We start from the raw sequence: 72,089 nt of genomic DNA on the forward strand, positions 1-72,089 counted from the left end.
AATCTTGTTCAAGGTCGGGAAGATTTCTCGCGAAATCTTCCAGAGCCTCGCTGAACTCAGAAAACTCCGAGGAGGTGGAAGGGGAAGGAGGGTCTGAGTCGAGGGTGATGACAGGTATGGGAGGGGTACGCTCCCGGACAGGAGGTGAGGGGGAACGAGGGGGTTCGGGAGAAGGCAAAGGAGAGGGTTCGAATACAAGGGTTGATGAAGTAGCTGGGGAAGGAGAAAATTCTGGTGGGGTCGGGGTAGGAGATCTGGGGGGTGAGCCAGACGACGGCGCGGGGCCTGGAACAGGTGTACCGGGGAAGGTCGAGGAATGCCCTGGGGATGAGATTGGAGAATAATTCGGAATACGGGGTGAGGAAGAGGGGTTAGGTGTGTGTGTGTTAGTGTCGAGTTTATTACTGCTAACGGGCGCGTCAATATTATCTAAGGTATATCGCCATTAATAGGTTTAGGTAAAGATTGAGCCTGTATCCGTCTGTTCAGCCGATTCCGCCACCGCAACGCTGCTCGCCGTTTACCGGTGGGAGGCACTAATAATAATTTTTGCGCTGAATATCTTACTGATTTGATGTTAGATTAGCTATTATAAAATATATCACTGTTGTCATTGGGAAAAGATGGATAAGCCTTAGGCAAAATGATAATTCGTTCCGAAAGATTTTACTCTTAAGTTTAAATTGGTCATACAAATAAAGAGATAGTTAAGTAATAAATAGAAGGAAATGAATCGAAAATGGTTTCAAATAAAGGTTTGAAATTTAGGAGAAATTCGGATTAGGATTGTTCGCGAATCGCCTTGCGGAGATTCCCGGCGAACGGGGAATTGTTCGCGAATCGCCTTGCGGAGATTCCCGGCGAACAGGGAATTGTTCGCGAATCGCCTTGCGGAGATTCCCGGCGAACGAGGAATTGTTCGCGAATCGCCTTGCGGAGATTCCCGGCGAACGAGGAATTGTTCGCGAATCGCCTTGCGGAGATTCCCAGCGAACGAGGGATTGTTCGCGAATCGCCTTGCGGAGATTCCCGGCGAACGAGGGATTGTTCGCGAATCGCCTTGCGGAGTTTCCCGGCGAACGAGGGATTGTTCGCGAATCGCCTTGCGGAGATTCCCGGCGAACGAGGAATTGTTCGCGAATCGCCTTGCGGAGATTCCCGGCGAACGAGGAATTGTTCGCGAATCGCCTTGCGGAGATTCCCGGCGAACGAGGAATTGTTCGCGAATCGCCTTGCGGAGATTCCCGGCGAACGAGGAATTGTTCGCGAATCGCCTTGCGGAGATTCCCGGCGAACGAGGAATTGTTCGCGAATCGCCTTGCGGAGATTCCCGGCGAACGAGGAATTGTTCGCGAATCGCCTTGCGGAGATTCCCGGCGAACGAGGGATTGTTCGCGAATCGCCTTGCGGAGATTCCCGGCGAACGAGGGATTATGATGGGTGGATTAGAAAGGCGAGTGAGACAAGGAAAAGTAAAAATGATTATTGACTAAAAAAAAAACTTATTTCTTAAAGCTGGATGTAGAATATTTCTTTCGTTTACCTATCGGTCTAGGATCATTCCCAACGACAACCAGTTACAAAGTTAACACGAGAGGGGGAAGACAATAAAATTAAATTAGACTTACTAATTATAGCGAGCGTTGAAATATGTAAACAAAATTCAGCTCGGCCGGGCTTGGAGCCGCAAGTGTCCAATTGCTGGCAGCTGGTGAGGAAGGGCTCGGTTAATCCGCAGTGTACCTCACTCACTTCATTTAATTTATTGTGAGATTCAGCCGCACGTGAACAGTTTGTTTAGAGATCGCACTTTTAGAATATATATATATATATATATATTCTTTGTTTTATTGTATGTGAACTGGAGAAAAGTATAACCGGCGAGAGAATCTTTCTAGTAAGACCGTGAGTAAAGACTCTGAACTTGCACGGAAGAGCTGGCGTGATAATTTTTAAAGAATGAACTGTGTACTATGAACTGTGAACTGAAGTGAGTCCGCGTCTTCGGCTCGCGAGTTTTAAGGATTTTACTCCTCCTCCCTTCTGGATGGTGGGGAATCTTTTTAGGCGAATGAAATGATTTCTATTACTCCCTTCCTAAGGTCAAGGAGCTTGATTTTTTAAAAGGAGAGGGGTCTCTTAAAATTTTAATTGGTTAAGCCCTTTGGCTCAAGACTTAGCTCCATCCAGTAGAGAGTGGGAGTGAGCTGATTATCTTATCGCTTGATGATTTGGCGATTCGGAGAACGCTTGAGGGTGGCCTGTCGAACGAGCGCACGTGCACTATCAATTTCGAAAGGTTTTGTCTTACGTTTATTATTTGTCACTCTTCCGAGGACCAGATCTTTATTTTTGAAAATTCTTTGGATAGAGAGGCTTGGAACATAAAGCCGTACCAATAGATACGGGACAGTTAGAATTTCTCATAACAACTTTTCATCATATAACTCGTAAATTTATTTAGAATTTCGTTGACGCTATCTCGACTGGCCATTCTCAGTATTAGATTTGTTAAAGTTTAATGACGATACCCGCGGGTGAGATTGCGTTCTTCTAAGTGCTATCTTTATTTCTAAGAAGAATCGCTTTGCATTCCGAATGCAAGTCGATCCTTGATTTCCTTCTTCCACGAAATCGTTTCGAGGAAAGAAAAGAATCGTGGAGTCCACCGGACGTAACACCCCCCGCCTTAGACAAATGTTGGGGGTACACGACATTTGCAAATAATAAGAATATTAAATTTTCTTTTTGAGAAACGGAAAAAGGAAATTTATACGCATTATTATTATATATTTAAAGTAATATGTAAGAGTATAGTATAAGTGTGTTATAAATTTTAAAGGAGGAAAGAAAAGGCGACCTCCATAACCCCTTCCTTTTATTCTTTCGTCCTTCTTGTACATGATTTCTTTTTATATATGTATGTTTTTTTTTTTTTGATTAAAATATAATATGATTAAAGATTATATAAAGGCAACTTAACATAAGAAGAATATAAGGATAGTTTAATAAAATTATTGATAATTGATATTTTAACGCAGTTATATAGTTGCGTGAAAGAGAAGACTGGAGCGGAGAAAGGATAGTAAGGACAAGAGAGAGATGTGGACATTTTGTCTTTGTCAGAGTCGATACCAGATGTGCGTATGAGAGAGAAAGACAAGGCTCCTTCTTTGTCTTTTGATCTTACTCTTCTCTCCTTAAGGGAAAGACTGGTATTCCCCACCCTCGATTCAGGTCAGTCTCGTCAGTCTTCCAAAATGTTTCAATACAGTTTACACATTCGTTTGCAGGTCTGATTCTCATCATGGTTTGATTGCATTGCGTGCAATTTCTTAGAGGTTCAGTAAGATCTGTATGAATTAGCATGTGTGGCAACACCATTAAGTATTTACGTCGGTGGCTTTTTGGCACTGTAAGGTAGCAGTGGGTGCAAATTTTTTGATGATTTGTGAGGTGTTGGAAAATATAGTTTCTTGATTGCCTGACACACCTGAGTTCTAATAGGTAACCTGGTGTTCCGGAATGATCTTGTGGTCTTGTTCCTCTGGTAGATCTATGAATTTCTTCTCCATGCGTGTCGGGGTTCCAGGAAAGCCATTGTCTTTCTGCCATTTTGTGCTGTGGTTGATGGTTAATTATTCAAGAATTAACTGTAAATACTTGGAATGCGAACTTATATATATATATATATATATATATATATATATATATATATATATCTTATATTCTTGGTTTTTTATTATATATTTCTAGTATTATTTTTCTTCTCTTATTATTATTATTATTATTATTATTTTTTTTTTTTTTGTTGAGGAAAAGTAGTGAATAATATAGAGACAAACAAGGGCATGTGGTTATGGTTACAGAGTCAGGATTTGATGGTGAGAGTGCGAGGGGGAAAAAGGGGGAAAAGGTTTCTCTTTTCACTGTTATGTTTCTTCCCATCGGGCGAAGACAGGCGCTCCCCATCCTTCGCTAAGATGTGCTTTATCGGTGTTCAAGTATTTTTCGATGCATCCTTTGCACTCTTCAGCTGGTCTAATTTTTATTATTATCTTATAGCATTGTGTGCATCTGGTTTGATTTTCTACTGATGCTCTATGTACTAAATTATGTGGTGCCACTACAGCGTATTCTTGCTGATAGTCTTCCGGAACTTTAAAGAAACATAAACTGCAGATTTTATAGCAGTCTGAAATACGTTGATAAATTTCGCCCTCGAGTGAAACAATACATCGAAGTTCAAATAGGTAGCTGTAGGTTTCAGGGTGATCGCTTGGTTTTACGCCGTCAATCAGTTCATCGTCTTCTTCCTGATTTTCAACGGATAAGTAATGGTGTCCCGGCATTTCTACGCTGTAAGCGATTATCAAGTGTTCAAGGGTGACTCTTGTTGTATATATATATAAAAGAAATTAGAATAAATAGCTTTTGCGCTATATAGTTGTTATCCTATGTGTTTTACTTATTGTATATATATTTTGCATATATTCATTATATATATATTTTTATTATTATTTTTTTTTATTATTATTTTTGTTGTTATTTTTTTTCTTTTTCTTTTTATTTTATTATTATTATTATTGTGTTTTTTTTTTACACTGCGGGGGAAACATGCTCCATAATGTTTTTGCTGTGACGAGCTATTCCTAATTTAATTAGTGCTTCTTTAAAATCGTATGACGCATCGAAATTTACAGATTGTAGTCGAAGATTAACTAAAGCAGCTCCTTTCCAAAGAGGTTGTACTATGTTTATCCATCCTTTATTACCTTCAGCGACTATGCGAGCTAGATTTTTATTAACCTTTGGCCAGGTGGGAGTGGGGGGTTCTGATCCTGTGTGAGCTAAAGCACAAGCGATGGCACGCCACGGTAATTTTCTGAACTCATCGTCAAGTTCGTACAGTTCATTATGAGACAGACATATTTTCCGGCCAATGTCCTTTAGAAAGATTTCGGCTGCTCCTATTAGTCTGCTGACTCTGGTTATTATACCTCTATGCCAGAGCTTGTTGTGCATTACGCTGACGGCTTGATCTTCATGTATATTTGTCATGAGTTTATTATTAGCGGCCATTTTTATTTGTAATTTATTTTGCTGTTTTTCGTAGGCTTTTTCATCATTTCGGAGTTGTACCCAGAAGAGTAACGGTGATTCCACGCATACAACTCTTACTTCTTGATGCCCTGAGCGCAAATGTGTGGTGTCGATGGATTCGATTTCCATTTTCTATAAAGAGCGATAATGTCGATGGTATTATCGAAAAGATATTTCCTCCAGTGTTTTTATCAAAAGATGGAAACCGTGCGATTATTTTAATTGTTATCATTATTATTACTATTATTGTCATTACTACTATTGACATTTTATCAGGGAATATAATATATATATATATATATATATATATATATGTGTGTATATAAATTTAGGGCAGTACAAAGTACAAATTATAAAGAAATAGTGTATAGGTACAATGAGGGAAGGGGGGGAAGGAAGAAAAGGAGAAGAGTAAATTTGCTGATTTAGTACTTAATGTGAGTGTATTGTATAATTTTTCTTACATAGATTAATTCGTTCAATGTATGCGTATTTTAACGCTGAATGGATTGTTATGATGCTAATATCCTACGGTGTTAGTATATATATATTACCTTATAAATTAATGTAAAAGGTGTGTGCTATGGTATTAGAAGTATATGTATGTATATACTAATGAATATATATATACTTATATATATATGTAACTGAGTAGTTTTAATATACGTAATAATGAGTATATAAAATATCTAGAATAAGTATATTAGTATGTAAAATATAATATATATATAGTAAAAAAGTATATGTCAATATACAGGGTGACCCATTTTAACTTAGGCAGCCAAATAACTCGAAAAATAAGCAAGATAGAGAAAAATGTTTTAGACAAAAGTTGTATGGTTTCGAGGGGGCCATAAGATGGTATCATTGGTTTGACCTTGAAGAGTCATTTGAAGGTCACGTGAAGGTCACTTCAATTTTTTTAAATGGAATACCCTATATATTTTTGTACATTCTTGTAGCTTATTTCGAGAGCTTTCCAAAACACTATAATTAAGTACCTTTCCGTTAAGTACTTTTTGAGTTATGATGCTTGAAATAATTTCTTAATTTTACATAAACCGTAAAATATCTTGTAAAATATTCATTTTTCGATTATCTTACCTTAATACTTTTATGTACAAAATAATGAGAGGAATCAATTGGTGTAAAGAAAACACATAGTTGTTTTTAAGAAAAAATATGGAATTGTTAATTGCAAATTACATATTTTTTCTTCGAAACAACTATGTGTTTTCTTTACACCAATTGATTCCTCTCATTATTTTGTACATAAAACTATTAAGGTAAGGTAATCGAAAAATGAATATTTTACAAGATATTTTACGGTTTATGTAAAATTAAGAAATTATTTCAAGCCTTATAACTCAAAAAGTACTTAACGAAAATGTACTTAATTATAGTGTTTTGGAAAGCTCTCGAGATGAGCTACAAGAATGTACAAAAATATATAGGATGTTCCATTTAAAAAAATTGAAGTGACCTTCACGTGACCTTCAAATGACTCTTCAAGGTCAAACCAATGATACCATCTTATGGCCCCCTCGAAACCATACAACTTTTGTCTAAAACATTTTTCTCTATCTTGCTTATTTTTCGAGTTATTTGGCTGCCTAAGTTAAAATGGGTCACCCTGTATATATATATATATATATATATATATATAGTGGAGATATACTAATGATATAAATGTAGTTGGGTTTTCTAAAACCCCCTTTTTTTGTTATTATATATCTATTTTTTTTATAATTTTTTTTTTATTGCGGGGAATACATCTCTTGTTATTTTAGTACTTAATTCTACGTGTCCTAGCTTAATTAACATATCTCTAAAGTTGTAGTTTCCTCCGTTATGTTCGCCCTGTATCGTCAGCTTGACGAGGGCCGCTCCCCTTCCTAAAGGAAGTATAATGTTGATCCAGCCGGTGTGACCTTCGGCTAGGAGCCGGCAAAGTTCTCGGGTTTTCTCTGGCCATATTGTCGAATTATCGGGTGATCCTGTGTAGGCGAGCCCACACGCAAAGGCTTGCCAAGGCAGGTCTCGAAATCTATCTTCCAGGTGATAGGTTTCGTGCATTGGTCGCCAGGTTGACCAACCGTGGTCGCCTAGACGTACTCTGACCATCCCCGACGCCTGGCTGATTTTCTCTATCCATCCTCGCCGCCAGCCGTTACCCTCTTTGACTACGACGTCTATTTCCAATTTTATGTCTTCCGGGAAGCATATCAGGAACTTGCTCCGTCTTGACATACGGAGGGCAAGTTCCTCTTCCAACTCCTGAAGGTCCTGGTCACCGTTTTTCAACCGGACCCAAAATAATAAGGGAGACACGACCCGGAGAATAAAAACCTCCAGCCAAGATCGTGTAAGGCTTCCCGTGTCAATGGCTGCTGGTTCCATTTTTCTATAAAAGAGGTTAATTTGTCTTATCATTTGCGACTTTTCCGCCGATTATCTATTTGAGTTTTACGGAAGATAACGTTGACAGAAGGCTGTAGAGAGGGGATAGAGGTTTGTAGCGGAATGCTTAAACCTTCATTCCCTGAGTTGTAGAGTATAGGTAGTGTTCTCTTTATCAGAAAGAGATGGATAGATACGGTCTGAGGATCCTTCAGTGTCAGCGGGGTGTTTATTCTTTTGTGGATTCTCGAGTGGAGCGGATGGTTTGTTTGTTGACGGTGGTTGCTTTAGTTTTAAGTGTAATAAGAGCTGAGTGAGAGAATCCCAGATGGCTCCAAGCAAGTATATGGACCAACCATATACTGTATGCAAAGCGTAGCCATGAACTAGAGTATCTAATATCAATTTAAAAATTCTAACGGATAGATATATTCCCATTATTCCAGCGCTGATGTTTCCGAAAATTAAAAATCTATTCCAAAATTTTTCCCAGGTAGAGACGGCGATTTTTTCTATTGCGTCTTTGTCTAAAAGATTGGTAATTGAACCTCCCTGTAAGGATGTAGGTCTTCCCATTATTCCCCTGGCGATGGTGTTAAGTACCGCGGGCCTCTCGGCAGGGAACATAATATGGTCGTTTAGATCTTCCAGATCGTTTTCGCTATATATGCCACTAGTGGCTAGCGAACCAGGGCTAACGTACTTCCAAGTAGGCTTGGTTAGAGGTTTCATAATGGCAGGGGGTACTGTATCTACTGGTTTAGGCATAAGTTTATACCATGAATCTCCCAGCAAGTACATTGCAGGTGCAAATGCGTTGCATGCCGTTTGTATCCCCTGACGTATTACATGTGTCTGCGGTGTCAAAAAGAATGTTCGATTTCCCCTTAATACAGGAAGTTGATTGTAACAATATTCCGTTTGAGCAAGTCTCGACAGGTACGCATTTTACTATGTGGATTACCTCACCGGCTAACAGTGCCATATATCCTGGTCCTTTCATTAAATAATATGCAAATATATCAGGCGATTGAGTTGCTATGGCTAAGGCGTTTTGCAATAATTGTTGCTCCAGATTACATTGTTGTAAAAGTATATTTCTATATAATTCACTTATTTGTGTACGTATATGTCTTTCTACATACACGAATTTGGAATTCATGTATGTAAAAATGTCAAGATTTGATACTTTTGATTGCTTCTTAAAGATTTCAATGCCAGGTGATGCTTCGAAAATTTTTAATTTTGGATGTTCAGTACGAATTAGAGTATATCCACAAGTAATATATTTCCCACGGCTGGTTAATGCGAATATAGTGTTTTGTGCTGTTAACGAATAAGCTACTTGTGATTGCTGATTCATGCTGTCAATTATCTTGTCAGCATATCCTTCATATAATACGCCATAGCTAGAAAATTTGCAAGTATCAGCAGGTACGGGATCCCAGAAGGTATCTCCTCCTTCTATATCTAAACAACTTGTAGCGCTGAGTTCACACGCTACTCCAGATCTGAGGTGTACTTTATTAGTATTTATTTTTACGTCGACTATGTAATCTTGGAGAGTAATTTTAATACTGCCCAGTACAATGACGTCCGCCCATGTTCCATATGGGTCGGAATAAGCGCTTCCGGAGCACGATCCTTCCGAGTCGACGTGACCAGCTAATATTATTATATTAGGACGTGTCAGGGTTTGATTTGATTTTAACCCAGTTATATATGTTCCTGCCAATTCATAAGTTCCATAAGTGTGCATATGGCGGCATGCTTCACGAGTGGTTTCTTGTATGAACGAATATTTGCCGTTAAAGACATCCATGGTGTGAGAAAACATCCCGCATTTCTTAATTAATCGGTCGATTTCAATTTTACATTGTATTACTTTCACAGAGTCAAATTCGTTAATTTGAAGTAGTTGAATATAAATTCGGCTTGAATTGACGCTTTGCTGGGGAATATCACATTCTTCGATGTTTAGTAATGATAAGGTGGTGAGATTAGCAGACGCTGAACCACAATCGTAGCCTATTATTCCATGGGTGAATTGTAAGTTCACGAGTAAGAATGTTAACGTAGCTATTGCCCTGGGATCCATCTGCAAATTTTTCTTATATATATATATATATATGACATAATTAACCTATCTATTTATCATTCATTTACGTCGATTAATTATTATATTTATTATTTAGTTACTACCTAACAAAAGGATATTACATGTATACGTATATGAGGTTTTATTATTACTATTATTATTAATATTATTATTATCACTATTGTTTATCCTCTTGATGGTTTGATGATTTATTAATAGGTTTAATATAAGAAATTCGCAACCGATTTGGATGTACTATTCGGCTGTTCTTTTTTATTTTTATCCTTACATTATTTTTATTTAAAATTTCTAAAACTTCATGAGGACCTGTGTAATGATCGCCGAATTTTCCCGGTTTCGGGCCCTTTAGTAAAAATACCTGATCTCCAGGTTTAAAGGTTTGAGGATTGATTTTTCTGTCATATTTCTTTGATCTATGCTTGGCGCTGATTACATTTTCTCTTGCATTCCCTTGAATGTTGTGTAGCTGTGTTACAAGGTTTATCAGGTATTCATCGTAATTCGCTAATCTATCTTCGGGTGCTGGAAGTTCACTTGAAGGAACTCTTGCTATTTTTCCAAATACTAACTCGTATGGAGTGTGTTTCGTAGCTTCGTGGACGTTTGTGTTATAATTAAACATTGCAAGTCCTATCCATCGGTCCCATTGCTTTTGTTCATTAGCATATTGTTTAAGATATTCTCCTAGTGCGTGATGTGACCTTTCCAAAGATCCGTTTGATTGCGGATGAAAGGCGGTAGTACGGAATTTACGAATTTTAAATAATTTAGCTATTTTCTTCATTAAGTCGCTAATAAAATTTCTGCCTTGATCTGTTAATATAGCCTTGGGGGATCCAAGTACGCAAATAAAACGGTCTACGAATGCTTCTGCAATTGTTTCAGATGTCTGGTTTGGCAATGGTATTCCCATGCAAAATTTTGTTAATTGATCTTGCAATGTTAATATATATTCGTTGCCTCTCTCGGTCTTTGGTAAAGGACCAACGATATCCATTGCTACTTTATCGAAGGCAGATCCTGGAGTGTCAGTGATTATCATGGGCTGTTTAGTTTTTACTCGGACTAATTCTTTAACTGACATTGTAAACATTGTTGTATATATTTTTGGACGTCTGATTTTAAATTTTCCCAATAATAATTATGTTTTATTCTATGGTATGTTTTAGTAACGCCACGATGTCCTCCTGCTGGTGGACAGTGCGTCTCGCCGATTATAACAGGGCGTAAATCTTTAGGAGGATATTTAATTAATCCATTACATATTATTATTTTAGTAGGTGTGTCGAGAAGTATTAATCGAAGCTGTATCTTAATATTATCCCACGGGACATTGTTAACATAATCAGTCTTTGCTATGCTGAGTGTTTCTAATTTCAATGTTTCAAGTAGATTTCGTAAATCGTTTAATACTGTAACGATTTGGTTGAGAGTTACTGTAGGACCTTCTCGTTGTCCTTCGCTGACAGGCAGTGCCACGTGGTAATAGTTCTTATATTTTATGGCGTTAGCTTTACCCAAGGCAAGAGAATTTAGATGTGGTAATTCATTTCGCTCAAATAATTTTTTAGATCCAGAATCCAGAGGATTTCTCTCAGTATCAACAAAATATGCAATGTTGTCTTTTCGTAAAAATAGTAATTCACGTGAGTCGACAATATTACTCTTTAAGAATTTATTTCCGATTATAAAGGGTTTTATTTTCCTGGATTTTAGATTCTTATTAATGTCATCTTCTTCCGTATCTTCTTCTTCCGTATCTTCTTCTTCCTTCCTTACTTCTTTTGTGCTTAATTCATTTATTGTTTTATAATTTTTATCAGGTGGATCATTTCGTTCATTAATTTTTTCGGTATCAATTTTGAATTTAGCTGTCTGACTTCTTGTTAATATTCTGTTCTGTCTAGGAGGATCATGTATCAATGCTTTCTCTGTTAGCTGGGCCTCGACTGGTTCATTTAATTCTTCTAAAGTAAATGGAAGTAAGTCAGGATTATCTTCCGTTATTATTTCTTCATTATCCTCGCTATCGGAGAGATGTAAATGAAAATAGTCGCTTTCTTCTTCTTCTTCGTCTTCTTCAAGTTCTTCTAACATTTCAGATATTACTTGAGCATCTTCGGGGTTGTCAGGGTTTAAGAGTTCTTTATTTCTTATAATTTTGCAATCAAATTCTTCAATATTTGCTGGATTCCTGGATAGTGCATCTGCATTTACATTAGTTTTTCCTGCCTTGTATACTACTTCATAATCATATTCGGCCAATTTCAATCTCCATCTTAATATCCGCATATTTGCATCTTGAGCGTTTTTAAACCACATTAGTGGTTTATGATCTGTAACTAAGGTGAATTTTCTTCCGTACAAGTATGGTCGGAAATGCTTAACGCAATATACTATTGCAAGTGCTTCTTTTTCGTAGGTATCGTACTTTAATTCATTGTCCGTCAGAGTTCGTGAGGCATAGGCTATCGGCCTATCTTTATTTACTTGTCCTTGTGATAGGATTCCTCCTACAGCTATGCCAGAAGCGTCGGTGGTTAAAATAAATGGTTTAGAGAAATCCGGGTATTGTAATACTGGTTCTTCGCACAATTTTTGTTTTAAAGTTTCAAATGACTCCTCTTGAGTGGCCGTCCACTCAAATCGTACATCATTCTTTAATAATAATGTTAATGGTTTCGCTAATTTAGAAAAGTTCGGTATAAATCTTCTATAATATCCGGCAAGTCCCAAAAATTGTTTAATATTTCTTGGCGTTTTCGGTCTTGGAAAGTGTTGTACTGCTTCTAATTTTTTCGGATCCGGTTTTACTCCATCTCTGCCGATTACATGTCCCAGATATGTTACTTCAGATTTCAGAAACTCAAATTTATCAGGTTGTAATTTCAGGTTAGCCTCACGAAGACATTCAACTAATGCATTGTATTTCCTTTCATGTTCTTCCAATGAAGATGCGTAAATGACGATATCATCCATATAAACAAATAATTCTTCACCTTGTAATCCGGTCAACACTAAATCCATTAGGCGTTGAAAGGTCGCTGGAGCGTTTTTAAGACCGAAAGGCATTCGCTCGAATTCATAATGTCCAAAAGGCGTTGTAAATGCGGTTTTATGACTATCTACAGAATCCATTTTTATTTGGTGAAAACCGGATGCTAAGTCGCATACTGAAAAATAACGAGCTCCTCCTAATTGATCCAATATATCGACGATATTCGGAAGAGGATATGCATCTCCTATAGTTTTTTCATTTAAAGCGCGAAAGTCTAAGACCATTCTCCACCTTTTATTACCCTTTGAATCTTCCTTTTTTGGCACAATCCATATAGGCGTATTGTAAGGTGATTGTGAGTGTTTCACAATGCCTCCTTCTAGTAATTCTTCTACCTGTCTATTTATTTCTTCTTTGTGTATTTGTGGGAAACGATACTGTCGGGTATTTATTGGATGGTCGTCTGTGGTCGGAATTTGATGTAGTAATACGTTCGTCGCAGTCAATTTTTCTCCGGGAATGTGAAATCGATCTTGACTATTCGTTATTAATTTTATTACGTTGTCTCTCTCTGTTCCATTTAGGTGTTCTAATCGTAGAGATTCTATTATTTTAACGAGTCGATCCTTCATTTTTATTTCAGTGACCACCAAACACTTGGAATTTGCAATATTAATTTGTTGATTTTCGTCATGTTTTGATTTACGTTTTCGCATAAATTTATCTATGATCTCTTGAGATTTGTTTAACAAAGACGTGGAAATTCTTGAAGACGGTCTGTATTCTTTGAGACCTTTAATTTTTAATTTTTTATTTTTCCGAGTCATCGTTTGAACTTTATTGAGGAGATTTTTTAGAGAAATTTCAAATTCATTATCATTATTTTTTGAAAATAATTCGAATTCCGGAAATTCGATATCAAAGGGGGATAAGGAATTGCTCCCCTTTTTAAAATAAGAAGGTGTCGAATTGTGTAATGAGGTTTGGTAACTTCCCTCCTCACAATTGACGGAGCTAGGATTTTCTGTCGAGGTTTGGAAATTTCCCTCCGAAATCCTAGAGTTAATTTCCCCTGGAGAGGTCTGGTAATTTGCCTCTTCTAGGATTTTTGAATTTATTTCCCTGATTTTTTCTTCATGGTTATTTTTATTTTTAATTTCTTTCTTGTTTTCCCTTTTGTTTAATATCTCTTCTTTATTTTCATTCAATATTCCATCAATAGTAGGATTATGTTGATGGTTTTCATGTTCAAAGTCCGCTCCATTTTTGCAACTTGCAGTTTCCTCTTCTTTCTTCCTTTTTATTTTGATTTTATTTTTATTCTTATTCTTGATTTCATTTTCTTCTTGATTTATTATTTCTTTATTAGTTTTGTTTTGAGATTCCTTGATGCTAACTTCATTTGTATTTTTATTTTTATCTTCAATTTCCATCTCACCTTTGTAATTGAGCTCTTCAGTCTTTTTGTTAAATTCCTTATGTTTAATTTCTTCCTTTATACGGACTGATTTTTCTAAGTCGTTTCTGTTTTCCAGTGTAGATTCATGGTCGTCAAGCACTTCATTCAACGGTTTTAAGCGCAAGTTCGGAACTTGTACTTCCGTTTCTTCGTCTAGGGTACTTATGATGTTTAAATACGCTTTTCCGGATGTATTTTCGACAATGGTCCCCTAGATAAATTCCGTGAGTTAATTTTAATCTGGGTATATATCCTACTTTTATTTCTGGATTTTTTATCCTCACATAAAATAATGACTCAGATCGTGGAGCCACTACGATAATCTCCGGCGTAAAGAAAGGTATGTTAATTCCGGATGCAACCAGGCATTCTTCCGCATAATCTATTTTCGAAAAAGTTTGTTTAAAAAATTCATTGCCTAATATTCCAGATTGCGGAATTGGGAAATCGTTAGATACAATATGAAAGATGACTGGTAGTTCCAAAAGAGTTAATACGATTTCACCGAGGGTGTAAACAGGATAATCATTTATACCATTTAATTTTAATATATTTTTGTAATTAATATTAAGTCCCTCAGGCGCAAAATTTTCTTTGATAACATTAGGTCCAGATCCTGTATCTAATAGAGTTATGGATATCATAAGAGTTATGGAAGTCGGCATATCTTTAACGTTAACCCGGACAGTAGGCACTAGGCTTTGCTTGTTGAAATTTACTGTCACAGGCTGTACATTTATGTTATTACTTCCTACTTGGCCACTTGAGATTGTGAAGGGTGTGAGGTCTGCCCGGCCCCCTGCTGCACACCCGACGTCGAGGGGCCCTTGTAGTTTCCCTGACTATTTTCCTTGCGACGGTTGTTACTCGCGATACGTAATTGACAATCATCGAGTAGATGACCTCGGTCTTTGCAATATCGACAGAATAAATCGTTCTTAGGCGCCGCTTGTTGATTAATTTTAGAACGACATTCTTTAGAGGTGTGTCCGAATTTGTCGCAAGTTTGGCAAGTAATTCTCGGTTTATTTTCGAGGTCTCTCTCTTCATTTTGTTTTTTCCAGCAATTATTAGCGGAATGCCCTGGCTTATCACACCACTGGCAAATTACAGAGACTTTATTGGGTTGACTATTAGTATTTTGTCGACAGGTTTTTGCATTATGTCCTGGTTTTGAACATAATTGACAGGTGACAGCTTTTTCCTGTATTACGTTTATCGTTTGTCGAGCTTGAGGATCGCGAAACCGACATTTGTCAGCACTATGCCCTCGTTTTTTACAAATCTGACATATTAATATTTCCATGCCTAGATCAGATTTATGGTGATTTTGTAGTGAAAATTGAAAGAGTTTTCGACAATTGTTTGCTACATGCCCCTCTTTGAGGCAAATTTGGCACGTTTCCCGCAATCGATTAGTAGGTAATATTTTAGTTCTGTTTGAGTCATTGCTCTGTCCCTGTCATAAATCTGTCATTACCCGCAGTTCTCTTTCTATCCTTAAGGCATCGGCGACCGTTTCTTGTACATCTAAATCCCTCGCTATTCTTTGTTCGATTTCGGGCTTAAGCCCCCTTATAAAACATTTACTCATGTCTTTTTCTAGCGATGTCTTAGTAGCTTGGTCCGGCAATGTATTTCCGGGTCCTCTATACGCTTCTAATATCTGTTTTCCTAAGATCTTGACGCGGTTAGCGTAAGTAACTACATCCTCGTCATTTTTCTGATAAATACATCCTAGTTCTCCTTGGAGTTGATAGACGGTTTTTACCGGCCCATAAATTCGTTTTAAATAAGCAGTTAGTTGCGATACTTTATCAAAATCTTGGTCTTGAATCGTTCTGCGTGCTTCACCTACTATTCGTGTTCTTAAAATTTTAGTAAACTGCGGTTCGGCTTCCTTAGGAAGCATTGATCTTGCTTCTTCGCAGCCTTCAATAAAATAGTTAAGCGGAATGTTGCTGCCATCGAAGAAGGGGACAGCGTCAACCGCATATTTCAGTGTGGCGAAAGGATTTTGTTGCGCCATGATTTTAGGGTTTTCAGGATAATTTTCAAAGTTATTACTATCAACTATTTTACTTATACTAGCGTTTGCGGCGGTAGATTCGGAATCGTTGGAAGACGGCTCAGGCGAATCGGCAATTAGGGTATTTTCAGTTAAATTGGAAGAATTTTCCTCAATAAATTGGGCTTGTTTAGATGTCGCTTTAGGGGTAGATGTGTGTAAAGAAGTAGAAATAGCTCGAGTGTTTTCTGGTTTACTATATCGCTCTAATGCAGTTTTATAAAGATCTTCTATTTCGTCTTTATTGATTTTACTTCGAGTCCCGTCACTCATTCCGGTTTCCAAGATCGCACATTTCAATCCCGGACGAGCCCCCAAAATTTATCAGTATGTTACGTCCAGACCCTTAAAAGATCGGGCCGTCTGGAAGGACGCAACCTACTTACCCGGTGACACACTTTTCGGGCGTGTGTATAGATTGGGTCGAGCGCACTGTCAAGGGCCTGGCACAGGTCAGTGACCAGAATGGTCCCTTTAACTCTGTGAGTGTCCTAGGCCGTTACGCTCGTCGGTCCCTTTTCGGTAAGAGAATCGAATCTCTTTTATTCGGGACGGGACCCTGTGCGATTTCGGACTTCAAGGAATGAGAACGGGTAGCAAAATTAAATGAAGACTTTATTATAAATTATCATTTATTCAATAATTAGTCGTTTGAGCGATATGAAATATGTTTACATAAAGATCTTTTCTAAAAATACAAAATATAGTTGAAAATTTTATGTGTGTTGTTTGTATGTGTGAGGGAATTTCCGCGGGTGTTACATTGGTTCGGAGGACGTCAGCCAGGAATAAAAGTGGTAAATCTAATCTTAAGTATTAACCCTGGCTGGAGATTATTACAATTTTGTTTCTTTTAATTTAAAATTTGCTATCTAAACAGGTATATTATAGGTGGGGAAGAAAAAAAAAGGGGGGGAAGCACAAAAGGTCAAGGATTTTCAAATTGGATAGTGGACGGAGGGAATTTCTTCCACAGGGCTTGTATAGGAACTCCTAATGGAAGGTGGGAGCCAGGGAGATGCCAAGCAATTATAGCATCGGGAGGGGCAGTGGTAAGGTAGTGAAGGAACTCCTCGTGATCAACAGGACCGGGGCCCACACGGAAAGTTCCTTCGGGAATGGGGAAGTCGATGAGGGGAAACTGTGATAGGAAATAACTAGGAGGGTGAGGAGGGAGAGGTTCGGGGGTTTCAGGGGTGTCGGGATGTTCCGACGGGGAATCGGGAGGGAAGTCGAAATCGGGGGAATCTTGTTCAAGGTCGGGAAGATCTCTCGCGAAATCTTCCAGAGCCTCGCTGAACTCAGAAAACTCCGAGGAGGTGGAAGGGGAAGGAGGGTCTGAGTCGAGGGTGATGACAGGTATGGGAGGGGTACGCTCCCGGACAGGAGGTGAGGGGGAACGAGGGGGTTCGGGAGAAGGCAAAGGAGAGGGTTCGAATACAAGGGTTGATGAAGTAGCTGGGGAGGAGAAAATTCTGGTAGGATCGGGGTAGGAGATCTGGGGGGTGAGCCAGACGACGGCGCGGGGCCTGGAACAGGTGTACCGGGGAAGGTCGAGGAATGCCCTGGGGATGAGATTGGAGAATAATTCGGAATACGGGGTGAGGAAGAGGGGTTAGGTGTGTGTGTGTTAGTGTCGAGTTTATTACTGCTAACGGGCGCGTCAATATTATCTAAGGTATATCGCCATTAATAGGTTTAGGTAAAGATTGAGCCTGTATCCGTCTGTTCAGCCGATTCCGCCACCGCAACGCTGCTCGCCGTTTACCGGTGGGAGACACTAATAATAATTTTTGCGCTGAATATCTTACTGATTTGATGTTAGATTAGCTATTATAAAATATATCACTGTTGTCATTGGGAAAAGATGGATAAGCCTTAGGCAAAATGATAATTCGTTCCGAAAGATTTTACTCTTAAGTTTAAATTGGTCATACAAATAAAGAGATAGTTAAGTAATAAATAGAAGGAAATGAATCGAAAATGGTTTCAAATAAAGGTTTGAAATTTAGGAGAAATTCGGATTAGGATTGTTCGCGAATCGCCTTGCGGAGATTCCCGGCGAACGGGGAATTGTTCGCGAATCGCCTTGCGGAGATTCCCGGCGAACAGGGAATTGTTCGCGAATCGCCTTGCGGAGATTCCCGGCGAACGAGGAATTGTTCGCGAATCGCCTTGCGGAGATTCCCGGCGAACGAGGAATTGTTCGCGAATCGCCTTGCGGAGATTCCCGGCGAACGAGGGATTGTTCGCGAATCGCCTTGCGGAGATTCCCGGCGAACGAGGGATTGTTCGCGAATCGCCTTGCGGAGATTCCCGGCGAACGAGGGATTGTTCGCGAATCGCCTTGCGGAGATTCCCGGCGAACGAGGGATTGTTCGCGAATCGCCTTGCGGAGATTCCCGGCGAACGAGGAATTGTTCGCGAATCGCCTTGCGGAGATTCCCGGCGAACGAGGAATTGTTCGCGAATCGCCTTGCGGAGATTCCCGGCGAACGAGGAATTGTTCGCGAATCGCCTTGCGGAGATTCCCGGCGAACGAGGAATTGTTCGCGAATCGCCTTGCGGAGATTCCCGGCGAACGAGGAATTGTTCGCGAATCGCCTTGCGGAGATTCCCGGCGAACGAGGGATTGTTCGCGAATCGCCTTGCGGAGATTCCCGGCGAACGAGGGATTATGATGGGTGGATTAGAAAGGCGAGTGGGACAAGGAAAAGTAAAAATGATTATTGACTAAAAAAAAAACTTATTTCTCAAAGCTGGATGTAGAATATTTCTTTCGTTTACCTATCGGTCTAGGATCATTCCCAACGACAACCAGTTACAAAGTTAACACGAGAGGGGGAAGACAATAAAATTAAATTAGACTTACTAATTATAGCGAGCGTTGAAATATGTAAACAAAATTCAGCTCGGCCGGGCTTGGAGCCGCAAGTGTCCAATTGCTGGCAGCTGGTGAGGAAGGGCTCGGTTAATCCGCAGTGTACCTCACTCACTTCACTTAATTTATTGTGAGATTCAGCCGCACGTGAACAGTTTGTTTAGAGATCGCACTTTTAGAATATATATACAGTGATGGGAAAAAGTTCCGGAACGGTTGAATATTTCATAAACTATGCACTTTAGAAAGAAATGTTTCAGACGAAAGTTGTATGGCTTGAAGGGGGCCATAAGATGGCGTCATTGGTTTGACCTTGAAAAGTCGTTTGAAGGTCACGTGAAGGTCACCTTCAATTTCTTAAATGGAATCCTCTATTTTTTGTTACTTATTCTTGTAGCTTATCTCGAGAGCTTTCCAAAACACTATAATAAAGTATTTCTTCATTGAGTACTTTTCGAGTTATGAGGCTTGAAATAATTTCTTAATTTTACATAAACCATAAAATATCTAGTAAAATATTCATTTTTCGATTATCTTACCTTAATACTTTTATGTACAAAATAATGAGAGGAATCAATTGGTGTAAAGAAAAAACATAGTTGTTTCGAAGAAAAAATATGTAATTTGCAATTAACAATTACATATTTTTTCTTAAAAATAACTATGTATTTTCTTTACACCAATTGAGTCCTCTCATTATTTTGTACATAAAAGTATGAAGGTAAGATAATCGAAAAATGAATATTTTACTAGATATTTTATGGTTTATGTAAAATTAAGAAATTATTTCAAGCCTCATAACTCGAAAAGTTCTCAATGAAGAAATACTTTATTATAGTGTTTTGGAAAGCTCTCGAGATAAGCTACAAGAATAAGTAACAAAAAATAGGGGATTCCATTTAAGAAATTGAAGGTGACCTTCACGTGACCTTCAAACGACTTTTCAAGGTCAAACCAATGACGCCATCTTATGGCCCCCTTCAAGCCATACAACTTTTGTCTGAAACATTTCTTTCTAAAGTGCATAGTTTATGAAATATTCAACCGTTCCGGAACTTTTTCCCATCACTGTATATATATATTCTTTGTTTTATTGTATGTGAACTGGAGAAAAGTATAACCGGCGAGAGAATCTTTCTAGTAAGACCGTGAGTAAAGACTCTGAACTTGCACGGAAGAGCTGGCGTGATAATTTTTAAAGAATGAACTGTGTACTATGAACTGTGAACTGAAGTGAGTCCGCGTCTTCGGCTCGCGAGTTTTAAGGATTTTACTCCTCCCTTCTGGATGGTGGGGAATCTTTTTAGGCGAATGAAATGATTTCTATTACTCCCTTCCTAAGGTCAAGGAGCTTGATTTTTTAAAAGGAGAGGGGTCTCTTAAAATTTTAATTGGTTAAGCCCTTTGGCTCAAGACTTAGCTCCATCCAGTAGAGAGTGGGAGTGAGCTGATTATCTTATCGCTTGATGATTTGGCGATTCGGAGAACGCTTGAGGGTGGCCTGTCGAACGAGCGCACGTGCACTATCAATTTCGAAAGGTTTTGTCTTACGTTTATTATTTGTCACTCTTCCGAGGACCAGATCTTTATTTTTGAAAATTCTTTGGATAGAGAGGCTTGGAACATAAAGCCGTACCAATAGATACGGGACAGTTAGAATTTCTCATAACAACTTTTCATCATATAACTCGTAAATTTATTTAGAGTTTCGTTGACGCTATCTCGACTGGCCATTCTCAGTATTAGATTTGTTAAAGTTTAATGACGATACCCGCGGGTGAGATTGCGTTCTTCTAAGTGCTATCTTTATTTCTAAGAAGAATCGCTTTGCATTCCGAATGCAAGTCGATCCTTGATTTCCTTCCACGAAATCGTTTCGAGGAAAGAAAAGAATCGTGGAGTCCACCGGACGTAACATTACCATGAATAATAAAAAACCTTCTGGTTTTCAATTTCGACAAGAAAAAAAGAGAAAAGAAGAAGGTAAAAAATTATCGGGCTCATTAGCTAAATTTTTAAAAACTACATCAAATGATTCAATTCACTTATCGAATTCATCGATAGCAAGCACATCTTCTTGTACTCTTTCTTCGACGTCTACTTCTTCAGACCCCTTCATTTTCCAAAGCTCTCCCAAATTCGACTTCCTCTTCTGTTTCAATTCAAATTGATAGCAATATCGACATTGAAAATAATTCTCAATTAGTTGAGATTGATCAATTTGAAGACCCAGGTCTCTGGCCAGATATAATCTCTCAAGATTTTCGGACTCAGATAATTGATCATGGAGTTCCCAAACAAATTATGGATTTTAACTTTCCGTTGGATTCAAACAATAGATGTTTTTCAATAAGTTTATATACCTGTACAATGGCTAACGGTGAAAAATATCCAGAAATTGGTTAGTTTACTCAAAATCCAAAAATACTGTTTTTTGCTTCTGTTGTTCTTTATATAAACGAAATGAAAATAAATTTTCAAGTCCCTCTGGCTATTCTGATTGGTCGAATGCACATCGTGTCATTAAAGATCATGAGCGAGGTAAAAAACATATTGAAGCTTTTAAATCTTGGCATCTTTTCGCTAATCGAATGATCTCGCAGCACACTGTAGACTTTCATAATGAAAAAATTTTAAATATTGAACAAGCACATTGGAGAAATGTTCTTAAGCGAATAATTCTAATTATTAAATATCTTGCTCAGCAAAATTTAGCTTTTCGAGGTACATCTAGCACTTTATATACTCCAAATAATGGTAATTTCTTGCAACTTGTACAGATGATAGCTGAATTTGATTTAATCATGGCTGAACACTTGCATCGATTTATAAAAAAAGATAATAAACACCACTATTTAAGTAATATGATTCAAAATGAGTTATTATCAGCTATGTCGAAATTAATTTCTGATTCAATAATTTCTTCAATTAATTCAAGTAAATATTTTGCGATTATTGTAGATTCAACACCTGATATCTCTCATCAGGAGCAATTAACGATAGTGATGCGATTTGTTTCATATAAAAATAATCAATTTAAAGTTTCTGAACATTTTCTTGGTTTTATTAAGGAAAATAATAAAACAGATTCAGCCATTGCAAGTGTTATTTTAAACTTCCTATCAACAAATAATTTAGATGTACAAAATCTGAGAGGTCAAGGTTATGATAATGGTACAAATATGAAAGGAAAAAATAATGGAGTGCAACAACAAATTTTAAATAAAAATCCTTTAGCCTTTTTTGTTCCCTGCGCATGTCACTCTTTAAATTTAGTAGTAAATGATGCAGCTGAAGCATCATCAGAATCATTTTCATTTTTTTCAATCATACAAGAAATATTCAACTTTTTTTCTCGATCTACAAATCGGTGGGATATTTTAAAAAAACATTTAAACAATTCGGACAGCTGTGGTTTAACCCCCAAAAATGTATCAGCTACACGATGGTCATCGCGTTTGAATGCAGTAAAAGCTTTACGTTATAATTTACCAATTATTTACGATAGCCTTCTGGAGATTTTTAACACTGCAAATGATAATATTGTTAAGAATACAGCTCATAGTATCGCTGAAAAAATTTCAAATTATAAGTTTATATTATCCGTGCTGTGCTGGTTTGAAATTTGACAAAGAATTAACATTGTTTCAAAATCTTTACAGTCGCATCAAATTAATATACCACAATGTATAAACTTGATTGAAAATGTAACTGTATTTTTAAGAAAATATCATGAAAATGGTTTCATTAACATTGAAATAAATGCTAAAGATATAGCAGCTCAAATGAATGTTTCTCCAGAGTTTCCACCTGTGTCACGATTTCGTTTAAGAAAACGGATACAAGTTAGTGATCAATGTCCTGATGAACCAATTGCAGATGCTAGACAGAAATTTAAAGTAGAATTTTTTAATTATATTATTGACGTAGCTTTAAATTCTCTGGAAGAACGATTCGATCAGCTTAACTCTCACAGTTACGCTTTCAAATTTCTGTATGATATCAATACTTCTGATATTACTTTAAATGAATGTAAAACTTTGGAATCGAAGCTTTATAACAAAAATACAAGTTGTTCTGATATAAATACTGTTGAACTGTTTGAAGAAATAAATCTATATAAAGCAACATATTTAGAAATGCAGCAAAAACCTTTACAATCTCCCATTGATATTTTAAATAAAATAGTTGAAAATGGTTTTTTGGAACTATTTCCTAATTTAACAGTAGCATTTCGGATATTATTAACCATGCCAATATCTGTGGCAACTGCTGAGGCAAGTTTTTCGAAATTGAAAATAATCAAAAATTATTTGAGAAGTACGATGATGCAGACACGCTTGTCTGATTTAGCAATGATTTCTATTGAAAAAGAAGTGGCCAACGACCTCGATTATAACGACATCGTAGAAACATTTGCAAAAGTTAAGGCTAGGAAACATCACTTTTAAATTACATTTCTCATTTTATCAGCAAGAAAAACGTATTGAAATATATGATATATTTTATTAGTTCTTGATAATATTAAAAACCCCTCGTAAGAAGGGGAGAAAAAAAATTAAAAAATTATAAATATATATAAAAAGTAAAAAACAGTAAAGGAAAAAAAAGAAAAAAAAGAAAAAAGAAAAAGAAGTGGAACCTTTCCCTTGTTACGTCCTCGTCGTGGTTCTGGGTAGTGGTAAAAGCAGGGATTTTTTTTACAAGGGGCGCACAAGTGACCTCCAGCGTAGGGCGCCTAAAACCCTAGTAACGGGCCCGTCTCCGGGCATCCGCTGTCATGCCGGAGGTATCCGACATCCTAAACCAATTCGCTTAATCGACGCTTCATTGAATATACCAACGATATTTGGATTTGCATAAATTTCTAACGTTGCTATTAGGATAAAACGTCTTTCCACACACATAGGGTGCATTCGTTTACGCAGTCGCTGCCGCAAATGTCATTTGTTTATCTATAGTTTACATCACGTATACTAAGATAAACGAATGACATCTGCGGCAGCGACTGCGTAAACGAACGCATAGGTATAGCATCTTCGCGGTGTACACAGATTTTATTATCCATTCGCCCATTCTTCCGTCGCTACCGGGCATCCACTGTCATGCCGGAAGCATCCTGAGTTCCCTACCCTTATACGCAAATTCCGCTATCATAACTTTATTCTGCCCTCAAGTTCCATCGTCCCCGGGCATCCACGGTCATGCCGGAGACATCCACATATCCTTATGAATTATTCCTTCATTGACGTTTTAGCTAAAACAAAATTACAAGAATAAATGTACTACGAGCTAATGTGCATTGACGCTGATTCAGTCAATAACAATAATAAGAATAAATAAAACACCAATTTCCTTAACCAGTATTATATTCTATCAGCCAAAAAAAATATATAATATTACCTCTTTAAATGGTAAACCCGCCGTCAGAATTTAAAAGAAAAAGGCATAGGGCAGGAAAAATAACCCGTGAATATCGTGACGCTTCTCGATTCCGTCGGATCAAGAGATTAGAATTAAACTCAAAGCATATCCTTGTCAAATCAGAAAAAAGGGTCTTCCTTCCAGAAAGTTTTGTCTCCGCTTTAAAGGCTAAGGCTAAATTCCTCTTTTACTTACCGGAAAATTTTACTTCACAGAAATTTCTTCGAATAGTTACCTCAAACGTAGAATTTGACTCTTTCTATAATTACTATTTGGAAATTATAAAAAATAAAGATACGATTGAAAACCCTTCATTAAATTCAATAGATCTGATAACTCAATTAAAATCCCAACTTCCGGAGAATCAGTGTGAAATAGAGAGTTACTTACAGACTCTCCAATGAGGCCTTCTTGCAACGATAAAGATTTTTTCGCCTTAACAGACGAGGAGCAAACTCGAGAGAATTCTCGATATACTCTTGGAATTCATAGACCAATATATCGCAGGTAATATCGATGTCGACCAGCTAATGGATTTGATAGAAAATATCGAAATCCCATTTTAATAGATACCCTTCGCATATACAAATATATATATATTTCAATAGTCATCCAATTATAGAGTTTCGCGGCTTCCTTATATTTTTCCGTAATCGATAAGTCAGATCCTCGCTCTCGGCATCCCCAAGGTATAGCCGGTGTAAGCAGGTTGCCTTGAAAACAAAGAGAGCGCACTTTTCTCTGGAACTGAGGCATCTAGGGGAAAAGTTGGTTACTGAGACGTGACAATATAAAGAAAAGATTAGCAGTAGCGGCAGTTCTTTATTATTTAGAAAAAAAAGAAACGATACAAAAAAAAGTGTTTGGGTTACTCCATCATCTAAAAACATTATAAAACAGATTATTTTTGTAATTAACTAATATAAAATTTATAAATACAAACATTCTACCTAATACAGGATAAAAACACAAATTTTCATCCGTAATAAAATTGGAATAGCCTTCTAGACATGTATGCGTCGGTACTTCATCCTCATTACAAATAGTTTCACATGACATATTCTATAAATAAAAATATTTCGTTTATTTTAATGTTCTCTTGCCATTACACAAAAGATTTTTAACATAACCATATATATCAGCAGATTTATATTTACATTTTTATTATATATAAAATTACATTATAAAATATTATTATTATATATATTTAATATTTATTACAAAATTATATACTTACTCTTTGATTATCCATTTGGGCTACGTTCCAAAACGTAAGTAACCGAGGAAATTTTACTCGAATCGCCGTTCCGAAACTCTTTTGAACCTTTCTGATTGGTTCAAATCGGCCATCGAGTAAAATTTCCTTCGGTTACTTACGTTTTGGAACGTAACCTTGAGTCTTAAAGTTTCAAAATTATCGCTCGTGAATGTCGCTTGTAGTTGGAAAAATCCAACTACAGAATCCCGTCGCTGGCGACTACGTGACGTCATTGGCCGCATTCAGCAGACTCAACAGTTGGGCAACATTACTAGATTTTCCGATGTAATTCGACGCTGATTGGTCGGACCTGAAAGTAGAAACCAATCATGTTCGATTGCTACTTAGCGGTTCAGTCCGCTGAATGCGGCCAATATGTCGCTAAAATCGAGCGATAGAGCGATGTATGAAATGGCACCTTAGGTATCGCATAACATGCAATACAAGATATGGCCTACGTTTACGTAAAATTCTTGTGCGTTGACTAACGTCTCCGACTTACGCATACGACTTTATCGGAAATAGTTACAACATCTTTGTGCTCAGGCCCTTAATGGCCATCACACATGAAATTCCATAAGCACGTAAGAGGTAAACGTAAGGAAATCGACCAATCACGGTCAAGTATTAGCCCCTCCAAGGGGTCAAAACTCGACCGTGATTGGTCGATTTCCTTACGCTTATGTCTTACGTGCTTATGGAATTTCATGTGCGAAAGCCTTAAGGCCCAGTTCCACAACTTATTCTAACCGAAGTTTAGCTCGTTAAAGGAGGATTTACATTGCGTCCCAAACCCATTGTATCCAATCAAACGTCATACATCGGACATTGAATGCAATGTAAATCCTTCTTTAACGAGTTAAACTTCGGTTAAAGTAAATTGTGGAACTGGGCCTAAGAGGTTGACCAATCACAGTCAAGCATGAAGAGAATACTCGACTGTGATTGGTCAATTTCTTAAGGCTTAGGGCTTAAATTACCTATTGTAGATCGGGACTTAAAGGTCGGCTAAAGTGACGAGCAAATTCCGAACTGATATTGGAGACCTCACGCAGTGACAATGCGAAACTCCGGTTTCAGGGTAACGAGTCCTTAGAATATAGAGTCTGGCCACTCGATTAGGGCCATCACACACGAAATTGCATAGCTGCATATGCATAACATAAGACCATATAGACCAATGAGCATCGAGTATTAAGTCGCCATATTGACTTACATAACATAATACTCGATGCTCATTGGTCCATATGGTCTTATGTTATGCATATGCAGCTATGCATAGCATAAGACCATATGAACCAATGAGCATCGAGTATTAAATCGCCATATTGACTTACATAACATAATATTTGATGCTCATTGGTCCATATGATCTTATGTTATGCATATGCAGCTATGTAATTTTGTGTGTGATGGCCTTTAGTTTTGAAAAAACATGGCAATATATATATGAGCGTATCTAGAAGTTTTGAAAAAACATGGTGGCAGTTTATGAATGACATATCTCAAAATGCTAATGTATTAGGTGTATAAATTAATTCTCGGCCCCTAAGTTTATTCGATGACAGTATCTATTTAAATTCGTATATCTTTTCCGCCGTATAGTTGTTTTGAAGCGGCATACTTCAGCTTCAAAACGAGCCATACATCGACATATAGGCCGGTATTCATAGTCCGTTCTTATATTTAAAATCGTCTTAAGAACCCATTCAACCAATCAATGACCGCATTGCAGCTATTTGATTGGTTGAATGGGTTCTTAAGACGATCTTAAATATAAGAACGGACTATGAATACCGGCCATAGAATGGACTGCTGATGGAAGGGGAAGGGGATCCGCACGAGTAGAGTGAGAGGCAGATAATATGAGGTCACGTTCTGTCTCTTTTCCAAGCAGGAGCGTAGTATACCATAACAGAGCCCTAGTCATGATGAAGTATAGTCAAAATTAATTTTAGACGAAATATGAATGCATATATAAGTAGATAATGAAATAAAAATCGATGTCATATATGCAATATTGTTTTTAATTTGTTATACGATACATAATAATATATAATTTCAACGTATATATGAATAATACAATAAGTACAATAAAAATATATTAAAGTAATAATACAATAAGTATATTAAAGTAATAATACAATAAGTATATTAAAGTAATAATACAATAAGTATATATATTTAACATAGAAAAATTTTGAATGAATAAATTTAACCGAAAAACATAGAAAATCATTTTTTATTCCTTTATTGATTTTTGAAAAGTATTAATTTTGTAAATTTACTTCTAACTCTTTCGAAATTTGCACATTTAGAATTACCATAGTGAGTACATCTTGCTCTAAAGTATTTATTGAGTATTATTTTAATCAATTGTAAACGGTGGTCATTTAGAGGATTCTGATCGAATAAATGTGTCGTATTGTTAAAGATGTTACTTGATACTTTTCGTAAAGTTTTTACTAATAACGTGTGTAAGATATTCTTTTCCGTAAGAATCGACATATTTTCTCTGAATGTTGTTTCCGCTATTTTACACAAAGTCACAACATCATCCAATGCATTAATCAATGTTCCACGATTTTTCACGATTTGTAATTTGGAATAGCACATATTGCTATACAACTGATGCTTACAAATGTCACAAAATATTTTCTTTAATATTTTGAAAACAATAAATCCAGCAATATATGCTACAATATCGTCTATGTAACTTTTGTTAAATAATGCTTGTTTTTATGCTATATCGCATCAGATCCCTGGCAAAAATGAGACGTTTGTTTGGCGTTTACATGAACGTTTGTGGAATTTCGTCGAGAGTTTAAAAACGATTAGTAAAGAGTTTGTAGAACAAAAATTGCAACACTGCAGCGTTTAAAAGACGTTTGTACGTTATAGCGTAATCGTAAACGTTTGAAAAGTCTGAGTAAACTCTGTACACGAAGATGTATCAATGTTTACTGAACGTACTCTGAAAAATGTTACCTCAGCATTGCAAAACTTTCATGTAACATTATATAAAGAGTTTGTAGAACAAAAATTGCAACACTGCAGCGTTTGATAAGCATTCAAAACCCAACAGCGTTATGTAAGTGCTCTTACAAAGTTTGAAAAGCATATAAACTCTCAGAAAACCCTCACTCAACGGTTGTTAACGCTTTATAAAGTTTCTTATTTTCGCCAGGGATCGCATACGAGCATCACGATTTGACAATTCTTTAATGTCAAAATTACGATTTGTCAATTATGGCGCTTGCATGCGATCTAGCACGAAAAAGAGCATTGTGTGCCGCAGGCTTTAAATACTTACGTTAAGATGTTCCAGAGCTTTGTCAGAAATAAAATTGTTATCATGTAAATGTTTATTTAAAGCAGTCAAACTCTGCACTCGTTTGTTTAGTTTATTTACGTGTGATTGAAAATTACGTATTTTCCTTTGTTGGTCTTGGATTGTTTCCATCGCAATTTCTAAAACGATTTTTGCTTCATCCGGTTTTTTCAATATTTCGTTTATATTGATATTCTTCATACTTCTAATGTTTTCCAAAGGAACGTCTAATTCTTTATCCTCCATTGATTTTCTGGAAAAGGAATACATTAATAGTTATGGATGCTATAGATGCAACAATATAGTAACCAAACATGTACTTTCAAACCTTTTCAACGAGTTAGGGTTATCCTTTGCAGCATTATATTCTATACTGCATTCTGTAATTGTATCCGATTGTTCTTCAGCTATGTTCTGCAAATGTTTAAATCAGTTATTATATTCTTATATTGCAAATTACTTTTGATACTGTGTTATGTAGTTACCTCCAAATTTCGAGTATTTATTTCTATTTCATCCCTTGAAATAAAGGTAGGAATAGCATTTTCTTTAATAATTAGTCTTTGTCCATATATTGTTTCCTGAAAGTCTGTTGATTTGAAATGGTTGGAGCATATCCAAGCTGATTTGTAAACTTGATCCATATTGATTGCTTCCAACCATTTCCTTCTTTGATGCTTATCTTTCGGAAACCTGCAAATTACAATATTAATTTACATTGGTCTCATTAATTCTCTCTCTCCATGTCCTTGAATGATTTTTACTTATAAGTTAGGTTGCTGAATTTGCCTCAGCAACCACTATCACACCACGAAGAAAAATAGCACGTGCTTTACAAAAATGAAATTGACTTTAAAATCTCTTCTATACTTCCAACTTCCACTCACAAAAAAGTATTTCCATTATATAACCTCCAATATACTTACAAGTGAAAAGTAACAGATGCATCTTCGGCTTTTCTAGTACTCCGCTTGCACAAAATACAATAATTAACCATTGTACACAAGCTATAACACGGACTGTCGATGTTACTGCACTGCCAGTTACTGCTTTCTGTCCCGTTTGGCTATGGTTTGGCTCGAGGCACGCTTTGACATAGCGTCAGTACTACTGATTTTTTACCAACCAATCAGGCTTTATTAGAAAGAGACGGAACGTGACCTCATATTATCTGCCTCTCACTCTACTCGTGCGGCTCCCCTTCCCCTTCCATCAGCAGTCCATTCTATATGTCGATGGAGCCTTAGTACTTGATGCTTGATGCTTGCTAATATAACCTCGAAAAACAGTAGTGAAAGCAATGTCATTCGAAAAGCAGCACCTGAGGCATTGCCTTCTTTTCGCATTCCAACTAAAAAAAAGTGCCGCTGAAGCTAAAGAAATGATTTGTTCGGCACGTTACCAGAAACAAATGATCAAATTAAGTGATGCGATTGAAGCAAAAAGGCCTTTTACCGACAGTGGAACGAGGCAGGTGATTTTGCTGCACGACAACACACGGCCCCACACAGCAAAAGCGACCATGGAAGTCATCTCCAATTTGAATTGGGAAGTTCTCCCTCATGCGGCGTATTCTCCAGACCTCGCTCCTTCCGACTATCATCTGTTCCGGTCGCTACAACATCATCTTTGCGATTCGCACTTTCGATCTCCCGAAGAAGTCAAAAAAAGCATCGATGAATTCATTGAGTCAAAACCGCCATCTTTTTTCCGAAGTGGAATTCGAAAGTTATCTGAAAGGTAGCAAAAATGTGCAGAAAGTGAGGGAGATTACTTTGAAGACTAGGTGATTACTCATTTTTTAAATAATAAACAACAAAGTTTCATTAAAAAGGCCGAGAATTAATTTATACACCTAATATATTTATTTTTTTTATCATTTATCATTTCTTAAAATATAATTTTCAACTATAGAATGAAATTTTTTAATTTATTATTAAAAGTTAATTTTTTTATTTTTTAATTAAAAATTGATAAAAAGAGAGTACAATTGTTGTAATTTTCTTATTTAAATAAATAAAAATTGTTTGTAATTTTCTTGTCTTACGTCTTTTTCAATTATTAAGCTTCCTTATAACAATAACAATTCGCAATAACAGTTCTAATAAGCTGTCTAATAACAATTTCTATTGGTTCCGCCATTTTTTTACAAATTTCGTTTCGACGAATAAGATGAGACACGTACCGTGGCCAGACTGTATATTCTAGGGACTCTAAAGGCTGGTTTATAGAAGCCGTAACTGTTAACTTATGCCGGAACCGGTAAAGTTCAATATTAGAATTTCAATGCTTTTGTTCATGCTGAAAGCATAAGTTAACAGTTATGGCCTCTATAAACCAGCCTTAAGGATAACCAACTTGAGAAATAAATTCTCGATCTTTATGTAGAGGCACAGTATACTTAGTAGCGCAACCACAGATATCTATACTATAACTAGATCGCTAACTCCCATTGATTTTGTACATAAAATGTGTCCCCGAAAATCATGTAATATGGCGGTCGCGCATGCGTAATATTGATGGAAAATTAATGTGGAAATGAATGATGGAAATTAATATGGTGGACACTTGCCAGCTAATATTTAAGTTTTCACCTTAAAACTTGTACTTTTTACATTATAAACTTTTAATTTTGTAATAAAATAAATATAAATATATATATAAATGTTATATATACATATATTTTTAATTTTTATATATTTTTAATCTTCTATATATATTTTTAATCTTGATTTTAATTATATCATATACCTTTTAAATATATTTTGATATATTTTATCTTTAAAGGCTGTAATAAATTTTAATTAAAAACGAAGAACATTATATATTATTTAAAAATAACTTATATTCAACTGTAAGTTTATACACAAGTTACATACTTACGTACATTGTACATAACATCAACCAATCACAAACGTGACTGCTGTCCACCAACGTTACGCATACGTGAGAATTTAGTACATAAATTTCGTGGACATGTATTTGACGCAAGTTAGCGGTCTAGTATATAGTATAGATGTCTGTGAGCGCAACTCCCTAAAATTTGTGAAATCCAAAATGGAGTGCGCATTCGCGAAGTTAACGAGTAAACACAGTACCGCCATCTGAACTTTCCTCTCACTTTCTCCTTCATTGTTTACGGTCACTCTCTCTCGCTCTCTCTCTGCATTTAAAGGTTTTGTGAATACCTGCTGATACCTGTGTGCATTTTGAAAGTGTATCAGAAAACAATTTGAGTGCAACATTAAAAAACTGGGTCTGTTCTTTTTAGCTGCACTGCTGCACTAGTGCAATAAGTTGGAAAGAGACAAACATATTTTCTTTCACTCTAACTAATTGCACTAGTGCAGCAGTGCAGCTAAAAAGAACAGGCCCACTGTTAAAAATAGTGTTGTACAGTAAATGTGAAGTGCAAGTGAAGTCGAAAAAAATAGTGAAAGCTGATTGAGGCATTATCCTTAGAGAAAATAGTTAACCTATATAAATATTTATATAGATTTTCTATTTTCTTATAGGAAGAGCACTTTGATTTTAGCTTTGTTTCAGATATTGCTGTTTTTGGCGTTTGTTTAAAATATCGAGATGAATAAAAAAAGTAAGCAATGGTGTGCTGTATCAAGATGCATGAATTCCAGCATTCAAGAAAAACGTCACTTTTTTAGATTTCCGAAGGAACATGACAAGTATATTATTCTCTTATTTTAATTATTTGTAACAAATTTATTTGTCTTTTAAAATTAAATGTATGCTTGTAAATATTATATATAAAGTTTTGCAAATTTTCAATTTATTTATATACAGGGTGTCCTAGACCACCCGTACACCTCTTTTCTTTCAGAAACTAAGCATTTTAGAGAAAAATGTTTCAGACAAAAGTTGTTTGGTTTCGAGGGGGCCATAAGATGGTATCATTGGTTTGACCTTGAAGAGTCATTTGAAGGTCACGTGAAGGTCACTTCAATTTTTTTAAATGGAATACCCTATATATTTTTGCACATTCTTGTAGCTCATCTCGAGAGCTTTCCAAAACACTATAATTAAGTTAGTTTTCATTAAGTACTTTCCGAGTTATGAGGCTTGAAATAATTTCTTAATTTTACGTAAATCATAAAATATCTTGTAAAATATTCATTTTTCGATTATCTTACCTTAATACTTTTATGTACAAAATAATGAGAGGAATCAATTGGTGTAAAGAAAACACATAGTTGTTTCGAAGAAAAAATATGTAATTTGTAATTAACAATTACATATTTCTTCTTAATGATAACTATGTATTTTTTTACACCAATGGATTCCTCTCATTATTTTGTGCCTAAAAGTATTGAGGTAAGATCATCGAACAGTGAATATTTTACGAGATATTTTATGGTTTATGTAAATTTGAGCAATTATTTCAAGTCTTATAACTCAAAAAGTACTGAATAAAAGATGACTTAATTATAGTGTTTTGGAAATCTCTCGAGATAAGCTACAAGAATATGCAATAAAAAATAGGGGAAACAGCAACAGGAAGCCCACAGAATCCTTGGGACACAAATGGAGGCGCTCACCAAACAAGTGGCCACCTTAACAGAGCAAATGACGTCTATGGCCAAGGAACTCCGACGAGGACGAGGCCGAGCACGAAGCCGATCTAGGGACAGAGCGAGAAGCAAGACACCTAGGAAAGACGGCATCTGCTATTATCACAGACGATTCGGCGCAGAAGCCAAGAAGTGCACCAAACCTTGCACGTTTCAGGGAAACGAGAAGGGCGATCATTGATGGCGACCAATGACAGCAGCCCTGGACCGTGTCGCCTCTATATGACAGACCGTCATACGCAAATCAAATACCTGATAGATACCGGATCAGACGTCAGCGTCTACCTATATGCTATGACACGGACCAGACAACGCCCCATGGATTACGAACTCTACGCTGCAAATGGTTCAAGGATAACCACGTACGGATTCATAACAATACAACCGGACCTAGGCTTAAGGCGAGTCTTTCCGTGGCGATTCATCATCGCCAACATGGGACAGCCTATCATTGGATCTGATTTCCTGGCACGTTATGATCTTCTGCCCGACATGAGGAGAGCCAAACTAAGGTATGGAAAGACAGGACTCACAGCAGCAGGTTCCAGATGCTATTCCCGGGTCACATCAATAAAGACGGTGCTAGGGGAGACAAACTTCCATCAAATATTAGCGGAATACCCTGACATCACCAGACCGGGCAAGGCCAATAGCAGCATCAACCACGCCACACAACATCACATACATGTGACGCCAGGCCAACCAGAAGCCAGCAAGCCACGTAGGCTAGCCCCTGACAAATTACGAGCAGCCAAAGCAGAATTCAATCTCCTGTTACAGGAAGGAATCATACGACCATCGAAAAGTCCGTGGTCTTCTCCACTACACATGGTATCTAAGAAGGACAACACATGGCGACCCTATGGAGATTATAGAAGGCTCAACGTAAGGACGATACCTGATAGGTATCCAATCCCACACATAGAAGACTTCGCGCAGGCACTCCACCAGAGGAAGATATTCAGTACGATCGACCTAGTGCGAGCTTACAACCAGATCCCTGTGCGGGAAGAGGATGTACCAAAGACGGCAATAACAACACCATTTGGACTTTTTGAGTACCTATACATGCTGTTCGGTCTTCGCAACGCAGCACAAACGTTCCAACGATTCGTGAACGAAGTCTTACATGGCCTAGACATCTGCTACGTGTATATCGACGATATACTCGTAGCATTAACATCCGAGGAGGAACATAAAAATCACCTGCGCCAATTGTTCGCTCGACTCAGCGAATACGGCATCAAAATAAATGCAGCCAAATGCATCCTAGGAGCAACTGATGTACAATTCCTGGGATACCTAGTTTCAGCAAAGGGCACTCAACCCCTGCCAGAGAAAATTAAGGCTATCAAAAACTTTCCGAAGCCTACCAACACAAAGCAGTTACGTCAATTCCTGGGAACCATCAACTTCTACAGGAGATTTATCCCAGGAGCAGCAGAGTACCAAGCTAAACTCAACGACGCGTTGAAAGGCCCACATTTAAAAGGAAAGAAACCAATCGAATGGACCCAGGAGATGGACCAGGCATTCGAGCAGTGTAAAGAAAGCCTATCGAAAGCAACGCTGTTATCACACCCTGATCCTACAGCCGAACTTGCAGTCACCACTGATGCATCATCAACGGCTATAGGGGCAGTGATACAGCAACGAATGAAGGAAGGATGGCAACCATTGGCTTTTCTGAGTAAAAAACTCAGTAACGCCCAAGTAAAATACAGCCCATACGACCGCGAGTTACTAGCCATCTACACTGCCATTAAACATTATAGACACTTGCTGGAAGGAAGAACCTTCACTGTATACACAGACCATAAGCCAATCGTACACGCCTTCAAACAAGATCCACTTCATAGCTCACCGCGCCAAGCACGGCACCTCGAGTACATAGCGCAATTCACAACGGACATACGACACGTCGAGGGCAAAAATAATACCGTGGCTGACGCATTATCAAGGGTGGAAACAATACAACAGGCATTACAATTAGAAACGTTGGCACAAGAACAAAAGAAAGACAAGGAATTGTTGGATATCCTGAACGACGCAGACAAGATAAAACTAACACAAATACCGATACCCGGATCAACAGATACGGTAGCATGCGATACAAGCACTCCGATCATAAGGCCATACGTTCCAAAGAGTCTAAGGAAACAAGCATTTCTATCTTTGCACGGATTGGCACATCCAGGGATCAGAGCGTCCATCAAGCTGGTAAAACAGCGTTACATCTGGCCAGGAATCCAGCAAGATTGTATACAATGGGCTCGAACGCATCCAGTGTCAAAAAGCTAAAATAACCAGACACAACCACACACCAATCGGAAAAATCGACCATCCGACGCAGCGATTTCAGCATATACATGCAGATATCGTTGGCCCGTCACCAATATCGGAAGGATTCCGCTATTGCCTCACCATGGTGGATCGATTTACGCGATGGGCCGAAGCAATACCTGTGCAAGACATTACATCAGAAACCATTGCCAGACACATATTCGCAGATTGGATAACACGATTCGGCACTCCAGCACGAATTACGACGGACCAGGGCCGTCAATTCGAAGCACAATTATTCCGACACCTGACACAACTAACAGGAATGCAGCATATAAGGACAACAGCCTATCATCCGCCAGCCAACGGAATGATGGAACGCTTTCATCGCCAACTAAAGGCATCCATCAAATGCCACGAGACGGAAGCATGGACCAAGGTTCTGCCTGTAATACTGTTAGGCATCAGGGCTGCTTGGAAGGAAGACATAGGAGCAACTTCAGCCGAAATGAATCTACGGCGAACCTATCCACTTGCCAGGCCAGTTCCTCCAAAGCCAGAAACAAAAAGAGAACACGAATGAATACGACTTCATCACCAAACTACGAAGGTCCATGGACCAATTGCGACCACAAGTTAAACGTCATGGACAACGAGCTACATTCGTATTTAAGGACATGACACCACAAGTCTTCATCCGCCATGATACACCAACAGGAACGTTACAATCACCCTACGACGGACCATACGAAGGCATAAGCAGGGGAGAAAAGACGTTCAAACTACGAATAAGAGGAAGGCCAATACGCATATCCGTGGACAGACTCAAACCGGCATACATCCTCGAAGACGATACTATCAACAAGAACCAGCCAGACGACAATCACAAGAAGGAAGCGAGAATCATACCCCTAGACAAGAAGGAAGCCGAGAAAGTCACTAAATCAGGACGACCAACCAGACCACCAGTCCGCTTCTCAACAGCCTAGACGGACTTTCATACAACCAGGGGGGTCCTGTGGCGTCTTGCCATACGCCACAATAACGTACCGGCACACTACACTGGGCGCCTACCACACGGCAGCCCGCGCGTACGATACGCGCATGGTAGCGCGAACATCTAGGGGATTCCCCCGAGCTAAATCGCAGGCCGGCCTACAGATGGCAATGAGTGCAAACCGTTTCGCATAAGTGAAGCCCGGCAGCCTCTGTATATAAGGCCGAACGCAGCGACGGAACATCGAGTCTCAGCTCACTAAGTCTCAGAGTGCGATCGCTCAGTAAAAGACCAGTAGCTGCAGAAACTCTTTTGAAATCGTAGTCTTCGACTACGTGTAACTTCTTGGCAACGAGGCTTACGCCTCTACGTCATTCATCACCGGCGGAGTCGGATACCACGGCCAGCGTCAACGCCCCGATCACCCGGGCCGACACGACAGCCGTGGAAAGGAGGCGCAGAACCGGAGAGACGAGTCTCCTTCGAGCTTCTGCCGTGGATCCTGTGACCGATCACCTTGGAGCCTCCACGCTTCACCAGGTCTCCTCGTCAACTCCTGGAAACCTGGGACATACGTGTCCGGCGATATACCTCGCCAACTGGACCTTGGACGGTCCCCGAGCCGCTATCACCACTGCCTCCTTCACCACAGACAAGGACGACTCAAGGGACGCAAACCAATCCCTTAAGCCGCGTCCATAGGGGAACGCAGGCAGGCAGCTTAACCACAGAGCAAGGCACCCAATCAGATTCCGACTGGGAAGCGAGCACCACTACACAGCTACACAGACCGAGCTGACCGGAAGCCTAGTGGACGAGAACAACAACTCCTGGAGGCCGATAAAACTTACCAAAACGACCCCACGAATCTCCTACCGAGAACGCTTGCATATAAACGGTCCTTGTCAGGACCATTGTAAATAGACTTGAATAAACTGTATATAGATCACACTCTCTCTCTTCAATTCAGCGGATCCTTCACCCGGCGAGCGTGCGAACATACGCGGCGCTAGGGAATCACTGTCTTCCCTTGGCAGCGAAATTACGAACACACGGGCAGTGATAGAGCGACTACCATCGCACGAAATCCACAAGAGGGTTCCATTTAAGAAATTGACGATGACTTTCACGTGACCTTCAAATGACTCTCCAAGGTCAAATCATTGCCACCATCTGATGACCCCCTTCAAGCCATACAACTTTTATTTGAAACATTTTTGTCTTAAACTTACGGATTTTGAGATATTTCAGTGCGTAGATTAAAATGGCCTACCCTGTATATATATATATATATATATATATATATATATATATATATATATATACAGGGCGATCCTGAAAAACGTTATGTCTTTAAAATGACGTATTCCTGACACCATTCTAAGACAATTTTTCCTTTTCCAAAATTTGATTTGAAGCGTAGTTTTTGAATTATGAGCAAAAATAGTTAGTAAATCACGCGTCGGGTACAGAAGGCAGGCAGAAGCGGCGCGGCGTGCCGCGAGCGCGGGCGCAGCTGACCGCCCGACGGGTGATTATCACCACATGAGTCGCTAACTATTTTATCTTATAACATAAAATTATGCTTTAAATAAAATTTTGGTAAAGAAGAAAATGTTTTAGAATTACGTCAGAAATACGTGTTCCTTAAAATAACGTTATTTTAATAATGAAAAGTTGTTCCGGATCGCCGGCCGTCCGACGTTGCAATCAGCTGATTGCTACACGCGATGTGTGTATGGCGGAGTGTGTGCGTAAGAGAGAGAGAGAGAGAGAGAGAGAGAGAGGGAGGGTAGGAGGGACAGACATTCATACACACGCACGCACTTTTTTTCTCGCTCTCTTTCTCTCTTTTACACAACACTCGTACACTCTCTCATTCAGTCTCTCACTCACACTCTCTCGGACACTCACTCACTCACTCACCTGCTTACTCACTTGCTCACTCTCCTTGTAGCAGCGTAGCGAATCTTCATGCTATGTATTGTTGTTATCTGCTGCACGGTTATGATTGCTAGAGATGCGCGACACATCGAAATTTTTTCGATTATTAGTCTCACACTCGATTGACACAATACAGATTACACGATAACGAGTTTACTGTTTATTCACTCACTATTGATTTATCGATACCAAAAATTACTTTCAAAGAAACGCGAATGCAAACAGCACATGACTCGACGCGAAGCGACGGACCGCGGAGACTGCGCGACCACAAGAGTTATGTTGCCAGAAACGCGACACGCGACATCTAACAAATGACTTGCGCGTGGCGCGTGATTGACGCGAGATAAGACGAACGATCGGCTAAAACCTTCGCATTGCGAATGCGGTAGAAAACATGAAACGTATAATGACATACTTAAAAAATTAATTACTTATTATAAATAATAACTATTTCTAATTATAATAAATAATTATTATTTTAAAAAGCATGTGTTGTACGTTATTACGTTTTCGAAATTATTGCATTCACGATGCGAAGATTTAAGTCAATCGCAAGAATAATGTAATTAAAATTACATTTGGAAAAATTTATTTTTATTCTGCTCACAATGAAATGTTCCAACGTGAAAATGTATTGGTCGCTCTGAAAAGAGCGGATTGACTAAAAAAAATTTTAAAGCAGATGCTCAAAATGCCCGCCATCCATCCTAATGCAAGCTCTCATGCGTTTTAATAAGTTTCTTTCGACGTTTTCCATTATTTCTTCGTCAATATTCCAAATAGAGAATCGTAATCTTGTCTCCAGATCTTCAATATCTTCGGGAAGCGTTTTATAAATTACTTCCTTGCAGTATCCCCATAAGAAAAAATCTAGAGGATTGAGATCCGGAGATCTTGCGGGCCAACGTATCGGGCCGTACCGACCCATCCAGCGTCCGGGAAAATTCTCGTTTAAGTAATTCGTAACGATCCTGGCGTTGTGTGGCCCAGCACCGTCTTGTTGGAAGATAATATCGTTTCTTTCAAATAATGGCACATCTTCTAAGAAATGTGGTAGATTTTCTGTTAATAAATCGACGTAGGTTCTTCCAGTTAAAATATCTGGAAGAATAACTGGACCAAGTATTTCAGTGCCCATTATTCCAGCCCATACATTAATCTTCCAACGAGTTTGAAAATTTCGAAATCGCGTGACTCTGGGATTTTCTTCGCTCCAAAAGTGCATATTATGCACATTAAAAATTCCTTCTTGTGTGAATAGCGATTCATCGCTGAATATCACACGAGAGGAATATCTGGGATCTCGATCGACGTTTCGCAGAAAATTTTCGCAAAACGTTCGTCTTGCAGGGTAATCTGCTGGTCGTAAATGCTGCACGCGTGTATAATGAAACGCGTGCAACTTTTCTTCTTTTAATATTCTTTGTACGGTTGTATAGGATAAATCATGTTCTCGAGCAACTACCCGAATACTTGTTTCGGGATTATCCTCGAAAGTACGTATGACTCTCTCCGTGTTCCGTACATTTCTAACATCGCGATTTCTCCCAGCGTCGTGTTTGTTCGGCAGGACACTGCCAGTATCATACAGTTTTTGAGCTGCTCTAAGTATGACGTTACCCGATGGATGTCTTCGGTTTGGATATAATTCGGCGTATCTTCTTGCAGCAGGGTTTTGCTGCCCGTGACACTCGCCAAGTGCCATCAGCATGTCATAATATTCTTGACTTGTGTACGCTGCCATATCTTCTTCGCGCTTATTGATAATCGCTGATAATCGCAGGCTTATTGATTGCATCATCGATCGTGCGTCTAATTTATACGATCTTCGCTGGGGGTCTATGCCCCTCCTCGCCTCCCGCGACCAATCACTAATTAGCGTCCGCGACATTCGCGATTGGTCGCGGGAGGCGAGGAGGGGCATAGACCCCCAGCGAAGATCGTATAAATTAGACGCACGATCGATGATGCAATCAATAAGCCTGCGATTATCAGCGATTATTAATAAGCGCGAAGAAGATATGGCAGCGTACACAAGTCAAGAATATTATGACATGCTGATGGCACTTGGCGAGTGTCACGAGCAGCAAAACCCTGCTGCAAGAAGATACGCCGAATTATATCCAAACCGAAGACATCCATCGGGTAACGTCATACTTAGAGCAGCTCAAAAACTGTATGATACTGGCAGTGTCCTGCCGAACAAACACGACGCTGGGAGAAATCACGATGTTAGAAATGTACGGAACACGGAGAGAGTCATACGTACTTTCGAGGATAATCCCGAAACAAGTATTCGGGTAGTTGCTCGAGAACATGATTTATCCTATACAACCGTACAAAGAATATTAAAAGAAGAAAAGTTGCACGCGTTTCATTATACACGCGTGCAGCATTTACGACCAGCAGATTACCCTGCAAGACGAACGTTTTGCGAAAATTTTCTGCGAAACGTCGATCGAGATCCCAGATATTCCTCTCGTGTGATATTCAGCGATGAATCGCTATTCACACAAGAAGGAATTTTTAATGTGCATAATATGCACTTTTGGAGCGAAGAAAATCCCAGAGTCACGCGATTTCGAAATTTTCAAACTCGTTGGAAGATTAATGTATGGGCTGGAATAATGGGCACTGAAATACTTGGTCCAGTTATTCTTCCAGATATTTTAACTGGAAGAACCTACGTCGATTTATTAACAGAAAATCTACCACATTTCTTAGAAGATGTGCCATTATTTGAAAGAAACGATATTATCTTCCAACAAGACGGTGCTGGGCCACACAACGCCAGGATCGTTACGAATTACTTAAACGAGAATTTTCCCGGACGCTGGATGGGTCGGTACGGCCCGATACGTTGGCCCGCAAGATCTCCGGATCTCAATCCTCTAGATTTTTTCTTATGGGGATACTGCAAGGAAGTAATTTATAAAACGCTTCCCGAAGATATTGAAGATCTGGAGACAAGATTACGATTCTCTATTTGGAATATTGACGAAGAAATAATGGAAAACGTCGAAAGAAACTTATTAAAACGCATGAGAGCTTGCATTAGGATGGATGGCGGGCATTTTGAGCATCTGCTTTAAAATTTTTTTTAGTCAATCCGCTCTTTTCAGAGCGACCAATACATTTTCACGTTGGAACATTTCATTGTGAGCAGAATAAAAATAAATTTTTCCAAATGTAATTTTAATTACATTATTCTTGCGATTGACTTAAATCTTCGCATCGTGAATGCAATAATTTCGAAAACGTAATAACGTACAACACATGCTTTTTAAAATAATAATTATTTATTATAATTAGAAATAGTTATTATTTATAATAAGTAATTAATTTTTTAAGTATGTCATTATACGTTTCATGTTTTCTACCGCATTCGCAATGCGAAGGTTTTAGCCGATCGTTCGTCTTATCTCGCGTCAATCACGCGCCACGCGCAAGTCATTTGTTAGATGTCGCGTGTCGCGTTTCTGGCAACATAACTCTTGTGGTCGCGCAGTCTCCGCGGTCCGTCGCTTCGCGTCGAGTCATGTGCTGTTTGCATTCGCGTTTCTTTGAAAGTAATTTTTGGTATCGATAAATCAATAGTGAGTGAATAAACAGTAAACTCGTTATCGTGTAATCTGTATTGTGTCAATCGAGTGTGAGACTAATAATCGAAAAAATTTCGATGTGTCGCGCATCTCTAGCAATCATAACCGTGCAGCAGATAACAACAATACATAGCATGAAGATTCGCTACGCTGCTACAAGGAGAGTGAGCAAGTGAGTAAGCAGGTGAGTGAGTGAGTGAGTGTCCGAGAGAGTGTGAGTGAGAGACTGAATGAGAGAGTGTACGAGTGTTGTGTAAAAGAGAGAAAGAGAGCGAGAAAAAAAGTGCGTGCGTGTGTATGAATGTCTGTCCCTCCTACCCTCCCTCTCTCTCTCTCTCTCTCTCTCTCTCTCTTACGCACACACTCCGCCATACACACATCGCGTGTAGCAATCAGCTGATTGCAACGTCGGACGGCCGGCGATCCGGAACAACTTTTCATTATTAAAATAACGTTATTTTAAGGAACACGTATTTCTGACGTAATTCTAAAACATTTTCTTCTTTACCAAAATTTTATTTAAAGCATAATTTTATGTTATAAGATAAAATAGTTAGCGACTCATGTGGTGATAATCACCCGTCGGGCGGTCAGCTGCGCCCGCGCTCGCGGCACGCCGCGCCGCTTCTGCCTGCCTTCTGTACCCGACGCGTGATTTACTAACTATTTTTGCTCATAATTCAAAAACTACGCTTCAAATCAAATTTTGGAAAAGGAAAAATTGTCTTAGAATGGTGTCAGGAATACGTCATTTTAAAGACATAACGTTTTTCAGGATCGCCCTGTATATATATATATATAATTAAAACAATATCCAGTAATAGTAAAAAAATATAATAAGCTATTTTTTGCATTTGTTATAAGAATAATTGTTAAAATATGAAAATTTAAATATTTTTGTAGAAATATAGAAGCAGAAACAGAAGTGGAAGTAGAAGCAATGCAGGAAAGAGAAGAAAATATAATTCAACAAGAGGAAATATGTCGGTAAATAAAATCTAAATATATTATTATATGTTTTATCATAACATACAATATTTTTCTAGTATATAATATACATGCATTTTTTTATAGAAATATAGAAATAGAACCTGCATTAACACAAGAAGAAAACGAAAAAAGGTAACAATAATTATAAAATACTTTTCATTTGTACTTTGAATAAGAATAAAATTGTTATATTTTTTAATTATAAAATTATGTTGTATTTTTCAGTCATATGGCATCTTCCAAATTATCGTCTACGGATATAAATGCTGAATCTCAACCGTAAATTTTTTTTATACTATAATAAAGGATGTGTGTATGTGTGTATGGTGTGCGTGTTTAATATTTTTAAAATATGAATTTTAATAAATAATTATTAAAATATAATTTATATATTAACATTATTTCACCTCATAATGGTATTTTTCATAATAATTTGATGATTTTTATTATTTAATATTAATGATACTAAATTATTCAATTTTATAATATTTTTAATTTTTTTACTTTGCAATATAAAGATCTCATATCTATTATTTGTTTATAATATTCATGTCATGTTTATTTGTAAAACAGTAACTTTTTTTAGCAAATTTTCTTTTTTTGTTTATCTTTAATAAATTGGGTATGTTACAGGAGCACGTCTAGTAATGTACATCCTGCAATAAAAATCTCATCAAAGAATAGTCGAGAAAAGAAACTAGAATCAAGAGTTTTGAAACTAAAGAAGCAAAACAAGAAATTGCAACAGACTGTTCGACGATTAAAAAAGAAATTAATGCAGCGCAGAAGAGGACTTCGGCAGAAGAAGAAAGCGACGTAATTATTATTCGCAAATTAGGCAGTAAGTTATTTTCGGGAAATTTTGAAAAATTATTAACTGCTCAGATCTATGCTTTGACAAAAAATAAACATGGAAGAAGATATAATTCAAATTTTAAAAAGTTTGCGTTATCTTTATATTTTTGCAGCCCGCGCAATTATAAAAACTTAATAAAAGAATTTGCTTTGCCTTCAGTGCGCTCGCTTCAATTATTCACTAATTCCTGGAATATTATACCGGGTATTAATAATAAAATTTTTGACGCTTTAACTTTAAAATTAAAATCACTTGCATCTATTGAAAAACATTGTATATTATGCGTAGATGACATGAATTTAAAGGCTCATTTATTTTACAATGTATCGCGGGATGAAATAATAGGTTTCGAAGATACGGGTTATGAGAAATTATCTAACCCCGCAAAAAGTGCAGTAGTTGTAATGGAAGTATAGCAGGAAATTGGAAGATTCCTTTGTTATTGTTTTATAGAAACGACATATCGAAGCAACGTTCTGAGAGATATATTATTTAATATTATAATAAAATTGCGAAATTGTGGTGCTATAGTGCATGCATTAGTGACAGATATGGGGTCTAATTTTATGCAGCTATCTCGAGAATTGGGCATTTCGACACAAAATTCTACCTTTTTAGTAAATGAAGAGAAAATATTTTATATTTTTGATACTCCTCACTTAATCAAAGCGACGCGTAACAATTTATTAAAATATGATTTTAAATTTAATAATAAAACAGCATCATGGGCTCATATTGTAGAATTTTACAAGAGAGACTTTAAACAATGGATGAAAATGGCCCCTAAATTATCTAAATATCATATTGAACCGAATAATTTTCAAAGAATGAAGGTAAAATATGCTGTCCAAGTATTCAGTAATCGAATAGCTGCTGGCATGTGCACACAAATGTCTTGCGGTTTTCTTCCAAGTGAAGCAGTTGGCACTATAGACTTAATAGATCATTTCGATAAATTATTTGATATATTAAATTCCTCAACTGTAAATAGTCCAAAAGAATATGGAAAAGTTTTTACTGGAAGTAAAAAACAAATTAAATATCTAGAAGAAATGCTATTTCTATTAGAAAATATTAATGTTTATAATGCCAACGGTTTGCATGTTAAAGTTAAATGCTTTAAATCCTAGCAGATCACTATTAGAAGTATAATGCAATTATGGGATAAATTAAAATCTTGTAATTTTCCTTTTCTTCAAACATGTAGAATAAATCAGGATTGCTTAGAAAATTTTTTTGACACTACAAGACAACAAGGTGGCAATTGCTTTAATCCGACACCTATACAATTTATGTGTGCTTTTAAAAAACTTTTTAGTACAAAAATTTTGCTACATTCAGAAACACAGAATTGTATTGAAGATAAGGACCAAATGTTAAATATTATTGGAACACCATATATAAATGAATGTACAGAAATTATTTCATCTCCGCCACTCAAAATTCTAGATATCCCAAATCATAACTATTATGTTATGGATCTGTCAGAGGAAAATGCATTTAAATATGTATGCGGATATTTGATAAAAAAATGTATAGAAATTCATTTATGTGATGCTTGTACAAAATATGTAAATGAAAATAAGACTGTATTAGATGATACTACTTTATATTGTCATTTTAGAGCTTATATTCATGAACAAGACAATCAATTTGGAAATTTACATGTAGCAAATAATAACACAGGTCTACAAAAAATGGGGTCATGATTGTTGTTGGGCAGCTGGGGGTCATTTCCGAAGTAATTTTCTGCGTAGAATCCGAATCCAGAATTGGCCCATCACGTCAGGATTTTGAGATATTTGAGGTTATATACTCGAAAAATGGCTTTTTGGGCTACTTTTGAGGTTATGTACAGGACGCACAAAATTTTTTAGCTCTTTTCTTCTAATTACATCATTTAGTACTACTCTTTCCCTTCAAAATGAACTGTCGAATGGTCATCTACGATTTTTCCTTGCAAAGTTACGGCCATTTTAAGATGACATGATGAATTCCAAACCCTGCGCCGTTATAGCCCAACAACCTCATGAGCATTCACACATTAAACCTGTAAACTTTGAACTATAAACCCGAAAACCTGGACTGAAAACTGTATATATGGGTTTTTGGGGTCGCTGATTACGAATCTGATCTCAGATCGACCCCAAACCTATTATAATAGGTATTATAAAAACAAATTTTGTGCGTCCTGTACATAACCTTAAAAGTAGCCCAAAAAGCCATTTTTCGAGTATATAACCTCAAATATCTCAAAATCCTGACGTGATGGGCCAATTCTGACCTCGGATTCGGATTCTACGCAGAAAATTACTTCGGAAATGACCCCCAGCTGCCCAACAACAAAACCTTGTAGACCTGTGTAATTTTTGTTCATATATACAGAGTGTCGCAGACCACCCGTATCAGCCGAATATCTCAAAAACTGAGCGCGGCAGACAAAAATATTTCAGACAAAAGTTGTAAGATTTCAAGTAACGCATTACATGGTGATATCAGTATGACCTTGAAGAGTGTTGTCAAGGTCACGTAAAGGTTACTTTGAATTCTGTAAACGGAAACCCCAATTTTTTATTACATATTCTTGTAGCTCATCTCGAGAGCTTTCCCAAACACTATAATTAAGTTAGTTTTCATTAAGTACTTTCCGAGTTATGAGGCTTGAAATCATTTCTTAATTTTACATAAACCGTAAAATATCTTGTAAAATATTCATTTTTCGATTATCTTACCTTCATACTTTTATGTACAAAATAATAAGAGGAATCAATTGGTGTAAAGAAAACACATAATTGTTTCGAAAGAAAAAATGTAATTTGCAATTACCAATTACATTTTTTTTTCGAAACAATTATGTGTTTTCTTTACACCAATTGATTCCTCTCATTATTTTGTACATAAAAGTATTAAGGTAAGATAATCGGAAAATGAATATTTTACAAGATATTTTACGGTTAATGTAAAATTAAGAAATGATTTCAAGCCTCATAACTCGGAAAGTACTTAATGAAAACTAACCTAATTATAGTGTTTTGGAAAGCTCTGGAGATGAGCTATAAGAATATGCAATAAAAAATTGGGGTTTCCATTTACAGAATTCAAGGTGATCTTTACGTGACCTTGACAACACTCTTCAAGGTCATACTGATATCGCCATGTAATGCGTTACTTGAAACCTTACAACTTTTCTCTGAAATATTTTTGTCTGCCGCGCTCAGTTTTTGAGATATTCGGCTGATACGGGTGGTCTGCGACACCCTGTATATAAGTTGGAGGAGATATTTGTGAAAAATTGAAAATAATTGTTTTAAAAAAAATATTGGCTATTTACTTCAACTTGCGCAAATTGTTTCTTTTGAACCGCCATATCCAGATTTTCCCGTAATTTTTTTGATAAAACTGTTTCTACGTATGCGTATTTATTATACATTATCTGAACACAATAAAAGTTGCAAAAATATAAGTAGAAAAAATAGAAAACGCAAATATTTTACATCTATAAATTTTTTATATAATTTTTATATTTATACAATCTTATTTTTATAATGTGCATTTATAATGTGTGTGTATGTGTTAACTTATGTATTATAAATTAACTTATGTATTATAAATTTATATTACTTATTATTTATCAAGATTTCAGTTTGATAGCATGTTATTGAATAGCATGTTAATTGAATGCATGTAATAATATGTTTTTTAATTGCATAATAAGTTTGTGTAATAGGTTTACCTTAATATAATTATATAACTGCATGTTTTCTTAATTCTTTTTGTTGCACTAGTTGTTATTCTATTATTTCATTCTATTGCTATTATATAATAATAGTAACAGAATGAAAGAATATATATATATATATATATAGATTAGATATCTTTATTCGTCCCCTTGGGGATTGAAGGCGCTTTTTCGAGGAGCGTATCCGAACCTCTTACAACCTTTTCACAGAATAAATACAGAATCATGCAAATCCAACTAAACCAAAAGAAAATACAAAAATAAAAATATAAGATAAAAACAAAAATAAAATGAATACAATATAATACAAAAAATCAAGGTGTAAATAAAGATAAAGAAATATGGAAAAAATAAAAATAAAAATAAAAATAAAAATAAACTAAAATAAAACTAAAAATACACCATAAATCGTACAGCAGAAACCTAACACCTATGCTGTACTTCACCGCGCAGGGAAGACAACGCTTATCCGACAACCGCTCGCTTTGCTTACTACTAACTTATTACTAACTTATTACTATCCTCGGCTTATGTCTGCCTTACATTCTAACTTACAAACTACCCTATCTAACCTATCTAAGAGAGAGAGATCTATCCCTAACTTTCGACTTCCGGTCCCACATACTCCACATATTCTCCTTCATTCCACACACTCCTCTCCATTCACCATACCCTCTCCTTCCACCTCTCCTCCCTGCTCCCCCTTTTCCATCTCTCTTTCACTCTCTATCCTCCTCATCCACCATTCCCCATCCCCTTCCTGACCCAAAATCTCTTCCATTCTTTCCCACCAATTCCCCTCTTTTCCTTCTCCTCTACATTCTCCCAGTACATGTTCCCATGTCTCCTCACCCCCCCACATCGCCTACACTTCCTCCTTTCTTCTGTTTCCCAATATCTCGCTCCTCTCATCTCATTATTCAGCCTAAATCTTATCACCCTCCTCCATCTACTCTCCCCCCATCCCTTTTCCAAATATGCCGGTATTCCCTCCTCTTTCACCTCCCCATACCATCTATTGTACCTTGAATCTCTAATCCTTTCCCATCTTTCCTCCTTTTGCATCTCTCTATCCCTCTGCTCCCATCCATCATATACACTTCTCGCAAAAATTAAGGGAGCAAAAAAAAATTCCAAATTTTTCGGTGATTTTTGACGGGCTGTATTTAGGTGAAAAATGGTCGTATCAAGGTCGTTAAAAAAGCATTTTGAAGCTCCAAGATTCTAGTTTTCAGATTTTTTGCTCAAAAATGTTTAGGAACAACAGTTTTCACGTGAACATAACAAATAGCGGGAAAAAAAATTTTTGCAAATTTCTTGCATCTTATTTTTCGGTCCACGGGCTTGGAAAAATTTTTTTGAGCTAAACCATTGCATGGGTCAGATAGCCTGTTTATCCAGCTTTAATTTCTTTTTTTAATTTTTTCTCTACGTTGATTTCTCGCGGAGCTATCGGATTTTGAATGAAAAAGGATCCTTTTGTCTTCAACCACTGATATCTCAGCAACCAATGGGCGTATCGAAAATTGAAGGGCAGTTTTGAAATCTGGAATAAATTTCCTACAAGATTCCTCCACGACTTTTGGGGAAAAAAATTTTTTCTACCCTCGGTATTGAGTTGTAAAAAGTGAAAAAAAGTGACTTTTTCCCTTGTTTTGGTAAATCGACTGCATCTTTGCAAATATTGATGGAAAGGCTGATGTTTGAAGGAATTTTTACAGTTCAATATACCCCCAATAGCCCTGTAAATCGCCAGATCGATCCACTGAGCGGATTTTCTGGACCGATTGATCAAAATTTCAGAAAAAATTAAAGGAGCAAGATTTTTGTTGCTAAACATCGTGTAATCTCCTTAAAAATGGAAAAATTGATTTTTTTTCGACTTTTCTCACAATTCTGCATCTGTTACTGGTTAATTTTGAAAAAAAAAAAATTTTTTTTAATTTTCAAAAAAAATTTTTTTATTATGACAAAATCAATTACTGAAGTTTTCTTGCGAAAATTTTGATTTGTTACTTATCAACCGCCGGCATTTGCATTACCCAAAGCGTACCACGTGGAGGTTGCACGGTCGGATTTACGCTTCTTTTGTGTTTACGCACATGTGTGTGTGTGGTTCTTTAAGAAAAATGAGACCCCGTGGTTCGTCAGTTCCACAGTATTTTATGACTCCAAACTCATTCTCTGAAGAGAGTGTGTGTGTGTGTGTGTGTGTGTGTGTGTGTGTGTGTGTGTGTGTGTGTTTAGTATCTAGTGTTGCCGCCTCTACTCCGAATCACCGCTTGCAACCTTGCACGCATATTCGAAATGCAATTCCAATTTGTCTGTACGGTAACGACAGAAGACCCCGAGTTTGGCGTCGTCAGGGAGAACGTTATGCACAAAACTTCATTCGTCCCGTTGCAGCTTACAATGGAGGATCAGTGATGGTTTGGGCTGGAGTTTCACGGTCATCGCGAACTCCTTTGGTTATTGTCCGCGAAAACCTTAATGCTAGGCGCTACATCGACCAAATCTTGAGACCGTTTGTGTTACCTCGAAGACAAAACACGAGAGGATTCATTTTTATGCAGGATAATGCTCGCCCTCACTTGCTCCTTTAATTTTTTCTGAAATTTTGATCAATCGGTCCAGAAAACCCGCTCAGTGGATCGATCTGGCGATTTACAGGGCTATTGGGGGTATATTGAGCTGTAAAAATTCCTTCAAACATCAGCCTTTCCATCAATATTTGCAAAGATGCAGTCGATTTACCAAAACAAGGGAAAAAGTCACTTTTTTTCACTTTTTACAACTCAATACCGAGGGTAGAAAAAATTTTTTTTCCCAAAAGTCGTGGAGGAATCTTGTAGGAAATTTATTCCAGATTTCAAAACTGCCCTTCAATTTTCGATACGCCCATTGGTTGCTGAGATATCAGTGGTTGAAGACAAAAGGATCCTTTTTCATTCAAAATCCGATAGCTCCGCGAGAAATCAACGTAGAGAAAAAATTAAAAAAAGAAATTAAAGCTGGATAAACAGGCTATCTGACCCATGCAATGGTTTAGCTCAAAAAAATTTTTCCAAGCCCGTGGACCGAAAAATAAGATGCAAGAAATTTGCAAAAATTTTTTTTCGCGCTATTTGTTATGTTCACGTGAAAACTGTTGTTTCTAAAAATTTTTGAGCAAAAAATCTGAAAACTAGAATCTTGGAGCTTCAAAATGCTTTTTTAACAACCTCGATACGACCATTTTTCACCTAAATACAGCCCGTCAAAAATCACCGAAAAATTTGGAATTTTTTTTTGCTCCCTTAATTTTTGCGAGAAGTGTACTTCTTCTCCCCTTCCTCTTTTCTCCTCCATCTCTTTCACTCCTTTTCCCCTGTCCTCAAAAAATTTTCTCCTCTCCTCTTCCCACCCTGTCATTTCCCCTCCCTCTCTTATCTTCCTCTTCAATTCCTCAAAGCATCTCCTCGGTAAGCCTCCACCTCTCCCTTCTTCCAGCTTCTTTTCAAATCCTACTGCCCTTTTCCCCGTCCCTATCCTAAACTTCTCCTTCCCCGTTTCCTCCCTTACCATATACCCCGGTGTGCACCAGTCTACCCCTAACGTCCACCTAATCCATCTTTCCTGCATTGCCTCCACCTCTTTCCATTCCCTCCACCCCCATATTTCTGCACCAAACTCGATTACCGTTCCTACCAACCTTTCACACAGCCAAATTCTTCTTTTCCAATCTCCCGTAAACCTCCTTTTACCTATCCCCCACACCTGTCTTATCACTGCCCCTGCCTTCCTTACCCTGTCTTTCACATGCGCCTCCTGTCCTCCGTTCCTTTGCATCTTATATCCTAAATATGTGAATTCCTTCACCTCCTCTATCTCTTTCCCCTTCCATCTCCACTTTGCCGTCTTCCTCCTCCCTCCTCCTTTTCTAAACCTCATAACTTTCGTTTTCCCCACATTTACCTCTAACCTTTTCCTATCCATATACCCCTCTAATTTCCCTAACATGTGTGCCATCCCCTCTTCATTTTCTGACAACAGCACCATGTCATCCGCATATGCCAAGCAATAAATTTTTTCCTCTCCTAATTTCACCCCTCCCCATCCACCCCTTCTCAACACCTCCTCCACATCCGCTAAAACTAGGTTGAATAAATACGGACTCATTGGACATCCCTGCCTCACTCCTCTTGCTGTCCAAAAATTCTCTCCTAGTTTCTCTCCTACCCTCACTCTACTCCTTGTCTCCCTATATACCTCTTCTATCCTAATCCTTAATCCTTCCCTAACCCCTCTCCCCCTCATTGCATCCACCAACACTTCCCTGTCCACTGAGTCAAACGCCGCCTTTAGATCCACAAACGTCGCCACCACCATTCCACCTTTCCGCTTTAGCTGCCTATTCACCAGAAAATTTAAAACATAAATATTGTCTATTACTCCCATCCCCTTCCTGAAACCTGTCTGATTCTGAGGTACCATGTCTTTTTCCTCCATCTCCTCCTTCAACCTCTCCGTTAACACCCCCACATATATTTTGTATAGCGTTGGCATCAACGTTACCCCTTTATAGTCCTCTACCTTCTCTCCTGCCCCCTTTTTCACTAAAGGAACAATTATTCCATCCTTCCACTGCTCCGGCCACCCTTCTCCCCTCCAAACCCTGTTACAGAAGCCCCAGATCCATTCATCTATCCTTTCGCCCCCACACTTCCATACCTCATTTGGCACCCCGTCCGCCCCCGCCGCCTTCCCCTTTTTCAACTTCTCCAAAACATACCTTATCTCACTTCTCCTCAGATCCTCTTCTCCATCCTCTGCCCTTCCTCCCTTCCCTCCTCTTAACACCCTACTTTCTACCCCTCCTAACAACTTCATAAAGTACTCTCTCCATTCTTTCCCTTCTATCCCCTCATTTACCCCTTTTCTCCTTTTCCTCTCCTTATTAACTATCCCCCATACCTCCCCTTCCGTCCCTACTTTCTGCGCCTCTTTAATCCATCTCTCGTTTTCCTCCTCTCTTTTCCTTTTACATAGCAACTTGTATTCCGCTCTTTCCTTCCTATACCTTTCCCCCTCCCCTCCCCTTTTCCTCCACTCTCTTAATGTTCTCCTCACTTCTCTCCTTTTACCCTCGCATTCTTCATCCCACCATCCTACCCTTTTCCTCCTCCCACTTTCTCTTTCCCCCTCCTTCAATTTCTCTCCTATCTTCCCTATTTTCATTTCCAGCTCTTCATCAACTCCCTTATCTCTCATTAATTCCCAGTCTATCTCCTCTCTTATTTTTTCCCCTCCTCCTGTTGTCCATCTCCCCCCTTCTTTCTTTACTTTCCCACCCTCTCCCCTTTGCCCTTTCTCCTTTTCCTTCTAAAAATACTACCACTGGATGATGATCCGACTCCACGCTATCCCCTACTTCCTGACCACCCTTTTCCTTACCTTTTCCTCCCCTACCACATAATCAATCACTGATTCTCCTCTTCCCCCGGTATATGTAAATTCCCCCTCTTCGTCCCCTTCCACCATTCCGTTCAGTATTCCCCATCTCCTTTTTTCTAGTCCCTCTATCAATTTCCTTCCTTCTTCATTAACCTTTCCATCTTTTGATTTTCTTACTCTTCCTTCCTCCTCGCCCTCCTCTACACCTCCTCCCAACTTCCCCGTCCTCGCGTTAAAGTCACCCCCTATTATGGTCCATTTGCTTTCCTCCTGCTCCTCTAGCCATCCCTCCAACGCTTCTAGCTTTTCCTTCATATCTCCCTTCACATACACTCCTACTATCCTCCATCTTTCTTCGCCCACCCATACTTCTACTGCCAACACCCCTTCCTCTTTTTCCTCTACTTCAATAACCGAGACTACTCCCCCCTCCTCTTTTACTCCAATAATTATTCCCCCCATCGGTCTTCCTTTTTTACTCTTTTTTTTCGCTAATTGTCTCTCCCACCTATAACCCTTTGGTAACATCCGCTTTACCCTGTCCCAGCCTTTCCCATCAACCCAAGTTTCCACCATTACTACAATCTCCCATCTCTTAATTTCTTTCCAAAACTTTTCCTCCTTATTCTTTACCCCCGCTACATTCCAGAAGCCTACTTTCCCTCTCTTCCTCTATCCCCTTTCCTCCCTCCCTCTCCTTTTCTTTCGCCCTCACTCCTATCCTTTTCCCTCTCTTTCCTCTTCGTTTTTCTTCCCCCTTCATCTCTATTCTCCCCCTCATAATCTATTCTAACATCTTCAGCTCCCCATTCACTACCTCTCCTTTCCCCTTATCCATTTCTTCTCCCCTTAATTCCCCCTTCCAGTTCCTAAGTCTCCCCTCCTCTTCGTCCCATCTCCACCAACACTCATTGATTCTGATTTTTCCGTACCCTGTCCATACCTTATTGCCTTTTTTCCTTTCTTCCTCCGCTATTTCCCCAATTCTCCATTTCATCCTCCTCTCAGCCCACGTTAGATCGTCATCTATTCTGATCTTTTTCACCTTTAGCTCCTTCTTTTTCTCCATCACCTGTCTCTTCTGCTCCCTGCTTCATAGCCTTACGACCACCATTTCCCCTTCCCCCCTCTTTCCCCCTAATCCTCCTAATCCACTCAATCTTTACCTCCGCCCCTATGGCCTCAAATACTTTCTTCACCCTCACTTCCGGCTCTCCTGTTCCCCCCTCCAATCTACGAATCACTATGTTGTTCCTCCTTTCCTCTCTTTCCTTTAGTTCTATCTTCCTACCTATTCCTTTCATCTTATCTACTGTCGCTTCATCCAGGCCTATGCAACCTCCTATACTCCCCACCCCCACTCCCTCTGCTTCTTTCTCCCTTTCCCCCAATCTGGTTTCTAGCTCTTTTATTTTTCTTTCCATGGTCTCCATCTTTAACCCTATCTCCTTCTTTTCCTCTCTCCACTCCTTATCCCTTTGCAATATCTCTAACCTCAAATTCCTAAACTCTTCACAAAATTTCTCCATCATTTTTTCCCCCATCTCATTTATCATTTTACCTATTTCCTCCTTCTCCAACCACATCCCCTCTTCCCGCAACCTCTCCGACCTTCTACTCCTCCTTAACGTCCACTCATCCTCCTCCTTTTCCTCATCTCCTGCCCCCTCCCTTTTCCTCTTTAGGAAGTCCTCAATACATCCTGTACTAGCTCTCCTTTCCTTGCCCAGCTCCTCTATCTTCTTTGGCCTTCCTACTTTTTTCCTTCCCTCTTCCCCTCCCAATCTTCTCTCCTCACCCTCTTTTAATTTTCCCTCTCTACCGTCATCCTCCATCTCTTTTCCGTTCTTCACTATTCAAATTCTATCACTACCTAGAACTATCTTCCGCTATCCTACCTTGCTTCTTACAGACTCTATGGCCTAAACGAACTGTCCCCGCCGTCAGCGCCTTCCCTAGTGTCTTTTCTAGTGACTCTGCACCTGCCTTCTACTCTCTGCACCCGTTTCCTACACTCCCGTCTCCACGTGCCACCCTACCTCCTAACCTCACTGCCTCTTTCCTTCTGTATTTTCTCTTTAGCCTCCACTCCCCTTTCCTCCGCTTCCTCCTTCGCTACTCTTCTCTTTCTCCCTTGCAGCCCACGCCACACTCTCAGATTCTCCTCTCACTCTGACCGTTACTTTCTTACAATTCTCTGACCGCACACTCTCACACCTGTCACTCACACACTCTCCGGAACCGGAACCTATATATATATATATATATATATATATATATATATATTCTTTCATTCTGTTACTATTATTAAGACATTCTGTTACTATTATTAAGATTATATATATATATATATATATATATATATATGGGGCGTTCTCTGTCAAAAAGGCCACCCTCCCTGCCCACTTCAATTTTTGAGATAAAATGCTCTAAAAGGGCTTAAAATTTTCGTTGAAGTGTCTATTTTTCAATGCCGTATGGCGTTTTTGAAAATTCAAAATGGCGGACTCAGAATCACGATTAGAATGGAAAAAGCCATTAAAAGCATGATAATATTAGGCAACAAATTTTAAATTTTGTCGGTTATATGAGTACGAATAGTCATTTTCGATGTATTTTTGCCTGCTGAACATGAATCCATTGTCCACATTCGGCTAGCATGTCACAATTTTGAGAAAAATGGCATCAAAGTTGTAGAAACGCCTTTTTTTATGGTTTTCATGACGTTGTAGCACGGCAGCAAATTTTTTTCCTTAATTTCATTAATGCCATGCGAAAGTGCCAACTTTTAGCTTCAAAATGCCTTATGCTTCGTTTTGGTATGATTATTCGTTTCTGAGATATAGCTAGAATTACAGAACTAAAGTTAAATATTACACTGGACCCTCGAGAAAATGTATCGTTCGGGCACTCTAGGCACTCAGACGAGGGAACCCCTTCTCCCGCTCAGCTTAGGACCGTCAACACGTATCGCTTCGCCTAATTGTCATTGAAAGACATATTTCGGGCCAAGTTTACGTGCAGTGAGGCCGCGAGGTGACGTATTACTACGGAAGTAAGTTATTGTTTCTGCGCACGCTCCGCGGGCGTGGCTTAGCGCCTGAGTCGACACTTAGGAAAAATTCACACGCGCGAGGGACAGTATCTCGAGGATCCAGTGTATATAATAAATATTTCTTAGTCTTGTCTTGGATTAGAATCTCACAATACATTTATTAGTCACAGAATTCATCGAGTCAATTAACTATAGTTTGCAACTTAGCTAATAATTGATAAGTTTCTTTATGTTTAATTACAAAAATATTTAACTCACATTTTTGTCTTTTTTTTATGACCGAATTGTATTCCTTCTACAATTATCCCAATTATTCCTTATCTCATATCAAAAATAAAAAAATGTCGGCTACATTTCATACAGATAGATGTGTGAATCCGTTCAGGAAACCTGGTGAAAGGGGACATCTTGGTAAAGATTTACGAGTGATACCAAAGTTCATATTAGACAAATTTCCTGATATACCGACCAATTCTAAAATTTGTTCTGGATGTAGGAAAAAAGGTACGACTAAATTAGAAAATGCTGATATGTCTTTAGATGAATCTAATGATTGTATCACAAACATGGAATTTGATGGAAGTTCATTAGCAATGGATATTGATAATTCAAAGATTGCTCACGATGGTGAAGATAACCTCCGATCACCTAAAGAAATTGAACTGGAAGAAATGCTTGATGGTCTTAAACAAAAATTTTTCAGCTTGAAACACAGTGATCCTTTAAGGGTGCGAATTCTCACCATAGCTCCGTCGTCTTGGAATGTAAGAAAGATAGCACAAGAGTTTGGTGCATCACGATTTTTAGCAAAAAAATCGAAGGAACTGAAGTCTAACCACGGCATGTTAGCTGATACTACTACAAGAGTTGGGAAAGTTTTACCGCAAACTACTGTAACCAAAATAATCGAGTTTTACAATAGTGACATAAACAGCAGGAAAATGCCTGGAATGAAGGATGCCATTTCCTTAATAATTGACGGTAAACGGACAATGGTGCAGAAACGTCTTTTGTTGTTAAATTTAAAAGAACTGTATGTCTCATTTAAAGAATCTAACCCAAAATATGATGTTAGCTTTAGTACATTTGCTAAACTTAGACCTAGAAATTGCATACTCGCTGGGGCTTCTGGAACACACTCCGTTTGTGTTTGCACAATCCACGAAAATATCAAGTTAATGATCGATGCAATTGATGTACGAAAACTAACAGAAAATACAGACAAGCCACTTTTCAATTATAAAGATTGTTTGAATGAAATTATGTGTAAGGAACCGAGTCCTGATTGCTACCTTGATGAATGTGACCAATGCCCAGGTACTACTGAGCTTTCTACAAAACTATCTAAACTATTGGACAATTCATGCATTTCTCATGTGCAATGTTCTTTATGGACCGGAACCGATCGATCAACTCTATTAACGCAACAACTAAAAGTTGATGAGTTTATAAACGAGCTATGCAACAGGTTGCAAATTCTGAAACCTCATTCATTTATCGCTAAACAACAAACGCTTTTCATTTCAGAAAAGAAAAAGAATCTTCGTGAAGGTTAAGAAGTAATTGTGATGTTTGACTTCTCTGAAAACTATTCGTATGTTTGTCAAGATGCCTCACAAGCATTCCACTTCAACAATGATCAGTGCACTGTGTTTCCTGTTATTTACTATTATAAAGAAAATTCGGAATTAAAGCACAAGAGTAACGTATTTTTATCAGAAAGTTTGAAACACGACACTGCTGCCGTTATACTATACAAACATTATTAATACCGGAGATAAAAAAAGATGTCAAAAATCTTAAAAGAATTATATACATGACTGATGGGGCAAAACAGCATTTTAAAAATAAATTTCAAATTGCTAACTTAGTTCATCATAAAGAGGATTTCAATGTTCAAGCAGAGTGGCATTATAGTGCGACTGCTCACGGTAAAAGTGGTTATGACGGCATCGGTGCTACATTTAAAAGAGAGGCATATAAAGCAAGTCTTGTTGCTAAGCCACAGAATGCAATACTAACACCTCACGTTCTTTTTAATTGGGCTAAAAAACATTTCAAGAACATAAGGGTTTTTTATTTTAAGAAAACTGATCATGAGAGGATAAGAAGAAAACTTAATAAGAGATTTGAAATTGCTCAGCCTGTACCGCAAATTCTTAAGAATCATGGATTTATAGTTGATGGCGAGAACAATGTATTAATCAAAAGGTATTCCAATGATACAAATGGGACGCTATGGTAGTTATGCGGGAGAAAGGGATACAGAATTAAAAAAAAATATTTCATGACACATCCACCCACCCACAGACACACACACGCATGCACGTGAGAGGCAAGGGGACTCACGTAAATAAAGCACCCCAAGCGTGAGAGGCAAGGGGACTCACGTAAATGAAGCACCCCAAGCGTGAGAGGCAAGAGGACTCACATAAATCAAGCACCCCAAAGGGATGAAAGCCCCGCCACGTCCACGTCGTTCATCCTGGGTACTGCTAAGCACGGGAAAATGCGTCAGTCGGTCTGGAGCTGGTTGACCATCAAACAGAATCAGTTCAGCGCGCAACCGGTGTTTCTAATTCTAGCTATATCTCAGATCACGAAAACCATAAAAAAAGGCGTTTCTACAACTTTGATGCCATTTTTCTCAAAATTGTGACATGCTAGCCGAATGTGGACAACGGATTCATGTTCAGCAGGCAAAAATACATCGAAAATGACTATTCGTACTCATATAACCGACAAAATTTAAAATTTGTTGCCTAATATTATCGTGCTTTTAATGGCTTTTTCCATTCTAATCGTGATTCTGAGTCCGCCATTTTGAATTTTCGAAAACGCCATACGGCATTGAAAAATAGACACTTCAACGAAAATTTTAAGCCCTTTTAGAGCATTTTATCTCAAAAATTGAAGTGGGCAGGGGGAGTGGCCTTTTTGACAGAGAACGCCCCATATATATATATACATATATATATATATATATATATACGTATGTGTGCGCTTTATTTAATAAGTTCCATATTTATTGCATGTTGTGTGAAAATAAGGTATATACTTTATATTTATTGCATGTTGTGTGTGTGTAAACTTAGCAACATATAATACAGTTTAAATATTTGTACGAATATACTTAAATTATTTATAATTTTAAATTGTTTCTGTAGGATTAAACATTTTCCATGGTGATATAGCTGGAATACAAGCAAGATAATTCAAGAATTGGGGGAAAATATGAAGTTACAGTGTTGTTCTAATTGTAAGTGATCATACAAAGAGAGTTTTTCTCTTTCTTTTTTTCCTTTATCTGATTCATACCGAAGTGGATCGAGTAGCTGAGGTATGGATAATTGATAGAGTTGAAGAAAAGGAGGAATTAAGTTTTCTATTTGCGACTCATAATAAATGTTTAGATTTTTGATGACAGATTTTTATCACATAATTTTTTAAAATAAGTGTAAAAGTCTTATAATTGCGTAAATAAAATTATTATTATAATATTATTAGTATTATAATTTATATTAAATAATTTGTATGTATGTAATTTTTCTAATGAAAAAGTGGATCAACTGTTGGAATTATAATTTTATTTTAATATTTGATTATATAGACTTTAAACAAATAAGAATTTTATAAAAATTTATTTTCACATATTTGGCTAATGGAAATACTAACTTTGGCATATATGTGTCAAATAAATTATTCATTATAAAATAATGTACTTATTTAAAATGTACTTATTTTTTACTTTTTAATTATGTTACATATATGCATATATGTATGTGTGAAATAAATTATATTCATTATAAAAAATGCATATTTATTAATAAGTACATTTATACTTAATATTAAAAATGTTTTAAATATGTCTTTATTTAATAGTTACATATTAATGTTTTTTATACAGGGTGAGCCATTTTAATTAACGCACGCAATTATTTCGGAAACAAAGCATTTTAGAGAAAAATGTTTCAGACAAAAGTTTTATGGTTTCGAGGGGGCCATAAGATGGTATCATTGGTTTGACCTTGAAGAGTTATTTGAAGGTCACATGAAGGTCACCTTCAATTTCTTAAATGGAACCTACTATTTGTCATTGCACATTCTTGTAGCTTATCTCGAGAGCTTTCCAAAACACTATAATTAAGTACCTTTTCGTTAAGTACTTTTTGAGTTATGAGGCTTGAAATAATTTCTTAATTTTACATAAACCGTAAAATATCTTGTAAAATATTCATTTTTCGATTATCTTACCTTAATACTTTTACGTACAAAATAATGAGAGGAATCAACTGGTGTAAAGAAAACACATAGTTGTTTTGAAGAAAAAATATATAATTTGCAATTAACAATTCCATATTTTTTCTTGAAAACAACTATGTGTTTTCTTTAGACCAATTGATTCCTCTCATTATTTTGTACATAAAAGTATTAAGATAAGATAATCGAAAAATGAATATTTTACAAGATATTTTACGGTTTATGTAAAATTAAGAAATTATTTCAAGCCTCATAACTCAAAAAGTACTTAACGAAAAGGTACTTAATTATAGTGTTTTGGAAAGCTCTCGAGATAAGCTACAAGAGTGTGTAAAAATATATAGTGTGTTCCATTTAAAAAAATTGAAGTGACCTTCATGTGACCTTCAAATAACTCTTCAAGGTCAAACCAATGATACCATCTTATGGCCCCCTCGATACCATAAAACTTTTGTCTGAAACATTTTTCTCTAAAATGCTTTGTTTCTGAAATAATTGCGTGCGTTAATTAAAATGGCTCACCCTGTATATGATATATTTCATTATTTATTAATGTACTTATGTTATACATATATTGTTTATATTATGTTATATATAATTTTATAAATTTTGTATCTTTTTTCTTTTATTTACCTTTGTGTATTACATTGTTATTATATATAATTTTTACTAAAATTTACTTCTTTTACATTTAGTAATATGTTGAAAAAAGAAAGAAAATGAAGCGAAGGAGAAAGAGTGAGAAAAAAGTCGAGATGGCGTTACTGGATTTACTCGCTTACTTCGCGCATGCGCACTCCATTTTAGACTTCACAGACATCAAAGGTGCCGACAGAGTGTTGCGCTACTGGATATACTGTGGTAGAGGTGTATGTCTGTATACATACACTGCGCGTCAATGATCCTGTCCTATGCGGGGCAAGGGGAGCGTAGAACTGGCCAATCAGCCGCTGCTATGCTGCCAGTTGATTGACCAGTTCTACGCTCCCCTTGTCCCGCGTAGGACAGGATCATTGTCGCGCAGTATACAAACACTATTGCATTGCTCACGCAGACGCACCGCAGAGAATAAAGACAGAAAAGGACCGACAATCATGCTATTCTTGTTCCTCTAATATATCGTTTTACGGCCGAGATACGGCCTGAAAATGCTTTCTGCACCCTTATTATGTAACTTTTTGCGTTATAAATTCGCTAACGAAATTCGCGTTATTCCATAACGCATTTTAGTCAAAAATGATATTCTGTAATCAGAGAGAAACCTGAGAGAGGCCATCCCGCTTCAGCGGCCGCATGTCCTGATGCGCCCCCTGAGAAAGTGGACATAAACTACGTCGTTACGCTTGGTAACAGACGTAGTATATGGTTCATGTCCATGATATGGTTCGTATCCGAACTACTCAGATGTACTACTATCCAAACCGAAAATTAGACTCAAATGAAATGAGTTAGACAAGGACCAATAATCAATCGTTCTGACTTTGTCTCACTACAATGATAAATAGCTACGCAAAGCGCGATAGACACGAGTTAGCGACGATTTTATTGCAAAATAAACTACTCTTTCACCTGTCAAGCTTTTAACATACTGCGTTGCGCGTAATTAGAGAAGAATAGGATTTATTTATTAATAAATATACTTAATAACTTTATATTATGTATAAAACATATTTTTATTTTGACTTTATATTATGTACATATTTTAACTTTATATTATGTGACATATTTTAACTTTATATTATGTATAAAACATATTTTTATTTTGATACTTATTATATGTTATAATAAATTTGTATCCCGCCACTTCCTCCACCTCTTCCTCTTCCACGACCTCCGCCTCCGCCTCTGCCTCTGCCTCTTCCTTGTCCCCTTCCCCGACCTCTTTTCCGACGACCACTACCTCACTGCACCCCGGCGATAATGACCGCTTGTATTATTGAATTTAGCGTTTCCGTCTGTAACAAAAAATAAATATTACATATAAAAACATATTTTTCCATGCATTACGTAAGGATACGTAAAAGCGAGACAGCAAAACATTCTACAAATTTTTGTATGAATACTTCGTCGGCCGCTATCACATGCATAATGCGGCCGTCGAATTGATGTATAAAATTTAACATAATTAAATAATTAAACATAAAATTTATTAATTTTTATACTTACGGTTAATACAATCGGCTCGGTCGCCGTCGGGGCCGCTGCCGCTGTCGTGGCCGTCGGGGCCATCAAGGCCGTCAAGGCCATTAAAGCCGAGGTCGTCCCCGCTGAGGCTGCCGTCGCCGTCGTCGCCGTCGCCGTCGTCGCCATCGCCGTCGTCGTCGTCGCGGTCGACGTTACCGCCGTCATCGGCATCGTCGTCGTCGTCGCTGTCGGGGCCGTCGTGGCCAGCGTCGCCGTCGTGGCCATCGGCGCCGACGGAGCCGTCGAGATAACGACGGTTTCAGATCCGTCCTATAATAATTTACAGAATTATACATAATTATATATAATATGAGATATAAACTATATAATTAACATTTATATGTATATTCACAAAGTTGCTCGGGGTCGACAAACTTCGCACGTTGCACCAAGTCGCAGGTCGCACCGGGTTGCAGGTCGCACCAGGTCGCACGTCGCACCACGTCGCACCACGTTTCACGTAATGACGCCAGATACGAGACTCGGCAGCACATGCACACAAATACGAACGTACACGTGTGCTGCGTAGAGCGTACTGCGCAGCATACGTACGCGTCCGTCGCATGCAAGATCGCGGGATAGCTTTTCGCATAAAATATTTTATTTCTTAAATTTTAAAATATATTTTTGCGTAAAATAATTTTAACATGTTTGTATGTATGCATATATATATATATATATATATATATATATATATATATTCTAATATACACACAATGATTAATGATTTAAAGAACTAGGTTTTAAAGCAGCGCGGTTTAATGTTTTCGATAAATCATACGAGCGTTGTGCCGTGATTTTCCAACTACTTGTTGACGCAAAACAAAAAAAACGCGACAAGCGCATCTCGACAATTCAGTCACCGAGAGTAAACAGTCAGCGCGGCGAACTTTGTGAATAACGTTCGATTCTGTGGTGCTTCGCGATCTGTGCATTATTGCTCTGGATTAATTTAGTGTTTCTTATTACGACATTAATCTTTTAGCAATATATTATTTTGCAACACGTGTTACTATTCTTTTTATCTGACACGATTAACTGAAAATATTTTCACGTACGCGTACGCATGTACTTTTATCGTGTCAGTTTATTCTTTTCATTTATTTATTTCCTTTCACGTGTTGTATTTCTTTTATTGTTTCTTTTTTTATTTCTTATATTTCTTTTACTTCTTCTTTATTTCTTTCTTCTTTCTTTTAATTTTCTAATTTCTTTTCACATCACAATACGATGTCGAGTCAGTGTCCCGTAGATTATAATAAGTGCATGTATAAGTCGTGCAAGAATGGAAAAATTTCGCATGGAAAACGGCTATTCAGATTCACAATGCAAAAGGATTCAAGATGCAATATCTGGATACGCAATACAGGTAAGTCTTTATGCAATAATTATATCTTATGTTTTATTTAAGTCATGTCTTGTCTTAATTATGGCTCTTTACGTACATCAAAATCTACACAATTCATGAGCATCTGTGGAAAAAGCCAGTGAAAATTGCTATACTTACAATAATTATACTTACAAAAAGATATCAAGAATTGCAAAATACGTACAATTCGGATTTTTACATACAAACATTAAAGCACAAATAAGTTGCATATCACGAACACTTTAAAAGATATTTATTCTGCAAAATACATATTATGTATTCGAGGGAAGACATAATTGGATTAACATTGTATACAATTTTACGTTGAACATTTTATAACAAGTTAAGCATGAAATTTTTTACAATGTTAACCAATTATGTTTTCCCTCAAATATGCACGATATGAAATGTGTTTGCAATGCGTGACACCCCATTGACCACGTCACTAATTAGCCAATTATAAAACCCTTTAATTGCTTGATCATTGCTGGTTTCCTTAGCCACAGGTCGATATAATTGCCTGTGATCAATCGCAACGTAGTCAAACGAGGCACTCCCTTTGCAGTAACTCTTTTTTAAAATGTTTGTAATGTCTAACTTATGTATATTTTCAATGTTTTTATGTAAAGTTTCATCCGAAACATTATACAATAATATTTGAATTATATAAATAATTTGAAAAAAACAAATTCGTTACTTTTTAATATGTACATATTTATTTTTTAATATGTAATATTGATTGTTAATATTTTTATATTATAAAACAATTAAAGAAAAATTAAAGCTATAAAGTAATATTAATTACATTATGAAATATATTAATTACTATAAAAAAAAAAAGAAATTGATACTGCGGGAATTCCAACTCATCGACCGCAGTTGCAAAAGTTTAATACGTGCACGTCTTGTAATGAGACAACACAACCACGTCAATTCGCTCAACTTAATTGCTAAATGTATTTAACGTATTGTTGGGCGGACGCTCAATTTGAATTGCAAATTTTTCAGAAACTAAGGCCAATGTACTCAAACTCTTTTACAGTTTTCACAGACTCTATTCCCCTTCCCCTTCGAGTGAACTATGACATATCTTATTTGACAGTTCTTGTTAATAATTATTAATATAATAAATGTACATATACAGGGTGTTCTATTTTAATTTGAACAGCAAAATATCTCAGAAAGTAAGTTTGATCGATAAAAATGTTTTAAACAAAAGTTGTAGGGTTCAGAGAGGGACATCTGATAGTGATATTAGTTTGACCTTGAATGAAGATGCCAAGATCATATGAAGTTTAACTTTGTTTTTTTCAAATGAAACTATTTTTCATTGCATATTCTTGTAGCTTATCTCGAGAACTTTCCAAAACATTATAATAAAGTATTTTTTTGTTAAATACTTTTCGAGTTATGAGACTTGAAATAATTTTTTAATTTTACATAAACTATAAAGTATCTCGTTAAATATTCATTTTTCAATGATCTCACTTCAATACTTTTATACACATAATAATGAGAGGAATCAATTGATGCAAAGAAAACACATATTTTTTGTAATATGTAATTGTTAATTACAAATTACATATTTTGCTTTAACTATTTATATTCTTTACACCATTGATTTCTCTCATTATTTTGAGTATAAAAGTATTGATTAAGATTATCGAAAAATAAATATTTTACGAGATACTTTATAGTTTATATAAAATTAAAAAATAATTTCAAGCCTCATAACTCGAAAAGTATTTTACAAAAAAATACTTCATTATAGTGTTTTGAAAAGCTCTTGATATAAGCTACAATATGCAATAAAAAATAAAAAGTTTCACTTAAAAAAACAAAGTTAAACTTCATATAACCTTGGTACCTTCATTCAAGGTCAAACTAATGTCACTATTAGATGTCCCCCTCTGAATCCTACAACTTTTGTTTAGAACATTTTTTCATCCGACGACTTTCTGTGATGTTAATCGAGGTGCACAATTAAAATGGAACACCCAGTATATACTTCAAGTAAACATGCATGTAATCGTAATTTTCATTTATTTTGTTATATTTCTGTTACAGGAAATACTAATTTGTACAAACTGTCTGATAATACCCTTAGAAAATTGGGATTATGTGAAGATCATTTCTCTGATACATCATTTACAAACGCAACAAAAGTACGATTGAGACGGGATGCTATACTAATTGCATATAACAACACTGACTCACCCGTAAATGAACAAAATATTAAAGCGAAAGAAAGACGTACAACAGTTTCTCCCAATAATGAAAACTCAATAAAGGAACAAATGCTTCAAGAGTGTACTCTGCGACATACAAACCTGCAATTTTAAATTTTGATATGTCTGCGGAAGAGGAAGACGTAATGAAATGGGTGCATCTGGAGCCATCTATAGATCAAAATGTTAAATACAAAGGTAATAGCAAATCTCAAATATATGATAATAAAAAAAACAATCCAAAAACATTAATAAGAAAATTGAAAATAGAGAATCTCAATTTACGTCAAAAAATAAAGCGCTTAAAATATCAGTTGCGATGTATGGCACAAAAATGTAACGAAACAAACCAAAAAAAATAAAAAAGAGAAATGTTAAAGAACTTAATAAATGAACAAAAATTGCATCCTGTGGCGAAAACCATGATAAATTTACAACTGCATATGCCGTACACGATACACTGAAGAAGAGAAAATGCTTTCCAAGCAATTATTCAGCTTCAGCATTTTGCCGTTTAAAGAAAACAGGTTGCAATTTTCCTGACAGAGAACAATTAGAAGATGGATAAAAGAATACAATATAAAACTAGGATTTTATGATGTTATATTTAAAAAATTAAAAGAAAAAATTGCACAAATTCCTGAAGAAGAAAGAGTGTATGCCTTAAAATGGGATGAGATGTCTATAAAAAGCTATAAAGAATATTCCTCAAAATTGGACCAGATAGAAGGTCTTGTTGATCTAGGACCTCTGGGCAGAAAACCAGAAAGAACCAAATGCGTTTTTGTTTTTTGCCTTGATAGTTTGAACGCACATCATCCATGGCGACAACCATTGGCGTATTTTTTCCCAGGCAAATGTATGAGATCACATGAAATAGTTTTCTTAGTCAAGATGTGTCTGGATAAATTGATTGAAGCGGGTGCTGACGTGAAACTAGTAACATGTGATCAAGGTACAAATAATCAAGCTGCTTATAGTCAACTAGGCGTTGATGTACAAGAACCGTATTTCATGCACAATAATAAAAGATATCATGCTTCATATGATTTTCCGCATTTAGTAAAAAGACTGGCAAGTTTCCTTAGGACGCATGACAAGATATATTGCAAAGGAGAAATAATTGCATCATATTCTGATTTTGTAAATATCTGGTGCATCGATAATGCGACAAAAGGAGGCTCAAATTTATTGTCCCATATTACACAAGCACACATTCGTCCAAATTGTTTTGAAGCGATGAATGTAAAAAGAGCATTTCAATTATTTAGCCATACATTCGCCGCTGCAATTAAAATAGCTGGTGACGAAAAAGAATTAAATTCAAGTACTTGGAAAGCAACAGCTGATTTTGCAGAGCGTATGAACAACGTAATTTATGCTTGTAACTCGTATAGTATTAACATCACATTCGGTGGAAAACGGCCATTGTCAAGAAAAAATCCTGACATTGAAGATCTATTATCGAACTTTATGCAATGGTCTTTAGGATGGTCCAAATTTCCGAATAAAATAAGTCAAGTTCCTTGCTTCAAAGGTTTTGTCATTACAACACAAGCAATTCTTTCGCTATATAAGGAACTTGCAAGTAAAAATGAAGGATTTGAACTTGCAACAGGTTTATGCAACCAAGATTCAGTAGAACATTTCTTTTCAAAAATTCGGCAACGTGGAGGATTTAATCCTATCCAACCGCAAGAATGGTTCGATTGTCATTCAGACATATAATTTCCACAGGTTACATTCAAACAAGCGATAAAGGCAATGTGCAATGTCCTGAAAGTGAGGCTCTTATTAATAAACCAAATCAGCTTATTAAGACGATTGAAAATCATATGAATAAAAATAATGTTGCTATTATTGATGATGATGTTGATGATGATGATGATGATGATGATGATGATAATGTTGCCTCGATAACAAATTTATTTAATAAATATGCAGACATTCTTGAAGAATGTGATTTAGATACAGAAAATGTAAGTATACTCAGTAATTATGATGAAAATGCGATAACATTTTTTGCAGGATATGTGGCTCGACGATGTATCGAAAGAAATAATTCAAAACAGTCAAAACTGTCGTGCAACAATGTTGAAAACGCCAATGGAAGACGCGACGCCAAACGAAAAATACATTGAATATCGTGAATATCCCAACGCAGATGAGGATGCTCCAACAGTTACGAAATTAGCAAGACCAATAAGCCTCTTTACCGATGTCATCAAAACGCAATTGATGAGTTTTAATCGTACGTGGCAACATCATTGGGCATCCACAGAGGTTCTTGAGAAGATTGCGAATGAGGGTATGTATGTAACGAATAAAATGCATGCTGGATGGTTTAACATAAATGATAAGTGTTACAATCATCATATACAAGCATTAAAATTTTTATTAACCGTTAAAATATATTCTCGTACACGATATAATAATCGTGCTGAAAAGACAATCGGTGCATTTAATAGAAAAGTAAAAAATTTGTCAAATAAATAAAATTTTGTAAAAAAATTAGAGTACAGTTAAAAACATAAGTAACATAGAATGTACTTAAAATTTATTTTATAACTTGTGCACGAAGGTACAAAAGCATTTCCTTTATTATTTTTATATTATTAGTGTCTTAGAAATCGATCATTGTGCAAATAAATTTAGAACCAAATTCTAATATATTATTTTTAATGAGAAAAAGTAATATGCATTTCCCAATGTCATAAAAGATCGCAATCACAATTGAAATTATTGCATAAATGATTTCATTTATTATGCATAAATGATTTCAAACTAGCAAATCTCTCACGGAAAGAAAGAAATAAAAAATTGTAAAAGTTGGCGAGTATGCCATGAAATTGGGGAATCATTAAATTTCTTATTATCATTGATCGTAAGACACGAATAATACAAAAATTTTGAATGAAATGCATTTATTTATCTTACGACTCGTTGGCACATGGTATTTAATATTAAATAGTTAGAGAAAAAGATGTAAACGAATACCATGCAAATATATAACACATTACACACAAAAATATAAGTGATTTTTAAGAAATCACAACTAAAAAGGACGTCGATAAAAATTAAAAATTACAGAGAAAAGAGACGTCCATACATTTCAAGGAAATCTACATATAGATTTCCCCGTGAAGATTTGCTAGTTTTTCATTTATGCAATTTTTTCAATTGTGATTGCGATCTTTACGTCATGCTTACTAATGTCAACGAGAAATAAATTTTTCTCTAAAATTTTTTTGTTTGCATACACGTTCTGTGTTAAATATAGTAAAAAATATTGATAAAATTATTATTATTAAATGATTTTGAAATTAAAATTGATATGAAGAAGAAGCAGCATGAAAGAAATTAAAGATCTCGAACTGAAAGTGACATTGCAAAGAATGTCACATACTATTACGCGTGTAAAAATATGTAATTGTTAATTGCAAATTACATATTTTTTCTTAAAAACAACTATGTTTTTTCTTTACACCAATTGATTCGTCTCATTATTTTGTACATAAAAGTAATAACCCTGGCAAAAATGAGACGTTTCATGAACGTTTGTTTGGCGTTTACATGAACGTTTGTGGAAGTTCGTCGAGAGTTTAAAAACGATTAGTAAAGAGTTTGTAGAACAAAAATTGCAACACTGCAGCGTTTGAAAGACGTTTGTACATAGCGTTTTTGAGAGTTTGCATAGCGTTTACATGGCGTATGCAAAGAGTTCTTTAAACATTTATAGATCCTCTATTAAGTGTTTAATTTCATCTTTGGAAACTGCGTGCATCCTCTATTAAGCGATTACCCGACAAAAACAGTACGTGAAATCCACGTTATTACCACGTAGATTAATATCGTTGAATCTACGTGGATATTCAAGTGGATAATCCGCTCAAAAACGGTACTAGAATCTACGTGGAATCTATGTGAAAATTTCATGAACTTTCGAGACATATTACTTTTTTCATTTTTGATAAGTGAATATCTTGGACATTTATAAAAGTATATAAATACACTCGGCCATAAGAATAATTTTATTTTTATTTATATTTTATTTTTAATATACGCAATAAATAGGCTATCTCCCATTTATCCGTTTAATTTCAAATAATCTGTTCCATATTCTGAATCCCAACAAGCGATCCAGATTATTAAACAAATTATTTTAAATTAAATCAGTTTATTAAATTAAACTGACTAAAGAACCGTCTACAATGAAAATAATATCGGTGCAGTGGACGGTGGAGTAAGACTAAGAGTAATGCGAAATGGAAAAGAATCATTCGCTTACGCCTTACTCCACCGTCCACTCCATATTACTTCCATCGTAGACGGTCCTTAAAAGAAAAAATAAACTTCGGATCGTGTTAGTATCAGTTCTTTATATACACTTTATGACGGAAAGTTGAATACGAGTTAGCTAATTTGATGCAGCGCCGCATAGCGGCAAAGCGAGGAAGCATATTCTATATACATATGTACTATTACATTTCTTAGGCGTTTCTTAGGCGTTTCCAAGCCGTTTGTGTAAACGCCGTACAATTCGCTACATTGAAAAAGTATTTGCTGAAAGTGAAAAAACGGTATTGGAAAAAGTGTTTGTTAAACGTTTGAGAAGTCTGATAGTAAACTCTGTACACGAAGATGTATCAACGTTTACTGAACGTACTCTGAAAAATGTTACCTCAGCATTGCAAAACTTTCATGTAACATTATATAAAGAGTTTGTAGAACAAAAATTGCAACACTGCAGCGTTTGATAAGCATTCAAAACCCAACAGCGTTATGTAAGTGCTCTTACAAAGTTTGAAAAGCATATAAACTCTCAGAAAACCCTCACTCAACGGTTGTTAACGCTTTATAAAGTTTCTTATTTTCGCCAGGGAAGGTAAGATAATCGAAAAATGAATATTTTACTAGATATTTTATGGTTTATATAAAATTAAGAAATGATTTCAAGCCTCATAACTCGGAAAGTACTTAATGAAAACTAACTTAATTATAGTGTTTTGGAAAGCGCTCGAGATAAGCTACAAGAATATGCAAAAGCATATAGGGTATCCCATTTAAAAAGTTGGAGGTGACCTTCACATAACCTTGACAACGCTATTCGAGGTCATAATAATGTTGCTGTGTAATGCGCCACATAAAACCCTATAACTTTTGTATGAAACATTTTTTTTTTAATGCGTATTTTTCGAAATATTAAGGGGTTTCCGCACTTTTGGTAAACCCTGTATATAATATATATTGATATTTTTAATATACGTGCGTCACATATAATACACATATCTCCGTACCTCACAGTGAAATAATTAATATTATAATAATATTAATATATTATTATATTGTTTATTTGTGAAACATAAGTTTTTATTAATCAATATAATTTTTGTTTAAAAAATAAAAAAAGAAGATAGAAAATCAGTAAAAAGTAAACGAAGCTGCATGTCTATGTAACAAACAAAAAATAAATGTAGAATGTTATTACAAAGTCAAAAAGTGAAATATTTCCTTATACA

At 36.9% G+C, this 72,089-nt stretch overlaps 1 protein-coding gene, 1 long non-coding RNA gene and 2 pseudogenes across 2 annotated transcripts; 1 reads left to right on the top strand and 3 right to left on the bottom strand.

The window, feature by feature from the left end:
- Positions 1 to 14,802: 14,802 nt before the first annotated feature.
- Positions 14,803 to 16,201, bottom strand: LOC145963035 (uncharacterized; annotated as a pseudogene).
- Positions 16,202 to 25,305: 9,104 nt separating this feature from the next.
- On the bottom strand, positions 25,306 to 25,913 carry LOC145963470 (uncharacterized). The gene is made up of 3 exons (XR_014436177.1): positions 25,690 to 25,913; positions 25,403 to 25,514; positions 25,306 to 25,332 (listed from the first exon to the last, which is right to left on the bottom strand). It is a non-coding gene; the product is annotated as an uncharacterized LOC145963470 (long non-coding RNA).
- Positions 25,914 to 27,936: 2,023 nt separating this feature from the next.
- Positions 27,937 to 30,682, bottom strand: LOC145963154 (uncharacterized). Its single transcript, XM_083084848.1, has 4 exons — positions 29,968 to 30,682; positions 29,527 to 29,734; positions 29,370 to 29,455; positions 27,937 to 29,294 (listed from the first exon to the last, which is right to left on the bottom strand). Exons 1-4 carry the CDS (start codon positions 30,036 to 30,038, stop codon positions 29,012 to 29,014), a joined length of 648 nt encoding a protein of 215 aa, XP_082940974.1. The 5' UTR covers positions 30,039 to 30,682; the 3' UTR covers positions 27,937 to 29,011.
- A 37,588-nt stretch (positions 30,683 to 68,270) lies between these two features.
- Positions 68,271 to 69,066, top strand: LOC145963221 (uncharacterized; annotated as a pseudogene).
- Positions 69,067 to 72,089: the final 3,023 nt, after the last annotated feature.

This window comes from Camponotus vicinus, unplaced genomic scaffold (genome assembly GCF_025532165.1).
Source record: "Camponotus vicinus isolate PSW18456_S1 unplaced genomic scaffold, iyCamVici1.0 SCAF_12, whole genome shotgun sequence".
Lineage (NCBI taxonomy): Eukaryota > Metazoa > Arthropoda > Insecta > Hymenoptera > Formicidae > Camponotus > Camponotus vicinus.

Coding starts and splice junctions, on each gene's coding strand:
- LOC145963154 (XM_083084848.1), bottom strand. CDS start 30,038: ATGGTTAATTATTGTATTTTGTGCAAGCGGAGTACTAGAAAAGCCGAA. Junction 29,735..29,967: donor GCATCTGTTACTTTTCACTT/GTAAGTATATTG, acceptor TGTAATTTGCAG/GTTTCCGAAAGATAAGCATC. Junction 29,456..29,526: donor TAAATACTCGAAATTTGGAG/GTAACTACATAA, acceptor AAACATTTGCAG/AACATAGCTGAAGAACAATC.